Source organism: Bombus bifarius, unplaced genomic scaffold (assembly GCF_011952205.1).
Source record: "Bombus bifarius isolate JDL3187 unplaced genomic scaffold, Bbif_JDL3187 scf7180000008487, whole genome shotgun sequence".
Classification (NCBI taxonomy): Eukaryota; Metazoa; Arthropoda; class Insecta; order Hymenoptera; family Apidae; genus Bombus; species Bombus bifarius.
In genome coordinates, this window is record NW_022884678.1 from 172,938 (window position 1) to 245,026 (window position 72,089).

At 44.8% G+C, this 72,089-nt stretch overlaps 1 protein-coding gene and 1 pseudogene across 3 annotated transcripts; one reads left to right on the forward strand and one right to left on the reverse strand.

Annotated features, from left to right (window-relative positions):
• The first annotated feature begins 10,270 nt into the window (after nucleotides 1–10,270).
• LOC117213033 lies at nucleotides 10,271–56,494 on the forward strand. Of its 3 annotated transcripts, XR_004488579.1 has the most exons (7): nucleotides 10,271–10,752; nucleotides 18,160–18,576; nucleotides 50,602–50,745; nucleotides 53,349–53,680; nucleotides 53,802–54,076; nucleotides 54,198–55,125; nucleotides 55,183–56,494. XR_004488579.1 is itself a non-coding variant. In XM_033458242.1 (6 exons), the coding sequence occupies exons 2-6, from the start codon at nucleotides 18,264–18,266 to the stop codon at nucleotides 54,907–54,909; spliced, it is 1,776 nt and encodes a 591-aa protein (XP_033314133.1). In that variant the 5' UTR covers nucleotides 10,271–10,779; nucleotides 18,160–18,263; the 3' UTR covers nucleotides 54,910–56,494. The 3 variants fall into 3 exon arrangements, 2 of the variants coding, with proteins under 2 accessions (XP_033314133.1, XP_033314132.1); XM_033458242.1 differs by having other exon boundaries at nucleotides 10,271–10,779; nucleotides 54,198–56,494; XM_033458241.1 differs by having other exon boundaries at nucleotides 54,198–56,494.
• Nucleotides 56,495–66,360: 9,866 nt separating this feature from the next.
• LOC117213032 overlaps nucleotides 66,361–72,089 on the reverse strand; it is a 7,162-nt pseudogene continuing 1,433 nt past the window's right edge.

Genomic DNA, 72,089 nt, shown 5'->3' on the forward strand with positions numbered 1-72,089 from the left:
TGCAATGTCTTTTCTGGAACATTTATCTTGGTCCAGCTAGGCAGGCCGTAAGTGAAAAGAATTAATTGCATCGTTTTATGCTCGCTAATATGTCAAAAAGAAATTTCAGCGTGCGTATTTATCGAACATCGCTCACCAGGATTTCTCCATGAAGAATGACGAATGTTAAAACGTTCTACGTTGAATCGTATCGCGAATTATTCCTGCGTATTTTTCTTCGTTATAAAAATCAATGAAATAGATAAATCGCGTAAAACATTCTTCCGAGAGATTTTAAATAAACAGATTAATGAGAACTGTTGCATACCTCTTCCCTTTTTTTTTTAGCACAACTCGATTAATCGTATCTCCAAACTTACCGACAGCTGCGAGACGAGATATTTGCTGAAGAATCATTAGCCGAGAAAACCATTTCGCAATCTATCGAAAATTCAATTTCGCGTTGCAAAGATCTTTCGAACCAAAGGTCGTGAGTTCGTCAACTCGACCACTTGCAACGTGCAACGCGAAACCATCCCCTACGTGAAACTCGACCTGTCGCGTTAAAAGCCAGCGACAATAGTAAAAATCGTCGTTGTTTGACGTAGGCGAGAGGCTCGCCTCGTTTCGATCCTCGTGTCGAAAAAAGGAAAGAAACGAGGCTCGAAAGAGGTGACTTTGGAGTAACTTGTCAGCGTGATAGAGGCTTTTTGCGAGGCTACGGGGCGCGTTACGACGGAAAACAAAGTAGCCACACTGTGAGATGACTCACGTATTTGGTATTCGTTGGCCGCGTATATGTTCTTTTTTTTTCCTCCGTGGACGATATTTGTAAAAGTACCGGCGAGTGCAAGCGCGTAATAGCGCGAACGCGCGCGCACCAAGGCCAATGTAAATTTGTCTTTCGACGTTTATTCGTTGCAAAGCGTTAATTTCTGCGGGTTACCGCGGCCCGTTGCGACGACGGTACGCCCTTAAATGGCGACCAGGTGGTGGCAGCGGTTTCCACCTAGCGTTATTTGCATTGTTAAATATTACTAATAATCGGACCTGGGGCGCGACGCTGCAGCAAGGGTTGCGCAATTTACGAGCTAGGAATAAATACATCGCATCGCCTACAGCCTTGGACTAACGAAGTTGGAGCTGGTGAACCAGTACGAGACCGTAAAAACGGAGACCACCGGGAGGCTTCTACTTCTTGCCACGGTCTCTACGTTTCGCGAGCCAGATCTCGAACGCGAGATTGTTTCTCACTAAAGCTCGCCTTTTTCGCCAGAGCTCTCCAACTATGTTAATCGATATTCTGGCATTCGATGAGAAAGTTGGATCTGGAATGACGTTGTTCGCGAAGGAATCGTCGGTCATCGTGAGTAAGGTACCTACAGGAAATGATGGGCTGAAAATGTAAAATTCGTTCTTTGGTACGTTCGATAACTATTTCTTGATCGAATCGAGACTCGGAGGAAATGGAAACCGATTTAACGTATCAACGATAGAACGATAATTTGCTTAATTCGGATATGTTGCTGCTATTAAAAGTTAAACGAGAAAATTACGTCGTTCTATATTTGAAAGGTAATTTTATTTTATAGACGCATCGCGATATGTTTTAAGAGGCAATGCGTATGTTTAGGAAAGGTTATAAGGAAATGATTTACTCTGATGGATCTATGATTGGATATGGGACTTGTAAGAAACAGAGGTTCCGTTGTCACGCTAGAAACCCCATGGTGGCGGCAACTAGAAGTACCGCTACGAGTATAACTCGCTTCCCGCTTGTCTCGTCGTTGTTACGAGTAAATTGGCAAGTGTTTATACAAATACCTGTAATTATACACTGCATCGAATAAAATATACACGACACTGTGGAGAATTCTTAATCGATAAATCGCGAAACTCCACATTTCGCAATATTATTGCTATTAAAATACTAAGAGCAACTTGATCGCATCACGGGCAACGTTGCGTAGGATTTTATAAAGTAAACGAAGTCCAAAGTAACCGGGAACAATCGTTTCGTCTTTCCGTGAAATACCTAACGTTCCACCCTAAAAAATCGGACGGATCAAACTGCCAATATATATTCGATGGTAATGTGAAAAACATCGTAAACCACAACGAACCAAAGAAGGTAAGGCAACGAGACCCACGCTTTCAATTCATTTATACAGGTCAAACAGGCAGTAAAACGATGCCGAAAAAGAAAGCTCAAAGGAAAGTGGAAAAAAAGGGGGAGAAATAAGGACGGGTGGGAAAAAGCAAAGATAAAACGGGACAAGAGCGAGGTAATATCGCGGCGGAAAAAGTTTGGACTCGGAGACAAAGCGGAAATAAGCGTCGAAACCGCGATTCGATGCGTCCCCGGTGGCGAAACGCGGTATGGCTCGCTTTTTTGGCCGTGGTGCGGTCAAGCGAGGTGTCCGCGATGACGAATAATGCCCAGCGCGCAAATCAACGCCGTGAAAAAGAGCGTGCAATCGGGCAAGAAACCGCGCCCGTGTCCCGATCGATCGCGACCGCGTGCGACCGCTGAATGACGTTGTTCCGTGGCAGAACGCAAGTTCCGTTTTTGCGACATCATTGACATTTTCATTAAGCCGCTTCCCTTTACAGAGATTCATGATTATTTATAGGCCGATTAATGACCTCCGTGGCGCGTCCCAATCGATCTTTTTTCCACCGGGCACCGCTGATTGAGAGTCAACGCGTGTTTCACCGACAGATAGCATGGCGGTTCGGTCGACGTGGAATGCGAGTGTCGACTGGTGATGTTGCCGTTGCTGCTATTAAAGCGTCAAAGCTGTATCGCGCGTTGAACGCGATAATTATATCTAAAATATTTATTTCGTAAAAGCGACAATCTTATTTCGCACGTCGGTTGGAAACTGTTCCGAAGTTTAGAAAAGAAGCATCATCGAGGCTGTATTTTTCAAAGTGTTCAAACTATTTCGTATAATCCGAAAAGGACTACGCTCTAACGTACACGCTCGCTAAATTCCGTGCCTGGTGAAACAAATTGCGATCCAAGGAAATAAAAGTTCCGCGCGTCTCAGTTCGCGTTTGTAAATTGTAAAGCGCCATAGAAATTATTACCATCGTCTGTTTAACATTGCGCATTCCTCGTGCAACGTGTGGTACATCCATAACATTGTTGCAAAACAAGGTCGGCAGTACCACTTCTGCACGGGATTGCCTCTTAACATGGAGGAGGACTGCGTGCCGCAACGTTGCGTCAACCACGATGCAATCAAGCTTAAGCGTGCAAATGCGACGTACAAACAAACGCGAACTGGAACGGCAATTATTTACGTAAGCATCAGGATCGTGGGATCTTGTCGCTGAATGACGCGTCGTTAGCTGGCAGGATCGATATCCCGTTCGCGAAGAATTATGACTGGTCATCCTTCGGACTGAGCGAAACTTTTAAAATCGTCGATTGACAAGTAGATTTCGATCGATCGTTTCGGCGATTTTTGATAACTGCAACCGGAGTTAGCGATGCGGGTAGTAGGCGAAATGGCACGAAGATCCATAACCCTATTTTTACAGGGATGCATATCCGTAGGAGAAAAATTCGATTTTACAGCTGGCTTTCGATCTTAAAGATGTAACTTCTTTTTTACAACTTCCCTCGGGCTCGTTGTGTTCGTTAAGGAAAAAGAAGGAAAACGCTTGGTTGGTGTTTCGCTCTACGCTCGCACGAACTCGAGGCGCATTAATAAAGGCCTGTATCCTCAACAGTTGTTAATTATTTGCATTACTGCGTTCGTACCTTATATTATTCTACCGAAGCTGCCATTCCATCCGAAACTTAATTAAATGCATTCAATTTGTTACACGTACAGGATTATCGACGGAATAGTTTTGCGTGCAACTCCAGCGACGTTGAAGAGCAAAGGCGCTGACCTTCGGAAGGTCATCCGTCTTGCAGCGATAGACGATATGCTTCCGTGTGCCAGCAATGGCTACGCTACGCTCTCCTCGAGAAATATATTGACCCACGGTTGAATAAAATCATTATTCCTGGCTGTTTGACGGCTGGTTAGTCGATAGAAGCGATTAAGTTGTGAAATTATTTCGAGAAGATGTGTTTCGCTAAATTTATAAATCAATGGTTTATTGATAACGTTGTTTATTCGCGGACGAAGCAAGATATGGTTCGAAGATATATGAAATTTTACGAGAGGATGATTACGTATCGAGCTTCCAACGTATAGATGCGCTGTACGATTCCGACCGGTGAATAATAATTACTTCTTTTATTTCATTCTTACTTTTTATCTAATGGAAGTTTGTCAAGGGAGCGCGATTAAACTGACATTGAACGTTTCTTTGGAGAAAATGATTAAGCAGGCAACTGACGCGACGGTTCTCAATCTTTTCCCTATCCGTTGCGATATCTAAACTTCGTCTATTAAGCGAATATTCCTGCTATTCGATAAAACTTATCCTCCTGTCTTAATTAAATCTTCGCAATAATTTAACGTCGATCGTTTCGATAACAAATCGAGAAATGATCATTTTTTTCCCATATATCTAAGGCTGTTTCCGCGCGGAATGTCCTTTTCATTTTTCCTCGGATCAACTTCGTTTCGTGGAAAACGATGTCGATGATACGTACACATTTTTCTTCGATGACAGATTTCTTCGAGAGGTAGAATTCTGCCGAAGCAACGACGGAGAACCACTGGGTTAAGGCCAGTTCACGCGTGTATGCGAGAGCGAGTGCGAGAGTACACGCATGTACTCGCGTACTTACTAGACTCGTGAGCGGTGTACAAACCCGGGGAATACGTACGGCATGTTTGATGACACTCGTCCCTTTGAGCGGCGCGGAAAAACCGACAGGCAGCTCCGTCGCTCAGGATGTCACGCAAGTTAACACGCTTTGATAACGTCCGCATTAGCACGTTCAACCGGACGTGAATCGTCGATGATTAACGCCGTTTCTCGGCGATCCGCGCCGCGCAAGATTAGAGATTCGCGGAAACTTTCACTCGAACGACCAGGTAAAACGACCACGCAACACGGCATGCGTATGGTAATTAATGCGATGTGATTCTGCAGGCGATCGACGCGAGTGAGCTGGAGATCACTGGCGACGAGGCCGTGAGGCTTAGTCCAAGTTAAAAGCCTCTCCGAGTATTCCAAGCGTTTTCGACGATAATGCGAAGAAAGAAGAGAGAAGATTTAAAATAACGCGGAGAAATAGCGGATTATCATCGATTCGTGCAAGACGCGAGTTTCGTTTCGATCTGCCAATCTCGTCTTTATTCGAACGATTCGCTTTGAAACCTCTAAACAAACCTGCTACGGCATCAAAAGAACCAGAGCTAGACGATCGTACGCCGACGACGATCGAAACAAAAATCAAGGCAAGTATACTTGGCATCGACTACTATCCGCTCTCTTTGTCGATCGACCACTCTGAAACAACAACGTGACGAAACAACGTAACCGGACAATGCGTATAATCATGGGGCGTTCATCGAATCTATCACGGGGGATAACGCCAGCGATAAAGTATCTGGCAAATGCGTTTCTCCGTTGAAAGACAGCCGAGAAACACGAAAAAAGGAAAGAGGCGAAGAAACAGAGAGAAAATGCAAAAAAATGCTTAGCAGGGTGTGACTCGAGTCAAAGGCAAACAATCACGTCCACGTATCCTTAGCACAATGCCAGTCGCGATTCCAGACGAGGCACAATGAGGCATAATTCAAAACGAAGATGCACGTTATAGGGGCGCTGATGTTCTCTCTGTTCCATCCATGACCTCGGTCAACACGCTTCGAAGAGAAGAGAAACGTATTAATAGGCCGGCGCGGCGCGTCCCCAGCCTACAATGAACGGAGCCGCTGCTCGTCGTTGTAATCAGCGTTGTGGCAAGTCAATAATCATTCCGCGACCGGTAATTACGGGGACAATGACGGCCAAGTAACAATTTCTCGTCTAAACACTGCCATCAATATTCTCCGCGTTCCGGAGTAATTAGCAGGTGTCGGGACGTGAAAGCGTTTTCGACACCGTAATGGACGATATGTGCGTATACGCGAGTGTGTTTGTACAAGGGGGCAAATAATCAACGGGGAATTCGAAGGAGGAAGCGACGAAAGGGAGTATACCGTGTGATTTCTTTCGAATCTTTTCTTTCCTTTCGGAAGGCGAGGCAAGAAATGTAGATGAAAAAAGACATTCTAGTTGGCTGAGTTATTGGCAGGTTGGATGAAAGGAAGAGACGTAGAGGAAGTGGAAGATGTTAAACTATGCTGTTAGTTCTAATTAAGTTAGAGGATAATATAGTTAACGATAGTTGAGCGATGGAATCTATAGATTTCACGGTGCTTCTTGTACAGTGAGATTTTTATCGTTGCTCGAATAATTTTTCTGAATACGCCACGATAACTACGATTTTTCTTCGTCGCTGAATCTACGCTGTTATTGCTACGTACGGTGTCTACTATAATTTAGTTTTTCTATGTAACGACAGGTAAAAATAAATTTCAGAATCCTGGCCATTGGTGACCAACTGGTGAACGAGCCGAGTTTCGCATCGACCAACGTTGATACACCATAGAAACAGTATCGGTAGCGGTGCAACGTTGCACAACGATCAATCGTGTTGCATTATTGCTTGCATACCGATACGCAGTTGCTCGTTTTTCCGAGAAACAGGCACGTTCGATGAATAGGGTACAAGGAAACCTTGTATCGCAATGCCCGAGCGTATCGCTGACATCATGAATATTAATAATCCGCTAACGGTACCTGTTTTTGCTATCACGACCGGGCTATGCTCAGGCATTATTGTTCATCTAAATCTTGATCGGACGAGCTCGAAGACAAATTTTGATACCTAATGAATATTTAAAATATTTCAAACCGGCATATGATTAATTATTTTACCGAACATCGATTATCACGAAACATTTCAATCCTCTAATTTATCTTTTATTATGATTACTATTCGGAGATGATCTTTCAAAATTAAAGAACCACGCGATTCAACGTGTAAGAATCGTTATATGTTTATTCTATCGGCTATCAAATACACACAGAGAATCAATTTTATTTTCTAAGATAAAAATAGAATTTTTTACCTTATAAGAATAAATTATCAAGGCTTCGTAGGGTCAAGTAAGCCAATAATTGACAGCGATGATATGTAGTTATTTACTCATCAATCAGTAACTATAATGTAGCTATGAAATGGAGAAGCATTTACAACAGTACTTAACGGATGATTCTCCTTTGCTCCTTGTACGTCTTCGATAAATCATTTTTAGACTCGCGTTCGTTTGTACCTTTTTTATCCACTAGATTTTTTCATCCAATCAATTTGCTGCATCAGTTTGGCAACGATCTATCGAAGCATCCTGCGTATTATAACAGCGAACAGTATCATTTTCCTATGAAGGATCGTAGTTAACCAAGTTTCGCGATTGAATTTACGTTTCGTAACGTGTTTAACGTTGCGTAACGCGTGTCTAACGTTATTCAAACATCAAACGTGGAAGATATTTTGGCAAGAAATTCATATTTACATAAAGTGGTTGAAGATCTAGCTGATAAATCCAGTCTCTGTTAAATTTGAACGTTACGTGAACGAAATTAACTATTACAGTAAATAAAGCGGAAACGATGTAGATAACTGTAAGCGGGGAATTAGCCAAAAAATCGTGAGCTAAAAATTTCACGCACAAAACCAATACTTTCTCCGTTAAGTATAGAGTAGCGTAGAACGTAGCGATTCGTCCGAAGATTGACGACATCCTGCGATGCGTTGGAGGTTAAGGAGTAATCATCGGTAAATTCATGTTAATTGTTCGTATAGACATAGCGAGGGTTAAAGACGATCTTGAGAACGTAAACGGATATTGCGATCTTATGAACGGGGTACGGAGGTCAATGTCGCAGAGAATCGCGTTGTATAGCGGTTCCTCGGGAATTCAGAAAAGTAGCACACCATATGTTCGAACAGCATCTGGTGAACAGGATTTATGAATAGTTTAGAAGTACACGTGAAATCATATATGTAGCAACGCGATTAAATCAAAATGAAATTATAGAAAAGTAACTATGGTACAAGCATAGTAGAGTAAAAAGTTGAATAATTTGAATCGCGTCAGAGCAAACATAACGAAAGAAACGCGGAAGGAAAAGGGGATATCGAGGAAAGAATATAGTTCTTCTATGAAACGGATAAAATATCGGTGTCAAAGAAAATATCGAAAAAGAGCATTGAAAATACTTAAAAGATCACAAAACTTGGCAGGATGTATATTCGATGAATCTGCTGGTTGCCTTCGAGTGGTTTCAAGTAACGACTACTGTTACTATGACTAACGTGGAAGTCAAGAACAAGCGTATTCTACAGAAAAATTACAGTAAAATGGCAAAAAAACCAGCACGTCCTTTGCGTAACTTTTTTGCAAATCTCGTTATAAACGAACAGAAACGTAAGAACGCGTGCGAGGTCTTTCTCACGGAATACCTGTTTTTACTGGCAAAACGTTTCTTACTCGGTTTAGTATGTACCTGTCTCTCTTTGCATGATTGTATAATCAGTTTCATGGAATTATTACTTCCTCGTTCTTTTCAAATTTTTCAAAACGAAACGTAACGACGATCTCTGAGGAACTATTGCACAATCGTGGATAAAATAACGTAAAGGATGGATCCACGTAACTCGATCATTCAAATTATCAAACGTAAGTGACGCGGTAGTAACAGCGAACAAGCAAGCCAGAAGCTTATTTTACGTCTAAAGCTAAATTTTGGGAAACAAAATTGTTAGTCTCCTTTAAATTCATAAAAATAATAAAAAAAAAAACAGATTCTACGTTAAAGTATACACGCAGGAAAGATGGAGAACCTGGAAAGTAACGAGCTGGTTCACACGAAGAATGACATACCAAAACCGCCAAAGAAAATATTTCTTCCGCGACTTTTCCTCGGATTTAATTACAAAAGTAACGCATGGAATTATAACGCTGTAATTACACGTGCAAAAAAATCCCTTTTTAACGAAACCGCAGTCAATTAAACTCTAATTGGATTTGACGATCTTGGGAGAAGCCCATAAATAGATTTTCCAACGGGATGGAAAATACGGCGACTAGCCAGATCGAATTATTATTAATAAGTCGATCGTTTTACGACACGCTCGATACATATCCAACACGATTCGAAGTGTTTCAGAACGCATCATCGCCGAAGGACAAAATAATCCGATGGCCTTCATCGCTCAATGAAGATTGCCACTTGTTTGCTCGTCTAATTTTTTCGAAACTAGAAAACGTACGCGACGAGAATTAATAGAATCGATAATTTCTACCGCGCCATCCAGTGAAACATATTTAAATGATGCTTTAAACCGGAGGAATTTATGCGAGCTATACAAACGCGTTACAGTTTACTCGGTTACATCGCGAAATCCTAAATTAATACGATGCAGTAATCTGTGTTAATTACACGGACAGGTTATATAATACACGGTTGTTTATTAGACCGCGAACGCAGCAATTAAACCGTGGTAGTCGACATCGATTCGGCGATAATCAAGCTAACGTTGAATACTTATCCCTGTAGATGATCGAGGAATCTCGCATAGATATTAAAGTATTGGTGGGCATCGATAGCTTCGAAGCGTGTTCCAAGCTTCCAAGGAATCGGCTTTTAATGGTATTTTAATTAACTTGACCCTAACCCTAAGCCTAATCAAACGCGAAATATGAGTCGGAATTGTTCAAACTGTGCCTTTCGTAATACGAGAATCGAAGATCATATTACTTCCTAACTTAATATCTTTAAATAATATCCTTCTGGTCTATGTATACCGTAAACCACGTTTCTCCTTAGCTTCATGGGAATACACGAAGATGCCTTAAAAGCGGTCGGAATCAACGTGTTACGCAACGCGGTACACCGCGAAGCGATTGCCCGCCTATTAGAATTTCGCATTAATCGCGTGGCGCGATAGAAAAGCACGCATGCTTAGGACCGTGTCGGAGCGAGAGGAAAATCGGTTGGAAGAGCACGGAGAGAAGGGTCGCGCAGCGGGAAATCTGGCACGGAACCGGAAACGGGCTAGTTGGAGCAGCGGAAAAAAGAAGGCAGAACCGAAAGCCAGTCGAATAGAAAGGGAGTGTGTAGAGAAAAGGCGGCGGCGGCGGCGGCGGCGGCGGAGATCCTCGGGAGTCGGCCGGTGTGCCCCCGAGTCTGCGCGATACAGTTTATTTAAAGCAAAGTTGGAAGGTGGGGGTACGGTGGCTCGGTCGGTCGGTCGGTCCGCGGCGCGTCCTCGCGGAACGCGCGCGAGCTTTAGTCGCACGATCTCGTCCGGAGCGTCGGGCCGCTCCACGTCGCGCCTCCAAGCCTCGATCGATCGATGGATCGATCGCGCCGCCGCGTCCCTCTTCCTGCCGCCCGATCCTTCGAGAAGTCGACCGATCGTCCGTTCAGTTTGTCGTCGATCGTCGATCGTTGATCGATCGGTATCGATCGTTGGCCGGTCTCGTCGTTTCGAAGGACAGAGGCGAAGCAGGATCGTCGGTGATACCTGTCCAGGTGAAAGTTTTCGATCGAAAGCTCGATCGTTTTCGTTCGTGGCCATGCTCGTTCTCGTCGCGAGTTCCATGGTGCAGGTGAACCGCGTGCGTGCTACGATCCGGACCTATGTTCGATCTCGTGGCTCCTGAGAGATACCACGCGTTTACCGGATCTCAAGGACCTGCAGATATCGTTTTCGAATCGGCCGAGACCCGAGTGAGAAAGGTGCGTACGCCGCGCTATCCAACGCAGGTGCCAGTACTTTTTTTCGTTCCTCTTCTCTCCTTATATTTCTTTTTTCTTTTTTCTTTCTTTTTGGTTTCCTTGTTCGCTCCTTTTTTCCACGTGATGCACAGAGATCGTTTTACTAGCGCGGTGTACCAATATCCAAACGAGCCTGTCGATTCCGATGGGAACTAGATGGGAAAGATGGTATTTGGTATCCGCCTCGGTAAGCTACGGAATCGATCGACCGCTGTGTTGTTTCACAACTCGTGTTGTTTCGCCGTGCAACCAATCTATGGACGAATTGATATCGCTTCACGATAGAATACATAATAGACATGAATCCAGGTACATAAAACATTGGCCGAGAGCAAGTTAGTGTTGCTGTTGCGGTCGTGAGAGCGTTTTTTTTTATTATTATTATTCTCATGGCTGGCGTATGAAAATCGGGGCTAGAAGGATCGTGTGGTGTAACTAGGTGAGAAAAGATTACGAGCTCATGGTCACCGAGTCACGGTGGAATTTATGGCCGCAAAAGATTAGTGTCGTTTATGAAGAAAATTGGTGACAGTACGATACAGAAATGGTGCGATTTGCGATCTTCTATAATGTGGGAACTCGCGATTTATAAAATTTCACCGATAATATTAATTCGAACGGTTTCTGCTTCTTACCGCCGCGATTTCCAATCTGTCATTCGATATTGATAAAAACGCATGAAATATGATATGGAAGGACTTGAACTTCGAGGAGGAAAACATAAAGATGCAATATTAATCAGTGTAAATGAGAAAAATTATCGAAGGTATTCGCATTATGACGGGGGATACTTGGTAAAAAAAGAATTAGCTACTGTGGTTTGCCAAAGAAAAGTAAACAAGCTGCACTATGTGTATATTTATACGACGGCAAAAATGTTGCACGACGGCTTTTAACTTCTCAACCAACCAGAACGAGTTAACTCGTCTTCTATGAGAAACGCTTGCGCAGCGAAGTTTGCACTTTTATAAGGATAACACTTAATCAAAGCCTGTTGACGAGTTTATTTGGAATTTTCTAGTGCTGCGAGGCGAGTCTCGGATAGTTCGAGAAAGAACACGATCGTTCCAGTGATAAAAATTCTACCGAACCGATGGACGTGGTATTCCTTTTTAGCGACATTACGCGAATGACAGATCGTTTACTGCTTAAACGTTGATCTATAAACTCACCGAGAATTCTATTTCTATAAATCACTCCATCTCGGGCTCCAACGAATTTAGAATTTTAATAGTTTCCCGCATATAAACGATTTTTTAAACGATTTGTTAGTTTGCCTCTGGTAGTCGTGTGTCACCTATTATATGAAATTGTGTAAGAAATTGTGGGATGTATGGCACGTTTGTTAATATTTAAGTTCGATCGTAGTCCTGTAAGGAACGTTAAAAGAAACAGAAATGGAGGAAAAACGCAAGATAAACGAGTTTTGACGAACTGAAGCGAAAATGCGAAGCAACTTGCTTGTGGATGTGTACGATTAATGTAAACGTTTGATAATTTCTTACGATAATCTTTTTTCAACTTCTTATAGAAAGATGCGTGCGTAAAGATCTGCATATATGCAATGTTATTAGAAGAGGGCATATTAGAACAGGTATAATCAAACATTTTCATGATCTTGCCTTCGTTAGTCGTATATATATTCTTCCTTCGAGTCGAAGAAAGATTTCCATCGAGAAAACTAGCGCTTTTAAATCAGTAAAATGGCTACTTACTTTACACACGCTTGGTACTTCATAATGCCGATCGCAATCTATGCTAATTACATTCTAATAACCTGAATTCTTACGCGGAAGAAATTCACCGCCATCAGTTCCAATTTAAGCATAACCGAGTTCGAACTCGATTTCTTTCGCTTCCTCCGATTCTTAAAATCTCAGATAGCACAGTGGTTTCACCGATTGCCGAAATACTCTGACGGCAATTCCAATATCGATTTCACGGAGAAGAGAATTTCCATGGTTACGGGACGATCTCGTCCATGATTAGATAGTTTGTAATTAAAAATGATTTAATTGCTAATTGATCGATACGATTACAGAAAAAGAGGAAAGAGAAAAGGACGAAGATTCGAAGTAATAAAATTACGCGATATTTTAATTTCAATGTCAACGTAAGAAATCCTGATGGAAACGAAAGACATTAGAAAAACTAGTCGAGATATCGAGCAAGCTGGCGGTGAATTGCGATGGAAAGGACGGGTAAACGCGCTAAAAGGCCGCAATCGCGGCGGTGGTTTCGTTCTCACGGAACTCTGTTGCACAATGCCAAACGCATCGCGATCATAAATTCAGATGGTCCGCCTCTAAAAATAACCGTACAGTATTTTTTTTTCCTTCTCTTCTCTCGCTGTCTGAGCGCGAGCAAGCTCGTTAATTACAACTGCGACTCGTAAGAAAGTAAGACGCTGCACGATGCACGCTGCCGACTTTCCTGTATGCTCTTAATTAAATTCGTTGGAGCGTTTCGCGCGTAGAACCGCTGGCGGACGCGTGCGGCGTGCACCGAGTCGAATTACGTCAGGGACGCGGCGGAATACCGTCACGCGGAAAGCATCGAGCGTTTCCAGGTCGGCGTGCACCGCTAATGGGCAAATTGCTAAATCTGGGACTTTCACTTGCCTCGATCCATTATGCGCTCGCTACGGAAAGCCTCTTTTCCATCCAACGTCCTCCTTCGTCGCGTGTTCCGTTCGTGCTTTGTCGTCGGATTCTTTTCGCGGGCTATTTTTTACTTATTAACAAATTAAATATAATTAGCAAGGTAGGAGGGAAATAGATGTTGCCGTGATACAGTCACTGTGAGATAGTAAGACAAACGTGTGTATAAAACGCTGTACTGAAACTACGTTAACGCTCCGCCCGAGTTAGCTAAGTAGCCTACGTAGACCTTCTTTCTAAGAAGATTGTTCGAGGTGGAAAAAAGGTTAATAATATTGCACGAAGCGTTGCCTGACAAAGGGTAGAATAAGGAGGCAGACCTACAAAAGTACAATAGCATGACGCGTGCAAGTTGACAAGGCTATGGACCTGTATCGTAATACCCGTAAATGTAATTGCAGTTTTATATTCCACGTACATACTTTTGTAACAGAGTACGTTTTTCACTCTTCTGGAAACAGACAAAAATTTGAAAAGAATTTTTCTTACAGACTGCCCGGTTTTTGTACAAGCAATCCGACGTTCTTGACTGTATAACAAGAGAAATGTGTAACATGGACTAAATCTACAAACTTTAAGCTGTGAGAGCAGATAATATGAGAACCGTGACGCAAAAAGAAAAACGCCACTCCGCATCGATCGCGAGAGTTTTAATTATCGGCGTAACGAACCTCCTCTTGTAATTAATCTGGTTCGCGCTTCACGGCAATTTTACCCAATGAAGCGACGCGTACCGGCGATTACGCGTGTTACAGATGACAAACGCCGTTTGATTACACCGGTGCCGGCCGATACCAAAAAAGGAACGCGTTCGAAAGTGAAATGGCGCGCGGCCCGGACGGCTTCGCGAACGAAAGAAAGCGTTTCGAAAGTTTTGCTTGTCGAGGACAACCGGCAGCCCCTGCTTCTCCGAACGGAGATCGAGAGCACACTGCCACTTTGACCTTTGGGCCATCTCTCGTACCTTAAGGAATCGTAACTTTGGAATTCAGCCGAGGGACGTTGAAAATGGCCACTTCGATCTTCTTGCAATGTGTCGGACGGTAAAGTCCAAGAAATATTTGCGTACAAGAATATCACGTTCGTGACTTTACGTTCGTGCACGGTGTAGATTCGAGGGATGGAAGTTTCCTCGACGAATAAAAGGTGCACCGTGTTATACTAGAAACGAAGATTTGCAAGTTGGAACATGATAAAATTCACGAAGGAAAAAATAAATTTAATCAAACATTTTAAAACAAAGGATCGCGTATGCGGGGGCAGAAGCTATTTTCCGTGGCGGAATACAAAACGTTTGACCGAACACGGCAGGCATACTGAATCACGAAACGCGCGGAATAAAGCACGCACTTTTAACCATAAGTCTTCATATCCTTGTCATTACGACACGATAAAATTTAAACAAAGGTACGAGTCAAGTACGCCTCTCGATATTTCCAATGAAAATATCAAACTGAAATTATACAAAGAGCCACCTAGTTTCTACACTCTTTAAATGACAGCAGTGGTTATCAACGGGATGATATAGCAATCTCGATAATCGTCACTTTCGCCATCGATATTTTAAAACATCGTGAAATTTCCACAGCGCTCGAGCTTATCGTTATTTCTTTCGTCACGAGCAATTAAACGTCCATTACGCGGCGATTACGGTAACTTGGAAGCAAATAATCGAAAGGATCAAAGACGGTGGCAGATTGTCTCGTGGGTTTCAGGGAAAAAGGAAGAGAAAAAAGTGCTTGCTCATGCGTATTCATGACCGGAACCATGGATAATGCCCGGGGTCTCTGCACATCATATCTTACACAGCTGGAATATTAATTCTTGTCATTCGTATGCGATGTGAGTGCAATGTTGCCGTGAACGCGCGCGCAAGGCTGAAGAATGGTACAGGTGCAAGTCACCTAAGAGAAACTGCGTTTTTGCGTATCCCCAGACATGATCGAAGGGAAGACGCTGCCCTGGAATTTAAATTGGCTCGATCGAAGTAATTATTTCAACCTAATTTGGATCAATTAACGGATGATAAAATTTGATGAGCTGGGGAAAGAAGTTGATTTCTCTGTTGGTGGATCTCGATTCTGCGCTGGATTGGACTGTACACTGTAGTTTTTCACGTGTTTTAAGAAAACACGAGACGTCCGAAACGAGTCCAATAATAATAGATCAATGTTCGTGGAGCTTCATTTTGTGCAATTTTTCGACGTCCTTTCGCGGCATTATTATGCGAGATATTATACGACGCGTCGTCAGCGAATTAACGTACCATAATTTTTATCCGAATAATATACGTGTAAGATTTCCAATGGAGAATATAAAGTAAGTCGCAAGATTAATAACGTTGTCACTGAAAAGTTTGGGAAACTGTTTGACGGAACGAATTACTAGCATTTATTATACTACGATACGTCATAATTATCATATAGGTATCGTAATTTAGCGCAAAAAAAATATAATACATGCAATTTTGAAAATATCGTCTCGTCGTTGATCCGTTGCCGATTAAAAACGCATCTTTCCACGAGTTGCGTTCGCGTCAAGCCCGCGATAAAATATCGCGCGACGAGCATCAAATAACAAGTAACAAGAAACTCGGGGGTTGATTTATAACGGTATGATTTAAACTGACACGGTAAATTATCGAGTCATCGAATGCAAAAATCTCATTTGTCATAAGCGACTGCTAACTAGGCGGGGCAATTTGTATGGTTTTTCTGGTCCAAAGAAATTGCAATTGTCGTCAGGTTTTTGTTAATGTAACTTTATAATTACGTCGGTAGACGTCGGTGGAGCGATTACGATCGCTCCTCTATGATATCCGAAACTTTCGCTATTAATCGACGATCTCTTTCTCCCACAAATACTGTTTTCTTGTAAAATGACTGGCGAATATATTATTCGCGTACTTTCCACAACAACGATAATAATTTCCAATCTTTCATTGCTGCAACATCGCGGACGCATCTGTGAGTAGTGGCGTGTAATAAAAACGGCGTTATAGTTTGAGCTCCCATTGAAAGCAGCATTTCGTTCGCTACGTAATTTGATCATCTTGAGTTGCAAAGTTCGTGTAATCAATCATCCACCGCACGATGAAAGTAGTCGTCGTTATTTCGATATTATTCCAGTTCCATAAACGCGTCGATGAAGTACCATATGGAGCAAGAAGTCAACGACAGCGCTCCGAACACCCATGTAAATTGGCGTCCCGCTAATCACCGACAGGGATTCGAGTTATAAATTTTACACAGTCGCATGTGTCCCATTCATCGGAAAGAAAGTGGATCGTTATTAACTTGTTCTCGATCCAATTTTGTAATCAAATTATCGTGTCATTAACTGGATCAAAAATCAACCTACATCTTTCTAGGATCCCATCAATCATCTCGGATTGCGAAAATGGAGCTACCTACTCTACTTACTTTAAGAGAAGAATCACTTGGAATTTTCAGCGCTCGTATTTATCTTGAATTATAAATAATTCCATAGCTTTCACCTCTCGACAAAGCGAAAACTTCGTCCCATTGAAGAGGTTCACCCGCTATTACGTAGATCCGATAAAACGCCGATAGACGAAGAATTTTCGAAAGACGAAAAAAGGATAAAACGATACGCGTCGAAGCGATACATCCAGAAAAACCTTACACGTCTATGGGATCGTCCGATTCGAAGATATCAGAGCATAACGATTTAGATGTGGTTTCGAAACTCCGACGATCAATCCAGCTCCATCCCAATCAATTAGGACTAATTTGTCAGCGTTGTTCGTCGCGTGTCAACGCCAGTCGCAAGAACAATCTTTAAACGACCGCGAACCAGACTCATTCCATCATTCCTTGGCCGTTTTTTCACGCCACTGTCTCGTCGTCTGAAAGACAAACACCGGTGGCGACACAGCGGTACGCCACCAGAGATAATCATCGTCATAAATTCATCATCATCACCATCATCGTCAAGCCAGCCTGAGGAGCATAATCACTCGTTAGCCGAGGCACACTTCGCCGCCGGCGAATCACTGTCAAGGCTGCCACGCTTCGTGGAATAACGAATTCCTTCGGAACAACCGACTCTTCCATGCTTTTCTTCGTCTGCCTGATATCGTCTGGATCACGGCATAAGCTTTTTCTTTGTTCTCCGTCAAAAAAAAGAAAGTACATACGTTTTGCGTCGTGTTTTCAGGTTCGTCAGATTCGCAACAAGTAATTCCCTGCCTTACGTCCCGTTCACATATTTATGATACATGCATCCTCCTAATGATTCACAGATGCTTTGAATACGCGTTTGCAATCTCGTTCGATATCTTAACGGACCTGGCCAGATAACAGAATCAAGTATATTAATTCGTTTGTCAGGAAGTACGGGAGGAAATAAAAATAACCGTAAATCTAAAACATCAGATATAGAGCATGTTTGCACGAACTCGGCTGATTATCTATTTGATTAGTTATCTCATTATTAGAGATGATTATGACATCTGCTATGCGGGTTATGCTCGTTAATATACGTTTCATATACAGTTACAACTAGATCTGAACCGCGGATAACACCGACTGCTTTTCGAAACGCCTGTTATCTAAACGTTGACCGATCGATATAATTTCGTTGACAAATGCTGTCAAAACAACATCGTCCTTTTCGAGCGATAATTGTTCGTAAAGAATCGATCCTAAGCGAAAAACACTAATATCCTGCGTATTTTTGTTTTCAGAACGGACACGTTATCGTGGTGAAACTGCCGATCCGCCGTGATACGAAATAGCCGCTCGCGAGTCTAGTGCGTATGAAATCGTGGAAACCGAGCCGTGTGTAACGATGTCGTCGAGTGGTGAATTTTCGACTTTGTCCAGTGGCGAGGCTACCGGAACTGGCGACGATTCGTTGCCCAGTTCCCGGGAGGCTACCGCGGAAGCTGCGAGTTCCGGAGCTGGATTCATGCCGTTGCGCGAGTTTCTCGACAGATTCTCGTTACCGAGGGTGGTAAGGGTGGAAGGTGCCGGAGGAAGGCCGATATTATTGTACAAACAGCAGCAACGATCGCTGAGAGTCACGGCTACCCTGTTGATGCATCGTTACCGCCATGACGTGAAGGTTGGGCCTGAGATCGTGATTCCAGAGGGATATCCTGGTGAGTCGACTGGCTTCTTAAATTTTCTTCCTTTTCTCCATCGGTGGATCATAGCGGCCACAGCGGATTCAAATTAATCGATTCGCCTTTCGAACGTCGAACGATCTACGCGCGAAAACTAAAAAGCGTCGTATTATTCGGCTCTAATCGTTCGGCTTCTTCACCGACGATGTCCATCGATTCTACGTTTCCACGCTAATTTCCAAGTGTTCGAGAGTGAAACTGTCTTGGATAGCTCGTTGATTCGATACCCGACTAACTTCTATTCCGTTCAATTATCCGGGTATCGTATCTGTCGCGCTATCGATAATACGATCGACGTGTAACTCCCTCGGAACCAGATTCCACCACTACAAAACGTTTCGTTATCCGAGCAATCTGCAAATAATAGGTACAACAGGAGACGGAGTTGAATGAGTCTTGTACCATTTTCGAAGCCGTCGGTTGGCATTCGAGACAGCTGGTACTTTCCCCCCCTCGGCCGATAAATCAAGTCAAGGAGAACCGTCGAAACGCGAGGCATGGAAAAAGCGAGAGCCAATATCCGTGGCCGGCCAGAAATTCATTAAAGTCCGGTGTGCCGGTGTGCTGGTGGCACTTAATGGACCGCGAGATATCCGCAACTGCATAGAATTGACCGAGCCCAACCGTAGTGTCGATATATCGATCACGTCGCCGGCGATGATCGATCGTGCGCGCGAATCCTATCGGGAATTCGATCTCGGATTAAAGGCACTGGCGGCTGCTTGCGCAAGATCGCGACCAGGAAAGTGGCCGATTAATAAACGGCCTCTTTGATCGATGGAAACGTTTACATTCCCATCTCGTTTCTTTTTAACCAGTTTTATGAGCTTTCTGCAAAACGACTGGGGCGACCTCGAGAATCGCCTGTACACCCCGAAGCACGAGATTGCTGTTTGATTTACCGATCGAGCTTTTATGCCAACGGTACCCAATACCGATCTTCTATATGTCTTCGTTTATTTGAACAGTATTTGAGAAGGAAGGATAATCGCGACGCCGAGTGTACCGCTCGGACACGAGAAGATGACCAGCTGAAGGAATGCGGTTCTGATTGGATACAACGTCGCGTAGTAGACTGGGTTTCTCTCGCGCGACCGTAGGTTAAGGTACAGCGATTTTTGTCACAAACCGAAATCGTCATACGTCAGATCGCAGCGCGTAACATCGCGTGACGAAGAACGCGAACGAACGCGAGGTATTACGATTAAAGTCTGAACCTATTAACGTAAGTACTCGTACAGCCACCCACCTTAGCTCGCAAGGAGTAACGTAGCTATCGTGACGCGAAACCGAGTATCAGAATTTCGTAGGCACTACCGTAGTAATTCCGAGATTAAGAACCCACGACACGCAACGCATCGAGTCATGCCATCTCGAGGGTTAAAAAGCCCCCCACACAAGCCGGTCCGAGCGTCGCTTGCAACATTCTCGAGATTTCCTGTGCGCCGCGATACATAAGAGGAAGGCGCATTTGTTTGCTTATTTACCCGCAGCCGAGTGTGTACATATGTAATCAGGTTGTAGTAGGCACGGTGGTGATTTAACCGAGGCCCACAGAAAGAAAGTAACAGATGGTTGTAGGTGGCAGTGGCGGTTTAACAATGAAACCGAGCGTTGCACGCTGGGGGAGCGTTCGACTTGAACCGTGCTCGATCCTGACCAAGCGTTTCGTTACGCGTCAGTCCAATTACCGTACGTCTTTGCCAATCGAACGGCGAGTTTCACCCGTGACAAGCGACGTTTCATCGTAAATCGTGAATTATGAAAAAAATCTCTTACGCCTTGCGCTGTATCGCGATACGATGAAAGAGGAGAGATTACGATACTGATTGGGACGATGGCATGACACGTTCCAACGGATTATGAAAAAATGATAATCATCGAGCGCGATGGTGCGTATTATCGGTCGTCCTTTCTCTTCTTATTTTTTGTTAGGGCAAAATTGGCGGCAAAGACGACTCGAGCTCCGACAAACTCGAAACTGCTTTGACTTTGTACTCGACTATCCGAACTGCGTCAAATCCGGTCCGAACAGCTTATACCGTGCAGTTTCGCGGATCGTTCGTAGTCGTTACTCGATCGCAACTAGAAACGGGCGAGCGTCAACCTATAAATAGCGAATGAAAGTATGAGGTAACGCGGCAGAGCGTGCCGTGAATTATAATTTAATATCGTCCCGAGTCGTACATCCGCCAGTGTCTACGGCAATGGTGGTGAACGTACGAATCTCTGTAGCAACCTCGTTCCCGAATACGTAGTCCCTGGTCGCCGTGGAACGACCAACAGGGCGTCTATTATTCAACGGTGGAACCGCGGTCGGCCGCGGCGGAGGTGGTCAGTGACATATGGCCGCGTGTAACGGCCCGGCCTCTCGTATTAGCATAACGGCTGACGATACTTTTTCAATGAAAACGCGCGAATTACATATGCGCGGCTGGATATAGCGTGGGTCGAAATTACGCCGATACCGTGATTCTGTTGAAACGGTGCAACAGTTTCGTTGCAAACGCTCTTCCTGTCTCTGTCTCTTTTCATTCGTCGCGTTCTTTTGCTCCTTCTTTGCGTTTCGTACGGTGATTCCTTTTCTCGCGTATTTCGCGTTTCTTTACTTTACCGAGAGAAATGAAACTTCGATCGGAGAGAGTGGTCGTTTTGCCTCGTCGCAAAAACGTTTCTTTTATAGAATTACGCACCGCGACCGTTCCAAATTTGTAAATCGCATGCCGTTCCTACAGTCAGTCCACTATCGCGCTTGAAACCAACGTTAACTCGTGTACGCTCCAGCAACTCTTTCCTCTTTGTACCTTGGCGCACCGTTCGTTTCCTGCTACCCTTATCCATTTTCTCGTCCTCGGCCGACGGTCCCCTCCCACGCAGCAGGAACTTATGCAAACGAGACGCATAATGATCGCATCTGTTCACAATGGGTCGCTAACGAAGTCTCGACTGGTCTAATCTCGGCGCGGGGAGCAGCGCGTTAGAATCGCCGCCGCCCCTTTTCAGCCACATCGCGTGCTCGCTCGCGTATTTGTTCCAGCAACGAGCACGCTCTCTCGATTCGCGTCAACGAGATCGATAGACTTTGAGGATTTAATTACACGTTCGCTACGTACATACTAAGCAGCTAGGGACTATGAATCGCAGAGAAAGAAAGAGGAATTCGCACGTTGGAAAAATCCAACGTCGAGTGATACTTGCTACCCTCTAATATAATATTTAAGAAAATATCGATACAGCAGACGCTGTGGTGTAACATCTACGTGGAAAAATACCACGAAACGACCTTACACCACGAAGATTCCAGTTCATGAATTTCCACTCGGTACCCACGCTTTTTCGCCCGAGAGAAAAAAACTGGTCGCGCCGTGTTCTTTGTTCCGCGTGAAACGTTATCAAGGAGTCGAGCGAGATCGGCGTGTCTATCAGGTGCGGCCAAGAGACGAAGTTTATGTGCCTAGAAATTCAACCACGTTCCTCTCCAAAGCTGGCAGAGAGGAAGAGAGTAAGAGAGAGAGAGAGAGAGAGAAAAGGGGCCTATCTTTATAGGGGCGGTTGTGCAGATATCGCGTGAAAGCGCGCTCGTGACTCCGCGAAACACCGTGGGAGTGCCGCGCCGATCGAGGGAATCGCTTTTCAGTCGAGATTCCTCCGAGCGAACGACTCGATGTCTTAAACGTTTATATTATGCGCGTAATTTCGCGCGCGCCCCTTACTAGAAAAACCGGTGTCGTACCTTCTTCTGCGCAAGTTCGAGGAACGCGAGTCGTGTACGCGTGGGCGCGGACTAGAGAAAATGACCGCCTTTTTTAAAAACATGCCGATGTATAATGTTTATCAGTCGTCGTGCATCTACAGGTTCGTAAACATTTCGAAAAGTATAATTACACGAGCCGTTTCCTTCCTTTTTTCGAAACCAAAGTACTCTCTGTACCATAAAACTTCGTTTATTCAGATCCACTTGCCTTATTTTAGCCCCGAGTCATCGCGAATATTCTTCGTCTCGCTTAACGCTTTGTACATTGCTGGAAAGTCGTCTCCACCGTTGATTCCTTAATACATCTCGCGAGATTAGCTTCAAAATTCTTGCAGTCAACTTGGAGATTACCCGGCACCCACCGCGTGCGAAGAACATTCCCACGAAACGCAAAAAATCCATTCAACATGGAATTTCGATAACTTCTCGGGCATCAAAGCTGAAAGCTGATACCAGAAGAGGTAAATGGCGCGTTGTCGGGCGGAAGTGGGTGCCAGCTCGATTCCCTCGGCATAACCCGTTGATTTACAACCAGAAACGCGTCGTGCACGCGGATTTCCAAGCGGCTTCTAGCACGGGTGTTAGAGTCTCGCGCGCCCCTGGATTTGCATAAATCTCGGAAACGCGAGGGAGCCGCGAAATCGAAAGTTGAGCGTCGGCCAGGCGGTGAAGCTATTAAGGGTATTCCCGGCGAGCTGGTGCGGGCGCGCGCGCGCAACCATAGCGTTTACGATGGAGGCTAGTCGAAGGAGGTTCCGTGGTTCCTTCGAGCCATCGAACGCCGTGGACGCGCGATTTATGGCGGACCAAGTCGAGGAATTTCTTGTTTTATTTATGGCCCGATGCTCGACCGACGATCGCCTAGAAAATATGTTTATTCCCGCGTCGGCCGGTCTACACCTGGTTGACTCCGCGGAATCGAATTCTGCCCTCCGGGGGATGCTCTGCGGAGGAAGAGCCGGATTCTTCCAGGTGAACACTGCTCTGCCATTGGAATCTTATAGGAAGCGGAGAGGGTGTTGAACCGTCGGCCAGATTAGCTATCGGGGCTGCTTATGAAATTCCATCGTTTTCTAAGCTTCGTCGTTCAATTTTTACGTCGATAAAATAATTCCTTCGATATAGGCGTGCAGCATTCACGAGTTTAATATTGGCATCGTTGATGTACATATATAACAACGTACGTGATACGTCGTTGAAATGCCTAATTTTCAACGTATTTACACTGTTACAATTAATAGAAAAGAAACTAAAATCAGAAAGCAGGATAGCTTGCAATTCGAACGCTAAAATTACTCCGTGTAGATCTATATCGACCAGGTAAGTAACAACACAGAACTAGTAATATGATACGAATGGTATCTATAACGATAGTCGTGAACAACACTTTATACGATATGTATCTGGCCATGATGTATCTTATCGATAATTAAATCGGTTTTACTAAAACGCATTCTGTTTTAAATTAGGTATAGAATTTACCAACGAAATATCTTTTAATCTCGCCCGATCACGGTATGCAAATTTACCGCTTTTAATCGGTTTCTCGATCACCGAATAGCTACGTTAACTTCTTTTGCGAGTCAGATTAAAGTAACGACGCGGCCGGCGTTAAACGGTCGAAATCGTGGCTCTGAATCTTCGTAAAAGCCAAATGTCGACATTTTTAATGCTCGTGCAATTAGGAAGGATATAGTTCCGAAAGATATCGCCGTATCGTTTCCATTTTCGACGGAAAATTGCCGAACGTTAATTAACATTTATTCGCGTTTTGCATTAGTTGCCACTCGATAGCCGCGTTGCTAGCACTTGCGCGCAAGAGAGAGGAAACGAGAGGAAGAAGCTACAATCATATGGCATTATGAACCTTTTAGGTACTACGTATCTCGAAGCTCCATACTTTCCCGTTACTTTATTTCCTTTCCTGTTGAAAGATACGTGAAAAATACTCGTAACCGATAAAAATTAGAAACAGATCGCAATCTGCTGCAAGAAGCGCGTCCTATTCGTACGTTCGCCTTAATGCAATTATCGCGATCGAAACTTTTTCACCTCGGTTTAATTCAATCATCGACATAGTACGCAGAGATCACGGTAGTTTGCTACGGCTACCGCTCGTAGCAATCCTCGAGCCGAGCTGCGAGGCGAGAAAGAAGGAAAACATCGTGAACGGCGATTTTTTAACACGGCTAAGTGATCTACAACCGGAATACGCTGCGAGAGATCGAGAGTTGTCCGCGATTACAGTCCACCGTGCACATACATTTCGAGTTTTCTAAATCAGACGTTCCCCAGGCAGAGATTTAGCAGAGAGTAGCAATCTGGAGGTTAACAGAAGCCTGGCAGAGATTCCTGGTTCCGCTCGGCAAGAAGATCGTTCCAATTTCAGCCGGGGAATACGTGATATTAAATCGCGAACGAGCGGCTCATCCCTGCCAGCTAACGCTTAATCGCTCGAGGAAAGCTCGTGAATTCATTCGGGCAACGAGCATGTAGATTTATTACTGCCACGGAATATCTGTTATCGCTATTCTGTTATCATCGTTCCAGGGAAATACGTTTAAACGAGCCAAGGCGAGAACCATCCTTGGCGTTTTTAATAAATTCTTCCGGATACGTAAAAATTACTAATAAATTATTGCGTTGGGCATATCGTACTCGAAAGGCAGCCGAGGTAAATACGAAACGCGTTTTATGGAAATGTTAGCTGTTGCGCGTAATCGCGGAAACTTGGCATTTTAGTCGATGCTATTCGTAGAGCGAACAGGTAGATGCGGTTCCATAGGTACAAACCAATTTTCTTCTCGGATAAAATATTCCGGTTAAAATATGCAAACGTAAGATGGACGATTTTCCTTTCTTCGTAAGAGCGCTGTGAGACCGAAGGGAAAGATATTTAGCCAAGAAAGGGATAGATCGTCGTTGCCTCGTCGTGGTCGCGATAATTCCAAGCACACCGCTTCTGGATAACACTCGTCGATAATTTCTCAATAGTCCATTCGAATCGAAAGAAATCAGCGTTTTACGTAGTAAATCGACCGCGTGTTTCCCTTGAAAGCGGTTTTCCTAGAAAGAGAAACTCATTGTCGTACGAAGGCCGTAGAATGTCACGCGAAGAGAACCGGGGAGATCCATTTCGAGGAAAGTAGGAGCACTTTCATTGAGAAATGCTTTCCAGGGGCGGATTCGTTTCCGGTTTTCACAACACTTTCAACCGATTCGAGTAAGTGGCAGTGACCCGAAGTTACGCCAGTCGCGTCAAATTTGTTTCAACTTCTACTCGATGACAGACTCTTCGTTTAGAGATTCATAATTCCATAAATTCTGTTATTCGAAGAAATCGTATCCAGTTAGCGAAGTAATTTCCAGCAAAAGATTATTAACGAAACAATCGCTCAAGCAGTAGAACGGACACGAACGACGAGACTAAAGATTCGACCGTCATTCCAGCATCTGTTTATTCAACTATCGAACAATCCGCAAGAATCCGTAGACTATTCACCGTCTCGCAAACAATACACGCAAGAATCGCGGTGAAAAATGGTGACTTTCCGAATTGAAAGAAGCTTTTGTGACGGCGTCCAAGGTTGAAGCGGTAAAAGAACAACGAGCTGTTGATGGTTCTTCGCGTTCTATTGGACGGTGTTCTGTAATTAGTACTCGTGCTCGATGTCCGCCGTGCAGAAAGGAACCATTGAGAAATCTACTTTGCATAAGCGTGAATTTCAATCGTCTACGCTCGGAAAGAATAAATTTCGAAGGTGTCGCCGCGACTGGCTTCGTGGATCGACAAATATTTGTAAACGTAGCCTACCGCTCGATAGCATCAGACGTCTGCTTCTGCCAAACAGGATGTAATTTAATCAGAAAACTAGGAACAAAAAGGGTGGCGATGATTTCGTTGTCGGTTCGTCTGGCTGGCAACGAAAAACTTCATTATACCGAGCAATTTTTCACCGAGTATCGCATGGTAATATTCCATGGTATTTTAATAAATCTCTCCGACAGAACGAACGCTCTGTACGCGATGTACAAAACGGCGGCAATTAAAATAAAATCCAAAGAAGAAATATTTAAATTGAAAGTTTAATGCGAGATCGCGGTTGCTTTATGGGGTAAAAATAAAACAGGCTGGTTTTATGGAATCTACGGATCGTGTGTCTTTGACGGTATCCTGTAATTAACACGTGATCGATGCTTTGCATGTAGAAGGAATCCATCGAGAAATCTGATTTGCATAAGTATGAATTTTAAACTTTAAAGGTTAGCATTTAAATGGGAACGCATGTATATTCTTTTTTGGGAACGAACGTCCATCCGGTGGAACACGTCGAATGCAATGATGATATCGTTTAATTTAGGATCATTTCCTTCGACGTGAGCCTCCTCGCCGCTTTTAATTGTCGACGTTTTTCTTCAGGCGATACGCGCGCTTCCTTTGTGTCTGTTTGCCAGACGATGAAACAGTAAAACGTGTTTTTCATCTCCATAATATTCAAACTTATCGCGTATGCAATAAAGGGGAAAAATGGCATCGACAAGCGATATAAAAAGAGCACGCGTTACGAGCAACGATGCTCGAGTCTCGGATAAATTAATAAAGGTGATTTTTCTTCCCGTGAACGTAGCCTTGAACGCGACGCGAATGGTGAACCACACTATGCCATTGTTCATTCGTCAAGCCGTATTCGTTTCAAAGATTTTTTCCGATACTAATATTTTCCGGATATTTATCTCCGAATAATTGCGCCATCCTCCGCAACAGACTATAAAATAGGCTAGAATCGAGTATATTTTTCGAGCACGCGGACGAAAGGATTTGGCTGCGAGTTCGAATGGAAACCGATCTTGCTTTTTCTCCAAATTCTAACGAGAACGTGGTGGCTCGATGCGAATGTCAACGAGATCGTACGCGAAGCACAAGCAAACAGGACTGGATCCGTAATGCCGGGATAATTTCCGACGTCCCGTATTACGGCCGCGGTATTCGCTACAGATGTAAATACCCGTGGGGCCCGAAGAGCCCCGTGGCTATTAAATACATACGCTCGCCGGTGTTCGACAAATTGCTCGCATGAACCAGAATAATTAGCATCGCCAGCCTCCGGTGGTGGGTATATCCGCGGCCTCCGCAACGACGAACAACGACTCTCCCAAGGCGAAGGGAAACTGCGCGAAGCGACGTGCAGCGGACGAAGAACGTCGTCGTCGAAGAGGTGAACGCAGCGCCGCGACGCGTCTCTCCCTTTCCTTTCACTTTTCGTTCTACCCTCGACGTCTGTTGTCGTCCCTGTCGTTCTCATCCGTAGCAGGATTCTCGCCATGACATCACGGCACGGCTCTCGGTTGCGTTTAATCAGACTCGCTGACTTGATGCAGCCCTCTGGTGCGCGCCGGCTGCTGCTTAAGAATGTAATTTAATATGCAACGTTACCGCGGGCCCCGGCGTGTCATATTTATAGGTATTTATGCATCAGCTTCGTGGGCACGTTTACGCCGAGCCGGTGCAGCCGGAGATCATTGAAATTACCCCCGGAGAGGCAGCGACGCGAAGATGCTCGGCTACGTGGGAGGAATTTATCGTTGTTTATCACTCGTTAGTTTCACCTCGAGGCTCGACTTTACGCGCGTCCTGCGTTCGAGTTCGAATCTTCTACGGATCTGATCATGTTCTGCACGGTTTTATACGGTTCTGCTCTCTGTGCTTGGCCCTGCACCTGTCGTTATCGTAATTCGTCCCCGATTCGTACCTTGCACCACTCTCCGCTCCTATCGCGTCGCTTTTTACGACTTCCCTCCGTTCTGGCCAGATAACCGCACTTTCGTAATCTCTTTCGATTTTGTTTCCACCTGGTCTATCCGCTAAGTTCGCTCCTTCTTTTGCACAGATAACGCGGTTTGTTTCCTTTCTTACGAAATTTCTGGTTTTGCGTTTTCGTTGCGACGAAAGTCTATCAGGCTACAAAGTTTAGCCTGATTCGAGTCAACTTATATCTCGGTCCTTTACTCCGATAATTTATTTTTTTCACTGACAAACTTTGAACGCCGTCGACGATCTTTATCGTGTTGATATTTCGCACGCTAAAGCCACGTAAATGAAAGTTAGGTTTTTATATGGATTTCTAGTCAGATGAGTTTATGTCTAAAATGAATTTATGGTATATAGTACGTACAATTATACGTACGATTAAGTTAATTGGACGAATTAGTAATTTTATTTACATTTCTTCAATTCGCATTTATCTCTGGGATTTCTTAATTGGAAGAATATTCTGTAAACTAATCGTGCAAGCGGAATTGCATTCGGGTATCACAATCTTCTAAAATGTTCTGCTTCTTGCGTTTATACTTTCGTATATATTTTTATGTTTCCATATTTCATTTTGTAGCATCGTGGAAATTAAGATATAAATTTTTTTCCGATTACTTACAATTTATTAATAATGAATCGAATATACAGGTATTAATTGGACAGAAAACGATGTTTGTTTAACCGAAACTAAATGCGACGCTCGTATCTATCTGAAATAACTTTACAGTTATTTGGCAACTCTCGTCACAACGAATCTAACACTCTCTCTCTCTCACTAGCAACTCTAACAACTCTACAACACTGACAACTCGATCAATTCTCTCAACTCTACTCTTCGACGTCTCGATCAACTCCGACTCTCGCAACACACTCACTTTTCGATTCGCATACTCTGACCTCTCGATCATCCCCCCTTGAAACACGAAACCGTCCTTCTGCTCTAACGTTGTTAATTGTTTTTCTCATATCTCTGTAAAAATTAGATGACTTTAGTCACATAGGCGCTCTTAAATGTAAACGAACCACAGAAAGACGACGTACACGGCGACGTATTGGCGTTCATCAAATTTCTTAATACGGCAGCCTCATATCCTTTCAGCATGTACGTTCGTATAGATATAATTATAGAGTGGCGGAATATTCGACGCAATCCGTGCAACGTTTTCAAAATCCAATTCCCAAGAATGAGAAAATTCATGGGTGCAATTACACGATAAACTACACGTAGAAAAGTATCGTAATTTGTACGAAAATTCAATCTTCGACTGTGAACCGGTTCCACGCTGCTAAAAATTCTCGTTGCTATCATATTGGGATCGATAAATGCAGCTCGATTAAACGTAAGCGTTTCGGTAATCGCTTCAAAGTTGAAAACGCGCGGCTCCAGAAGGTGTACAATAAATATTAGCCGCTGTCAATTACGGTGAGCTATTATTTTCAGGTAATTCGCGCAGCAAAAAGTACCTTAATTGATATCCCGTGAAATAATGAACGCGAAAATCCATTCTGAAGCCGAACGTGTTTCAAGGGATCGTGTAACGAGTATTGATTACCCGGTAACCGATGGAAAAAAAGAAATGTAGATCGTCGATTGATGAAAGGTTGTCGATTAAACTGAAATTAGAATGTGAATCGAAAAAAGACTCGATCTCCAGGTATCGATAAAAATTGCAAGTTGCTAATTATACATAACTCGTTCAAAGTGATATACTATACGTATTAATCTGAAAACGAAGATCTAACTACGCACTGTTGGCAATTTACAGAGCTATATATCTATAAAGTATACTTAAATGTCTCTGTTGCTTTTAAAGACAAATTATCAGGAATAATGAACGCGAACATAGTAATAAAAATCGTAACAGATGGTTTTGCGTTGAACTAGATATGTATGTATTCGATGATAAATGAATTAAAATTGCAAATATCTCTACATTCATGTATCCTATGGCACGACGCATTTCAATTTACACCGAAGACAATGCCATTGTCTAGCGATATTCCGTGAAACCAAACACAGGCAGAAACCATTACCGTTAACAGAATTCTTTAATTCAAGAAAGCTCGGTGTAAAAGCCAGGCTTCCTAAGAGCCGCGCTTTATCGATACTCCGTGAAGTCATCAATGCGCCAAACACACGGTGCGCAACGTGCTATTACGGTACCTTGCTTCCGGCGGAACGTTTAATGTCGTCCTGGCCCATGGAACGCGTAGAAAATGCGGAAAATTGTGTCTTGACGGTCCACCGCGGGAACGTGTCGTTTTATAAATAACGCTGTTACGTAGTAATAACAAATTGCAACAACTTTGAGCCTCGGCTAGCCGACCGTTTCGTGAAACTCGAACGTACAGAATACGGCTATTACCGTGATTGTCTTTATCATTATTATTATTATTATTATTACGTACGTTAGTGGTATTTTTTTCTTTTTTTTTTTTGCTGTTACTCCTTCGTAACTTTCCGAGGAACGAATATACGAAACTATCTTCGCGAAGTTACACCATAGTTCTGAGATACACAGGTGGCTGCGACAATTTTGTGCTTGTAAGAGACTGGCGAGTAGCAGGAAGAGTAAAAAGCTCCTCATTCCTATTCAGAATTAAGGGACAGTTTTGCTTAGCGAGTCAATCAGAGGGAATGAAACGCGCAGGAAGCATTGTATTTTCACACGTACCTCCAATCCATCTGTAACCATAATAGCTTCCTGACAACTCCCTGACGTATTGTCTCGTTTGCAAATATAATAAGACGCGTTCCTTCCTAGTACCTTCGTGTATGGAATATCTTTCGGACCACCGCGACGATGTTTCGAAAGTCGCACGAGGCGTACTTCTCTTCTTTCGTTTTATATTTATCGTATTACGAACAGAGATACGTACATGTTAATTCAATCTCGCGATGCGTAACGTCGAAACTTATAAGGAAACGTTCGCCGGGCGAAATAATTAAATGTAGCTTTCTCCCAATGAATTATTTTCTTATTTTTCTAAGCGCAACTCGTAGAATACAAAACATAGAATAGTCTCGTAGCTCAGAGTACTATACATCCTAAGAAACCTTATACGTGTACCCGTAGAACTCTATATTCGCGGAACACCGTATCGATAGCGCGAACCGCATCGCGTTAACATCGATCACGTTGGTGAAGCTCGATTAATCGAAGAATTGACTTGTTCGATATTCGCTATACCTTCGGTCACACCTTCCTTGTCCCAGAAAAGGGAGTGGTTATGCTAATCCTGGGATCTGTATTCGTACTTTGCGACACTCTTGGTATTCGGTGCACGTGATCGTACACGTGTTTTCAGAAATCGTTTCTGCGTTTCACGAATATCCGTTAGAATCAGCTAGAATAAGCATCTATCCTAGCTTCTGCCACTGTCTTTTATCAAACGCGTGAAATTAAATCGCAAATAAATAGCAAAAGTAATTGTTCGGTAATTCACATTTAAAGATATTACGTGTATTTACACATGTATGCATTGGTATGTATTTATACGTATTCGTGACATGTATGGACGCGACATAACCAACTCTCATTCACTCTTCCGCTCTTTCAGTCCTGACAAGAGTAACTAAAGACTAATTACAAACTGACTCGTGCAAGCATCCTCCACGGCATTTATCCTCGCGCCTACACGTTCTTTCTCTCTTTCGCTCAATTGAGGCAAACTCTACGGACATTTCTAAAAAAAAAACATTTACAAGCATTTAGAAGCATTTGCAAGCTGCTTTGTACGTAACCATTTTGCTAGTTGTTCCCTGCTCTTCCTCGATATAGACTTCCTTAATAGACTCGTGGAGTGCAGCAGGTACAGATCATCTACGACCTTAGCGTTAAATACTCGATGAATACCCACTATTATACTACTCGTTTCTTTTCTACATCGTAGCGAAAATATCTCAGAGTAATCTGTACTACGGTGTTTTACTAAAAACAGCAACGTCGAATTAAATTTGCTAAGAGGCTGGATTGAAATTTAAAGGAAAGAATTCTTTAAACATCGCAGAAATTCAATTTAGTGGGAAATATCGCAAGTCATCTCTTCATATCGCACGCCACAGCTTTGTGAGACATAACTTAACGCGTTGAAATCGCGTTTCCTCTCGTCTCTGCCAAAAGGAACAACGGGAAATAACACAGTAGAGAATCGTAGCGTGCATTGCAGCAGAGTCAGCTTAGCATTACTCGGTGAACGATAAGCGGGTGAAGGCCCGCAATAAAGAAATGATACGAACCTGACGTTCGAAGGAATACATTGAATGGTAGATCGCCGAGAGATTGCAGTGCCTCAAGGTGTGACTATACCACACGATCGATGATCAGCGTCAAAGATCTGGATCTCTCTATCAAAAATAAAAAGCCGCTCGTCGAGAATATTAAGAGCCGGCGCAAGGGCTGATAACTTCATATTAAGGCATCTGGTATTTCTGTTTTCTCGTTATTCCTTTCAAATCCATAGAGGTTTACGTCGAAAATCGTAACTTTGAACCATCTGTAAGTAAACACGCGCGTTCCAGGTTCGAGTAATTTACGACGCATTTCTGTGCATACCTCGCAGGATTCGAGTTCGTCTATCCGATCGAGCCACCCTGTACATGGTGACAGAGGGGTTGTTGAACCTAGGGAGTAGGCTCGTCAACGCGGCGACGTTGAGTGGCCGTAAGGAACTCCGAAGCGCCTCGTTTCAGCAGTCATAATTTTCAGGATTCCTGATGCAATGCTATAAAACAAAAGGCTCTGGTCTGAGCAAGGCGGACGGTATTGCGACGGCTCTAAAGATATCGTCGAACGGTGACGCCGTGAGAAACGACACCCTGCGTTCTTCCTCTCTTTGTTCCTTAGCCACGTAGGTGTGTTATCATTCGAAGAAACGTTGCCAGCGAACGTGTTCAATTTCAAAATGGAAAAGCTTCGGCTCGTTCAACTTTCTTCCCCATAGAGTCGAAAGGATTCGCCAGGGTAACAATAAACGTCTCAACGTTTTGAAATTATTCGGAACGTCCGTATGGAAATGAAACGCGTTTCTACGTTTTAGCCGGGCGCGGACGAGTATCGGCGGATTCATAACCTGGCAACATTTTGAACGGGGACGATAAGTTCTTTGGCGAGAAGCTGTTTCCGTCTCGTCGAAAAGGCGATCTCGTTCAAAGCGCGCAAAGTCGTTGCGTGGACGTGTTTTACGATGTTGCTAGGGTGGAGGATTTAAAGCGAGTACATGTACAGAACGCGTCGATACGCTGTGATAGCGTTTTCCACTATTTCCGAATGTTTACTATTATGTGCGAAGTCTATTACGTGGCTTGTATAATAGGAAGGCAAGACGAAAATGGGGCGACCTGGCGAGATTTCAAGCATCGTGCTCCGTACAGACGCGCGATATTAGAATATTTCTTGCAAACGTGTTTTTTCGTCGTTCGAGATCGATTCTATTATCAGGTGGCAATTCTACCGCGAAAAGAAACGTTTTACCTTGACTTTCAAGATCAAGGTGAATTTCGTGGCAAATTTTTTAATGCGTCTCCGTTGCTCCTAACGTATCGTACTACTTTACAAGTAGATTAGGAAAGGAACGATTTATTATTCGTGAAACTCTCATGGGTGGTACCGGCGAACTCTATGCCGCGTTGGAAAGTTTCAACAGATTGTTTTCGCCAGTAGGAAACTTCGCTATGTTACTTCCTTCCTGCAATACTTTCCATTATTTCAAAACTAATCAATCAACACGGTTGCCAAACATCCGCGAAGAAAGTCACTTCCTCGAGTCATCTGTTTGATAGATCCTAACACTTTCCCTTTCTCTTTGTATTCCACTCATCGAAATATTCGATCGTCCGATTTATATATCTGACGAACCAGGTGTTGGCAGTTTCGCGATTTTATCGTTTCGCTTGCTGCGATCTCTCGGGAATATATTTAACGCATAATTGACCGAGACTTACGCAGAAACGCCTGTGGTCCACTACCTTTCTTACACGACGATATCGCAACACCCGTTTGTGTGCCATCAAAATTATCAATCCAACAAACTTTTCTATTTCACGATTGGTTGTATCGGTCCATTTCAAAGTCTCGTAAGTTTTATATGATTTTTCATTGCATTGGCGAGATACAAGTTTGTTGGGAAAACTATTAAGTCGAGAAAGTCGTTGCTAATGATTGATTCTGTTACTTCATTGACGCTCTGTGGATTGTTAATTTACATAGTTATACCTAAAGTCTTCTAACCTTTTGTGAAACGTTGTTCCGAGTTCACTGGCCTGCGAAAACGAAGGAGCATTCTTCAGCACCGCGAGTGTTATTTTCACGTTCGGTATCAGGATCGATCGCTAAGGTTTTCCGTGCTTCTGTTCGTCTAATATTCGCGTCGTCTGAATCAGAAAAATTCATCAAAAGTTTCTTCTTCGAGGCTAACAAAATTGCGCGTATAAAATAGTCACAATTTTATAACACTTTACGAATTTTAAGCTCTAACAACTTCGAACGATGCTTTTGTCTGTCCAAACTCGTCCGAATACGTCTGACCCAGCGATATTCGGATAGAACAAGACTTAACTACCAATTCGCTTCGAAGCAAGATCTAATATTTATAAAAAAATGCTTTCGTTAAACTTTCTTCAACGAAAGATTCGAGCCTAAGCAGGCGACCGGCTCCAGCCGCTTAGAAAGTCGCGAAGCTTCGTTGAACAAGTAGTTTCGATCGTAAAATACAATGAAGCGCGGATTAACATAAAGATGCCACGACCTATCAGAGATTCCTCTTCTCTAGTTACGTTTGGCGTTCGCGCGTAGCGAGCGTCACGCCGAGTCACGTGCACGTCCCGCACCGTCTTGAACGAGTTTCTCGATGTTCGGTTCTCGAAGAATGACGTGCTTTCGAGCGAGTCCCCTACGGGCGCTCGCAACGTCTCGATCGTAAATAACCACCCTCGTGGCTGGATTTCTATTATAATAGCCACGCTGCACGCCGCGCAGTCGTAATAATTCACCGACCAATATTTATAAATAATTCATACTCTGGCGTGAGAATTTCCGCGTGCTTCCCGCGGAGGTAGCAAGCTGTCTCTGAGCTTCGTTGGTCGAAATTTGAATCGAGTTACTGACCAAGACCGCGCTCGCTTAATGAGACCGCTGTCACGCTAATTTTCTTACACGCGTCGAAATTGTTTCTCTCGAAAACGACGTACTTCTTCGTGGAAGGTAGTTAGAACGCAATCTATTGCCAGCTATTTTGATTATACTCGTACGTCTTTTTATCGACTGAATGTCTGCACCGATTATAGTCCCTAAGATGTTTCGAGGTGTGAGTTTATGCGCGAGACGTACGTACGTAAGATTGAACCGCGTGACTGTACAATTTCACTAAAAACTGGTCTCGTCGATTTGCATAGCACATTTCAACGCGTTTGAAATTATTCTACGGAATTGTTACATATCTATGTTATTTCATGATTTATGGATCAAGGTGCTCGCGCTCGGAGGATTAAGGCTTGTAGGATAGTACAGGTGTTTTTACTCCTATAATGGTGTTGTAGATAGCTCGTAAGGACTGGTCGATTTGCACAGGCAACGAAAACACTTCTACGATGAATTATTTGAGTTTGAAATGACTCGAACTTTGCGAGCATTAAAGGAGTAATAAGATTGTTACCTGTTGCTACATGATTTGTAAAGCTATTAGCTGTTATCTACCGTTGAAGCTTGTTATAGACTGTTGCCGCTGTAGATCACACGTATATCAACTGTGATAAATTTTGAACTTTCGACATATTTGATAGACAGCCAGTTTATAGATACGTACAGTTTAACGCGAGAAATTTAATTCGCAATGCAACAGCATATTTGTTATATCCTGGAATAAATTGACGTGCAATTGCACTTGACGAAAAATTCTAAACGATCCATTCGATTCTCAGTCCGAAAAGTACATTTTCTCGAAATATTCTGCAATGGAAAGGTTGCGGTCTTGAACGCCCGCCCGTCGGTTTCCTCGCTTATAATCGGGTAGCAAAGTTTTTCCCAGTGTCCTGGCATTTCTCTACAAATTCTCGGGGATACAAGGCAAATATCGAGTGAAAATTACGAAACGAGTAAAGAAAGGACACCATTCGCTCCTTCTTTGAAGGCAAAAATAAAGACCAGCGTACACGAAACCGGTAATTTTCACGCGTCGGTAATGAACAGTTTCCCAAGAGAACCACAGCTCGGCAGCCGTAAAACAATCATCAGACGTTTCTTCAAAAACAAAAGGAGAAAAAAAGGTGGCGCTTCCACAGTACGGTAGAGCCGGTCGGGCGGCGAAACGCGCATTCCCTTAGAAAATGACACGTAACAATGTTACGCTAGCCGTGGGTAAAGCCGCAACGAAGCAGAGGCGGAGTTTCGCTAACCGAAAAATTCTCTTTGGATGGCAATCGAGGGAAACGGGTCAGCAACGTATCGGCCCAACTGCGCTCCCGTTGCACTTGGCATCCTGTAATTTCGTAGTCGTCTCTGATTGCTTTTCCAGAACGCCACCGTCGGTCTACCTCCGCCAAAGTGGCCACTTAGGCCGCACAAGGAAAAGAAAGCTGTATGGACCGCGGTTGTACAGTGACGGATGGGAGAAACGGATCAGGAATACCGCAAAACTTAGACTTTAACGCGCTTTAAAGATTACGGTTGGTGTTGCGTTAATTCAACGAAGAATTTGCTTTTACTGGAAGCGATACGAAAACGCTCGCAAATAGAACCGAACGAAGAATAAAGTCCGACCAACTTTCGAACCTAGTAAAACGCTTTCAATCTTCGAGTTTACGCAAACAGAGACGTGCAACGAACTGAACACAATTACAGGAAATTAATAGACAGACGAAATATGAATAAAAGAAACTCGGCTTACGACGATTCACTGCTATCGCGTTTCGCGTATATCGAACATTTTTCACCGACGTATGGGAACTTTAGAACTAGTCTGTTGATAATAAAAGCTGTTAAACAGTAAACGTATTACATCCTGCACTGGTTAATCCAATTGCATTGGCATAACTGCGGCCGACTAATTAGATCATTTAATACGACTAGATGACTTTCTTTACTGTCTATGCGGGAGCCACAGTTCATCCACCTATTACTCTTACTTGTACTTGTGAGAGCAACTGTTAAATTCGACTCTATTGGACGAAAGAAGAATAAAACAGACGCAGCTTTACGTAGAAAATTTAAACGAAATTAATCAACGAATTAAAAAAACGAATTGATTAATTTCTGACGTAATTTCTCGTCGTGAAACTCGATCGTTCGAGCAAGTAATTTCGCTGCTAGAGAATTTCTTTGAAATTACCGAAGGTGTCGTATTTGCTAAACGTAAAACTGCGTCGATACGTTATCGCTTAACTCCTGACAATTCCTTTACGACGCTACTGTTACGTAAATTTTTTACTTAAATCTCTTAGTCCGTACAACTGACCAAAGCCCGAACGGCGAAGTTCTTCCCATCTCGAGTTCAGAAATCCTGAGAACGTTACCAAAGAATAACGGCGAATCTACTTCTTTGGACAAGCTGAAGTCGCCAGCTAATCGCTCGTTTTTGTGTAATTTTTTTCCCAGTCGAACCTATAGTACCAAACCGATCATCGGTCATTCTCAGCTACCCAATTCCTCGGCGCCGATTTCCACCTTGTTCAGGCACGGTTGCTCGATCATTCACAATCAGAGTTCGTTCAGAACTACAGTTACGTACTGAATCATCTAGTCGCGCCACCATCCCAACGTAATCGTACTTACTGGCGTCTTTTTGTTGGCAAATTTTCTACTATTAAACTTTTTACGCCTAATTGTTAACAGCGTAACGCAAAAACCCGTCCAACACCGAGCGATTCTCAATTTTATCCAGATGTTCGCTTAGCTTCCCTTCGTTCTGCTAATCGTGTTAGAGCGGAGCCACGCTGTAAAAACATCAGGCGTGTTACACCGTGCCTACTCGCACCGTTTCGCGAGAACTTTCAACCTCGCCTAGCTCTACGACACGTTGGCACACGTAAAACCTGGCCAAGTTTAAGACCATCGCGTTGCTCTTCCGTCCAAGCTAGAAGAGCAACAGGAGCCGCGAGACGCATCACCGTTCTAGCATCATGCCATGTGAACAAACTCGTAGCTACCGGTCCAGCGAGTTGACTTAATCCAATGAAACGAGTCCCCGGACGCGACTTCCAGGACGAGCCGACGATCCAGGGGGGACCAGCGTGTATACGTGACTACCGGTAGCACATGTACACACCGAGAGACAGACAGGGAGAGGCACGCTTAGCGCGGCTCAGCTTCGAACGGTGCCTCCGATCACGTAATCTGACTAATCGCTTCCGGTTTCGCGGACTCGCTTCCAGTATTATAGCCACGCGAGCTAATGCCAGGCCATGTTCGAGGCGCTGATGATACGGCTGCTGCACGAGCACGGTCCACTAAACAGAGATGGGCGAACCGGCGAGCCGAGGGAATGAAAAGAGAGTGGACCACGTGATCCACCGCCAACAGCCACGAAGCCGAGGTTAAACGAGTCGTTTAACCCTTGGCTCATGGGGGGCCGCGGCCAACAGGGGGATGCACGTGGCTACGCGCAGGGTGCTTTCGGTGGTTCGCTCGGCTGTATCGAAGAAAATATCCTATGGCGATGTCTGATGGAACGACTCGTTCCCGAAAGGGGGAACCGAGGAGTCGCAATTGCTGCGGTTACGGCCACCGTGCCCGGATCCTTCGAATAGCGCGCTATCCGCTTGGTCAATTAATAATATAATTTGCGGCGATAATGGGATTCTATTCGTGGATAGCCCGAACGACTGGATAGGAAGTCATTGCCAGTCTTGGTGCTCGTGTTCAGCACCAGGGGTTCGTGAGAGCCGTTTCGCCTAGATGGAAATGAAGCAGAGACGGTCCTGGCTCTCTTGTTTCTCGTTCTCGGTTCAGCATCGAGGAGCTTAGCCGCGGACCTTCAACGGTTGCTCATTCTCTATTGGTTATCGTGGTGTTCGCATATTCACCGACGTCGTGGTGGTACCGGGGTTAATGCGCACTGCTGAAAACGTTATTGCTTCCTACATTATTCTATTGATTTATTTACGTCCGAGGGGACGAAAGTGTGTAATCCATTCCAGTTGCGTATTCAAAGTTACGTTGTACTTTCTAGCGAGCAAGCACGTGAATGCAATTTTGCCAACTGCATCGCTTACGTATCTCGTTATAAGCGTTATTTGCATTACTTGGACAGAATCTAGTTGTTTCGTTGCAGGTGCACGTTGCGTGCGTGTCCAATCGTACGAATATTGTACGATGTTTCTTTCGGTAGAAATATAGAACCAGCTACCAACTGCCTGTTCGAATTTGGATCGTTCTGCCGGTTTTCAAGGAGAAACTCGAAGAAACGTCGTCGATCGGGCGTAACAGAAACGCGTTCGACGATGAAAGTCGACGAATGCGCGATCTCGCGAGCGTAACAGTACGAGAGCGAGCGACGCGTTGTATCGACCTTTTTCACGCGACTGTGACTTGCAGTATCGCGTCATCGACCAGCTTCCTGGATCTCCGCGGGTCTTTAAACTCGTTGCATCGATAGTAGCGTGCACTGAAAGACCTTGACCTACGGTAAAGGAAACAGAGCCGATGGTAGAGGAAGTAATAGCGGTCCAGCTAGAGTGGCTGAACGATAATGCCGAGCCTTGCAAGCCCCGTGCGCGTTAATTACAGGTTGCGTTGTTCGTTACGTGGCTTTTTGATTCCCTCGCGATCCCTGCCTCACGGGTTGATCGACTTTTTTCTAAAAGAGATACACCGAGCACGATGGAGAAAGAAACGGACAGAGACGGAGAGAAACGCTCGAACTAGAGATTACTAGCTACCTGCCGGTCAGCGAGGCGTTCCATCGTGAAATCGACAACGCGTCGAGTGATACCGTATGTTTCTTCCTCCTAGCGACTGTTTAAGGGACAGCCTGTAATTAAAGATACGCGGTTAGCGGCTGTTCGAATCTTACTTTTCGTGTAATAAAGGATTCCGGAGTTCGTGCAAGAACAAGTTGTAGCGGTGTTTGATTTATGGTGGCGTTTAGGCTGATGGGCGTGTCGCGTAAAACGAAATAGTAGAATAAATGAATGTTGTTTACTGTTATTATACAGCGCGTAATATCGAAGCAGCGATACGAGCGAAAAGACGATGATTTTTTTCTTTTTTTTTTTTCTTAATAGAAAAATACATCGAACACGCGGATTAACGCTTTTCGGAGATTTCGTCCGTCCAAGGTTCCGGCTAATTCCTCTGCTTCTCGACTTTTTCTCGTACATCGGGTACGTGTACGCAGCGAGCGAAACGGCGTTCGGAAAGAGCCGACGAGGACGGTGCATTCGCTGACACTCGTTACCGATTGCCAACGCGGCTAATAGAACGTGTGGCATGTCCGTGGGTATTGTTAGCGCCTGACCGGCGCACTTTGTTCCCTTTCGAAAAAATGTGCAGCCGCGTGCACCCTTCTGACGTTGCAACACGACGATGCACCTCGCGGGTCCTCGTGACCGGTTTGCTCGAAAGGATCGTGGTATATCCTGATTACTGGCACAACCTTGCGATCACCGGGCAACGGAGCGGCTCTGAGAATCGTTGGAGTTACGATTTCAAGGCTAGAGAATGTTGCAACTCGAGGGAAACGATCTCGCGCGCGCTCGCATTCCTCGAAAAAGTCAAATCGCGTCCGCGTCTCCATCTGCGTCTCGGACGCTCGTTTAACGTTCTATCTGTCTTTGCGAATATTTTCAATCTCTGGCGGCTCATCTCTCAGTTCTATCGAAGAAAGAAAAAACGAAAAACAAAGAGAGAGAGAGAGAGACGAGATCGTTGATCGGACAAGATCTTCGTCAAACGAGATGTTCGGCTTGCTGTTAGAGCGCCTACAATTTGAGCTGTGGAAAAAATGCATCGCTATCAGGAAACCATTACCATGGGAAGATGAAGCGAGCAGAAAAAGCTCGTATCTGCTGAGAATCGTCATTAACGCAGGCGGTAGATCGAAAACAGATGTTGCATAGACGGATGAATCGAAACTCGAAATTTTTGGTAATAAGACGCGCCGGTATGCACGAGGTTGCAAAGAACAGAGATACGAATAAACACGTTTGAAGCCACAGGCAAGAGATGCTGGAGAGTCGGTAATGGTCTCAGTGATTATTTTATCATTATCTGTAATGGTTTCTGGGTACGGGAGATTTGGTTCGTATTTATGGAAAATTAATAACTGGATGATACTCGCAAATTCTGCGGCAGAATGCAGCGCCGTCTCGCCAACGACCAATTGGAAAGCCGTTTATTTTGCAACGCGATAACGATCCTAAGCACGCTATCCAAATGGTAAAAAAATATACGAAAAATTTGATGCCTCGATTTAAATGTCGTTGAAATTGCTAAAAGATTACGCACGAGTCGTGTATAGGAGAATGGAAGCCGATCCCGTGGCTATTCGCTATTGCCGCATCCGCAATTACGCGCAAAACGAAGCGCAATTCGAAAATGTCAGAGCGCGGAATAAACAGCACGAGTCCATTCTACTTTGGTACTTGGCAAATCGATCGGAACGCGAGGAATAGTTGCGCAACAAAGCACGAAATATCACCGAGCGGATCCGTTCGGGTAAATCGGTAATCGGTTTCGAAACGGGCGTGAACAGAAGAGAAAAAAGAAGGGAAAAACGCAGCAGATTAGTCGGCGGTAGGGGCTGGTGGCTGGCCAGCCCGGAAGAAATCGAGAGTGGCTCGACAAGAGAGCCGGGACAAGGTCGTAATCCCAAGGAGGTTGGAAAGGAGAGAAAGCATTTAACTGAATCGGTGTGCTTCACCGGGCCCCCGTATTCTCGAAAGTATCGACGCGGCGCGGTTGCATAAGCAACGATCCTAACCGGAGGCTATGGGCGAGGGATCGATTTAATTTTTCGTCTCAGCCTACAACGTACGGTTTACGAGTGAATTTACGAGGATCGTGAACGTATCGGTCCGGGGACGCTGTACAACGATCCCCCAAGATAGAAAGTCGAGATACTACCTACGTACGCGATATATAATTCGATATTTGTTAGAACAGACTGATCGTGAGCTTGATTAATGATCGGGCAGCGACCGCGGCCCGCGTCAATGTTACTTACGCGCGTCAGATTGCAAAATTTGTCGCCTGTGCTGCTTTGGAATACGATAAGGTGGTGTCCAAGATATCGTCGTTTCTTCTTTTCTTCTTTTTTTTTTTTCATACGAGTAGAGAGGAAAGGCGATGCAGACTCGTAAATGGTTGTACAGACTCTGTTTCGCGTTGTACCGCGATTACAAATCTTTCACATTCGACGTCTTAATTTGCAAATTAATCTGCGATTGTAATCAAGGTATTTAACAGTTTTTTTTCCAATGCTATAAACGTTTTAGAATACGAATATGCTTTCAAACTGACACTCGTTTCACCATCTCTCGTGGTACTCTTGCAATTGCCCGACTTACACAACGTCTCTTGTTGTATATGCTAAATGTTACTATCGCAAATTTCCTCTTTGACGTTGTTACACGTAAAATGTTAATCCGTTTAATGGCAATCTCATACCGGAATAATATAAGAAAATGTATATTGTTAAAATAATAGGGCGTTTGAATGGGAAAGATTGATGGAACTTCCGATGGTACTTGTTACTTGTTACTTGTGATAGTCGTAACGCATCGAAGACAATCGAGCGCGTTACCGCGAGGAACCGACCGATCGTAATGAACATTTGTTTATTTTGAATAAAATTTAAATCACGACTGAATGATTTGATAAATTAATCGTGTCACGCGTACATTATGCGATACGAATCGAGATGGCAATTTGAAATTGGACAAAGGGGTCCTTAGAGGATTGAAGATATCGAAACGCTTCATTGCCAACGCTAGAAATAATACGTCACGACGATTTCTTTTCGTCGAACAAAAGTCGCCATTGATCACGGTCGAGTTGACGAGAAGATGAAAAACGATCGTATCGATTCAGTTGCAAATTGTTACGCGGAGCGTGGTGAATTATAGCGTTAAATAATCAGGTGTGAACGACCGTGGTACAGATCGTATGCCGGATTAACAAGGATACACGTGGCGATCGTGTGTCACCCATTTTGTTCAGGGATATGTTACAGCGATTAACAGGAACTAGCGATGGAACTAATTCTAACGACGGTCGAAATCCTCGAAACAAATACTTAACGACAGCCATACGCCAAAACGTTAGCGCGTCTTTTTGCTTCTTCGAGGGAATAAAATAAATGGAACTCGAAGAGCCAAAAGATTCGCTAAATCCTTGTATCGACGTATCTTGTTCCGACGTTCGAAATAACCGAAAAGTAAATTACGTTCGTAGCATACAAAACCAAGCACCCCGAAGAAAGACACGCTGAACGAAACTCGAAGAACCAAAAACCTCTACTGTATCCTTACGCGCATACCACGCTTGCAACGTTCCAGACAACCCGCAAATAAATTACAATTAAACCATACCAGCCTGCCAGTAGCTGGCTGAAAAGGAACACTAAACGAAATTCCAAGAACCAGCTGACGGAAAAACATCGACCGGCGAATCGAAGCGACCGTAGAATCGTAGAATGGACGGCTCGCTGCAGCCAGTGTATAAGGAGGCTCGATACGGATACGTTGGCCGAGGTGTCAGCTATCGGACACGCACGACAGCGCGACGTACGCGAATGGAACGAATAATCAGCCACGTTGAAAAACCGGTGGAACGTTTTCCGCGAAACTATCGCGAGGGTGTCGTTCCCATCGCTAACAGGAACTCGTTCCACCTTGAACGGTGTCTTCCGTGTGCATAACTGTCGCGGCCCGGTGTGTTACGCTTGAAAAACGAGCCAACTATTTCAGCCGGTGATTATTACGCTGGAACTATTCAGGCGGGAGTTTAAAATGACGGAAACCATGGCAAAGATATACGAGTGAGAGGAATCGCTGAATGCGGTTGAGATTGCGCGTAAACGTATGCCGGGGCCGGACCGGCTCGCCTTCGGATTGATTAATTCGCTTTTAATTGTAAATCGTTGTAACGGAGCAACACGGAGCTCGTCAACGGATATTGCACGCGCGCTATTACACAGTGTGCGGAACGTTGGATACCAGCGAACCGTTGTTTGCATGATGAAAAGCTCGATGATATACGGTGACGATAATTGCAGAACGGGTAATCGAGCAGCTCACTGGGAAAGTGGAACGTACAACTGCGTTTCTTCTAAAAGCGAAATAAGTACAAGCAACGTTACGTGATATCTGTATTTATCTGGAGTATGACGCGTAAAAAGTTGCAGAGCAACGTTCAAATTATTCAGAGTACTGTTGACAACTAGTTCGAGATGGACGGTTACGGTATTCACGAGTACTCTTCGAATCAATTAGAATGCCTGACGGGGCACCTAGATATATCCGTATCTTTTATCAGGAAAAGAGAATAGAAGAACGATGTTAATCGGCAACTAAGTGCTTCGAGAAAATTTCAACGTACGAAAGTCGATTTCAGACAGTCGTACAACGTGATTGCTTCCGTTTCGGGTTATGCACGAAATCAAAAACTACTACACGTGAAATATCGCGTAGTTACGCGTTGCCGAACGTAACGAAGTTATTTCATTACGCGGATAAGGTTACTCTAAATTTTAAGTTAATACGTTGCGATATAACAACGTGCAGGTTTCTTTCACGCTATCCACGGACGCGTTCAACGAATCTCTCGCATATCAAATATTCGACGAGCTACGCTTTTCACCGTTTTACGAGCAGAATTTTCATTGCAGCTTTTCCCAACGAACAGGCGTTCTGCGCATTGTTTACATAACTGTAAAACCACGTAATAATTTTCTAAAACGAGCGCGAGTTCACGGGTTGCGAAAAAGCCGTGTTAGAAAGCGCACCTTAAAGCCAACGTAAATGTCAACAATTGTTTACGGAAGGCGAATTAAATCGGTATTTTTGTTCGCTGTTAACACGGTTGAAAACCTCGCCTGTACCCAATTTTATTAGCGCAATTTTATTACCGTGAAATCTAAGATTCGGTCTTTATACGTCCGCCGATTAATGGATAACAAAAAGCAACAGAAGTTTCTATTTTGGAAAGTGGGACACCGCACTTTGAGTGTTTTCTATATTTCTATATTTGGTCGACCACGTTCAATTACGCGATATCATTTTCCAAGGAAATTTCTATCGTTTTATACCGTAGCATCTACTGTTAACGATAGCTGTTCCAACGTTATTTTAATCGGTACACGCACCTATCGATATTCGATCCAATTAACAATTTCGTCTGTCCTCGCTAATAAATTCATTCCGCCGAAGCAAATAACAGGATTGTTACGACACGAAGCTGTCAACGAAGCGTCGATCTCGATAACTGCGAGAATAATATACGTATACAGAGTGGAGCGCGTTAATAGCGCATCTTCCTGGAACACGAGGATCCCTCGACTTCCTAGTCTCTGGCGAAGCGATATGCTGAAAAATTGCCTTTCACGCGGCGATGTTACGTGCGACGAGTCTCATCCGAGTCAGCGGGTTTGGGAACGAGGCGAGCGTCCTCACAATACCGTTTGAATTCCTCCGTTCGTCGGAATAGAGCTCGGCTGGAAAGTGCAGTCACGGAAGCTTCCTTCGTGTATAACGTAATGCGTTTATCAGATTCGCGGTAATATCGCGCTGATTATGTGGACCCTGGGAACATCGGCTACCAAGAAAGTGTTTCTTACGAAAAGGCGCGACCTGGAAAGTTCTGGTTACGCCGAAGTATCCTTATCGTCTAAGTCTAAGTACGTGTGCACGTACTGTTGACTCGGCTCTGTTAGCTCGTGTAGATCTAACAGAGAAATAAAATTGTTGGTAAGCTTTGATTAATAATCGTCATGCAGGATAAGAAATATCGACATATCGGTGGTAATTGATTAAGACAATAGAAATGGCATAAGCATTGATTAAGACAATAGAAATGGCATAAGCATTGATTAAGACAATAGAAATAACGTAAATTCTATGTTAATGGCAACTAATTGCGGAAACGAAGTTCCAGTCCTTCGGTCGTTCGTGATTGTAACAAATATATCGATAAATACAATATACAGAGAATAAAAATAGTAGTAATATATTTACGAACATTTTTCATTGCACCTAAATATAGCTTTTCTAAAGCTTCGACTTTCTAGCTAATCGTAAAGGCACGAGATAACAAATGTCCAAGTATTAATCACGTCCGGCACAACGTACGTTACCTACAGAGACGAACTCTCTCGAAAGTTCAAACCTTTTCAATAAATCCAGTTACGCGTACGACAACAAGACATCGCGTCTTTTGACACAGGATAACGAGTAAACATATTTTTTGAACAAAATCCGCGAGAAGAAACTTGGCCTGGCCAGCTGAATAAGCGAGAAACAATCCAGTGTTAATCGTCTGCGCTCTATTCGAGGGACGATTGCAACACAATCCGAATACAAATATGGAAAATTTCTCAACATTTAGCGATCGTTGCGTTACAACGATTTATCTCGTTTATCCAAAGAGATAAAGAAATAAAGCAGGGAAAAAGGGGGGAAGGAACGCGCAATTCCTTGAAACGGCCTGCCGACGCTAACCACTGAGAAATTGCATGGTCCAGTACGATCCATTTGCAAAAACCCATTAATCCCGAATGATCACGCGTGCATGTAACGAGCAGCACGAACAGTCGCGTAACACCAGGGAAAAAGTACGACGATCGTGAAGAGGCAGCAATTTGCCCACGGTGATCGTTATTTATCGTCGATCCCTTGGATAGGGACTTCTGAGGAACGGCAGAAGAAGGAGGAGGATATTTGCATGGAAAATCGACGAAAAGACGAGCGACCGTACCGGCGGACGAAGGCCGACTTGCGCAACAACGCGTTGAGACGATGCGATGGTCAGGGATCGGTCATACGCCGTGGCACGTTGACACCTACCATTTATATCTCATCACGTCCGTGGAAATTTAGCAGCCGGCACAGGGGGAAACGGGCCCCAAGACAAATTGAACGCGTCAGCGTGGATGGAATATGGACCATGGAATATGGCTGACACGTCGAGAGTGAAATCTTGCGTCGGGTAATTTGAAAATAAAGTCGGATGGGCTGCGGTGTAAGTCCAGAGATTTTGTCGGCCGATCTGGACAAGTCGGATTGCGAACTACGTGGCTGAAAGTAATTTGAAAGGAAGATTGAAATTCGGTACTGTACGTGTATGGTGGGGTTGACGGCTCGAGAATCCTGGATAACGTAGCTTTGATACGCGTTTTGATCTGTCGAAAGCGAATTCGAGGGACGAGAAGATAGATCGTAGTTGTAGGAAAGTCGTAATTAGTTCAACGCTTTGCAATTGAAATATCGTACAATTTTTAGTCGCGATGGGCGCTTGCATTCGCCGGATAAAAACTTGCTCTCCTTCTTATTCGTGCAATTTGCTGGGAAAAGTGCGTAATACCTATTCCATCGTCCATCCACAGCTGTCTTATCTCTTTCAGTGTCGCTTTTTACCAGACGAGTATTACTCGACCCCCCCCCAAAAAAAGACTGGCAAATAGCATCGCCTCATTTGGTAGCTAAATTCATTTGCTCGTAAAGCGGCATCAATTACGTGCTGATGCACAGACCGGGCCAGTGCGTTCACGCGTGTCCACGTGCACGAGAGCGAGAGAACGCGCGAACGAGAGAAAAGGAGAGAAGACTCGTTACGCAACGTGAAAGTCGTCGACTGGAATTCATTCTTACTTCCAGCTTGCCCTGACCTCCGAGATAATGAGAGTGATCTGAATCTGAATAATCTGGATCGGTATGTATTTGGCAATGTTCACGGGCCTAATGAGTATCCGTATAGCCTGATTTCTTTTTCATTTCTCGCAACGAACGATTAGCATACGGCTCCGTTCCTCCTTGCGTAATTTTTGCCAATGTAATTGCTCGTGTACGTACTTTATATACGAGAGCCGCGTGTGCGTGGATAAGTACGTGCGAAAGATTAAACGATATTATCTGGAGGTGACGTTACGCGTGTGTGAGTACGTTGTCTGTCTTGGCTGTATAAAACTCTGCGGTAAAAAGAAAGCCACGTCAATTTTTTTGTCAGACCGTAATTGACCGGTACCTTTGATCCAACCGGTACGGTAGCTCCAGGGGCCACTCGATACATATTTCGGCCATTGCGTTTGACGCAATTTTGCGTGCAATCCGTGTGAGGTAATACGTTGATTAGAAATTGGGTAGCTTTCGTACGTTCTTGGTGTAACGTTTAAATAGGTTAATTTACGCAATTGCGCGGTTGCTTCGTAGACGAAATATATTTGCCAGAGCATCGATTTTAAGAGTTTACAGTTCGGTGTAGAGTCGCTAAATTTCTTTTTCTTTTTTCTCTTTTCGACTATCGTTATCCGTCTTTGATTTCATCTCGCTAACAAACTTTAACGATCAGCGCTGTTACCGTTTCCACAGTCGCAGACCCAATTTCCATACAACCGTACTTTCCTCGACATCGGAGTCGGATTCGAAGGAAGTTAAAAACAGAGAGAGAAAAAGGAAGACTCGCGAGACAGCCTAGCTGTTGGTCCACGAGCCGAAACATCGTGGAAGAGCCACGACTCGACTGCATTGTTCACGGGACACAGGTTAATCGAATATTAATGACGGAACAGTACCAGCTAGCTGTAATAGAACGAACTGCAACGGCGATGCATTAAAATGTATATCATCGTACGGTGGCTCTTTACTTATCTGGATGTATCGTGTTTGAGTAACGGATCGCAGCTTGAAATATCTGAAATATCGCCTAGTTGCCACTACTGTTCCAACTATAAATCGATCGAAGCTACTTGACAAAAATTCGACGAGAATCCTTCGAAGATTTACTCCACGTAATAGATAGCGAATGTTTCTTTATTTTCGTAAACGTGAAACGGATCCGCGATAGTAAAATCGTTTATCGCGACAGAGGTTGGAAAACCGATAAACGACGAACAACGTGAAAATTGGTCGGAATGGAAGAACGTAAGAAAGTAATTAGGAGTTGCTGGGGTTAAATTTATTACGCGGCGTTAAGCGTCGAGCAGCCTCTTTGTCTTTGGGAAACGAGATTGTAATTTAATCTAACCCGACAGTCGTGGCCTATCGACGATAAATTCCGAGTTGCTCATAAAACCGAACGTGCTGTATCGACGATAAAACACCCACGTTAATACATTCGTGGAAAGGACGTTTCGCGGAAAGGACGAAACAATCATTGGAACTCGCGCATTAGTACCAGCTGTAAATCAATTCAAGATGGCGGAAATACGATGTAAACCGCTTGCAAATCGATTCAGCGATTTATACGCCTCCATTGTACGCGAAGCCGGGACAACCGGCGGATGTTTTTACATTCGACTATAAATTATCGGAAGAATCGCGCGTATATTCTGCAAATCGTCGATAAATTATTAATTTAAGCCTGGAACCTCGCGCGGCATGATCTATCGCCGATTTTTCCAACGTTGCTGGATCGTGCTTGTATCGTTTAACTCTTTGCTCGAGATCCCCGAACGATCGATCTTAGCAGGCGAAGAAATCTATCATTTGACCGGCTAAGACGAATGATATCGCTGAATAAAACGGGTCAAGTCCACGTTGCGATTTCGCGAGAAGTTATCGAGCGTCGATCGACGATAACGTCGATGGCATAGACACGTGAGTTTACGAAAGGCTAGCTTTTCATCGGCAAGTGGAACGGCCATTTCCACGATGCAACGGTAACGTTTGTCACGTCCGTTTCAGAATGAACCGCGCGAACGCGTTAACGAACCGCTGCTCGACGAAACGAGCACCGTGGAACGACGGCGCACCGGGCCTCTGACACAGATGCCATCGCTTGCGTGTCCTGCCTTGCACGAGAAAGCGAAAATTACTATGCCAACCGAGTGCGACGACTGAGTTTCTCGTAGTAATAAGCGTAATAGATATATCGTACATGCGGAGTTATAAAATTACTCGACCTAATGCAAATTACCATCGATTACGAACGATCGGAAATTTATAGCTCTCGATCCTTGGATATTACCCGATACATTTTCCACACGTTTGTAGCTGGCTAGGCCTTTTGATCGTTCTAGCCATCTCCAGCTTTATTACGATATCGTATCTGCCCCCAGGATCGTAGAAAATATCCTGCGAGCAGTTTGAAATAGACGTTGGCCAAAGAAATACGCATCTACATCGTGCCTTTAGCCATGCATTTGCGCTCCATGAACCAAATGTTAGACGTACATTAGACGAAGATTCTGTACGCGTTGATAGAGTTAGGCGAGAAGCTCGGAAGCGAGAAAATTTTTGTAAGAAAGAAAAATCGGATAACGTTTACGAGAAGATCTGTGTTGGTTGCAGGCTGGTTCTCCGTTGTGTCGAACAACAGTGGTACCGGAAGTGCCAGGGTGTACCGAAGAGTGGGAGCATTAGTTCGAGCCGGTGTCCCGGCGTTTTTGCTTGCCAAACCTCTGAGAGCTTACACGCTGACACACTCGAAAATGGGTAAGTTTTAATAACGTTTAATCCACTTGTACAGTTACTTTGTAAATGACACGTAATTGCACGGCACACCAGGAAACGTTTCGTTCGTTCGCTCGTTACGATCGTAACGTAGTTGAAGTAAAACTACGTACGAGCAGTGCTACAACGCGAATGCATGATAATATAACATAATGATAATGCGCGTTTGTAATAGTTGCTCGTTTATGATATTATAGAAGTTTTCAAATGCGATGATCACGCGTACAATTTCGCCAAGTTGCCGGCGAAAACGAACGCGTTAGCCGGCAGCCAGCGATCGCATATGCTATTCACGTGTTACGCCGTTTCCAATGAATCAGCTGTTTCGTTAATTACGACTTCCGTTGGTCGTATCGGCGCGGTAAAACACCAAAGCCTTTTTGTTCGAATCCAAATAGATGACCTTAACGCGATGTAGCGGTATCCAGGGAAGAAAAGTAACTGAGAAATTTATGAGGAAACAACTCGTTTATGAAGTCATTATCTTCCGTACTTTCGTTTGCTAAAAGGAAAACGAAAAGTGCGCGACGTAGAGAATTAATGGTAGTGTGTGTGTGTGTACTGGAAAGGTTTCGCTGTCGGATGATTATTTTAATGGTGAATAACGTTCCTACGTATGCAGCTTAGAAGGCAAACTAATAAAGCTTGTTGCATAGACAAGCTTATACCGTTTTCGATTAAGTTTTTACGCGCAAATTAATAGAAAATCGAAAAATCCTTAACACGGAGTATCCTGTAAACGCTGCTTTCGAACTACCGGTCCACCGTCTTTCGTCCGAAAGCGTATATATAAAAAAAGTAACATTTACCATGGAACGATTTAATATCGTGCCATTGACAGTGCTATAAGATACATATAATAATAAATAAATGCGTGATTCGTTCCGCGTTCCTATAACATCTCCCTCGCGTATCCAGTGGTCGGGTGATCGGCGTTTCCCCACAAGCAACGTTCGAGCAATCAAGATTCTAGCGTAAGAAATACAGTTCCGTAGAAGAATTGGAAAAACCCTCTTTGCACAAAACCTTCGGTAACCCTAAGGACTTAATACATTCGTCATAACGCTACGGCCATCCTCCAACACCGATACCATCGACAACACGGAACACGATCACGGACGGATCCGTGTGAGAAGCCCACGGTCTTGCTTCACGGGCTACGAGCGTGAAACCGTGTCGAAGTCAGGATTGTCCCTATCGAGTCTCTCGTCTAGGACGTGACAATGCATCGGGGTCCGGTGCGTGCACACAAACACGGCGCGTGCACTCACGCACGGTCCGCGCGAAGGATTATTCCCTTGGGTGCAGCGACTGGCCGTGACACGAATGTCAATGTGTCTGTTAATGCGAGTGGCCGGCGCGGTTGTTCGTGCGTTTAAACGTAGGCGAGGAGCACGTAACGTAATAGGCACGCGGCCCGGTGAAAGCCGCTGGGGTTCTTACGATACGCACGGCCCTCGTGCCATTATGCACCATAACGATTATGGTCGCGCCATATTCTATCGCCAGTTCTCTCCTGCTCGCCGACTCTCGCGATATTCCACGTTCAAACCGAGCGAAATCCCGCGAAACTCCCAGCCTCTTTTAACCCGAATCAATCCGCGCCCCTACACTTAGTTTACGAAGCAAGAGAGCGAGTGATTTCGTCGTGCGGAGGTCGCGGCTCGCTCGTCGTCCACACGAGCAATGATCTTTTTCTAAAGATTTGTCATCGGATTACGAATCGTCTATGAAAGGTAGCTGATGTACGACACGTTAAATCGGTGTTGTTGATCCTCGGACGCGAACGTATACGGAACGACGGGCGAGTCCGGTCTTAAAGATAACGCGTAAGGTACATCTCGCTATGGTATACTCGACGTTTTAGCAGAGAATGGTTAATCGGGTATAAAATTAGCGAGGAAAATTACTGGATGTTAGTGGACGAAAAAACGACAAATACGATAATAGTAATATTTGTTGAAAAAAGGGTGCACAAAATCGAGAAAATCGTAGGTCGCCGGGGTTCTGACGTTAATACTATTATTAGCTCGGTTGGTTAGCCTAGGAAGAGATTCATTAGACAGAGTACTGGAATAGACTGGATGGATAGAAGAGTAAGAAGCAAGGTGGAAGCTGGTTTGTTAATGATAGCGTGGGTAGAGGCAAGTTAGGTAATTGGAATAACGAAGTGGAAGCTACTTTGTTGTAAACTGCAAGTAAAGCTGTGTGTTAGAATTTCTAACACGACGACTTTCACAGTTATTAGAGAACACGATGTTCGTGATAAGATAGCGGTACGCGAAAGTACCGGGCCATAGAAATCTATCGTTACAGTTACTGGAAATTAATTAACCCTGTAAATATTTCTTCCGTTGCTCCAGCGATCTCTCGCGGAATTTACAAGTACGAGAAGAAACGATATTTCGTTGGAAATTTTTCGTTTGTCGGAGGAACAGATCGTCTAGGCTGCAAAGAAACCGTCGTAAACTGAACTCTAATAACGAGTTAAACTCGAGTCGTAGACTAAACTCTAAATAGATCATCATTATCACAGGCTTGGGACGTAATAACGATTCAGAGCAGAATGATAATTTCCGTTTCAGAGAACGGTAACCTGAGGGCTCACTATACAAAAACGACGGTACGCGCCGGCGAAGTTCTGCGACTGGCCGCGGTTTTCCAAGACACGCGGAGGGCACCGGTTTCCAGTGGTATTTCCGGTGTCGTTAGTGGTGTCCCGGAGGGCAAGAGTTCAAGGTCGTCGGAACGAGATCAGTACGCGCAGTGCCTGGATTCTCACGGCCACGAGTTGTTCGCGCCGCTTTCCGCCAGAGGAGAATTCTACGCGACTTGTCAAAGCGGAAGCCTCGACACCGGAAGCGACGCCGTGCTCTACAGGGTTCATCAGCTTGCCAGAAGGGATCTTCCCCTTAGGGTAAGCTCAAGCAAAATATTTTCTTGGAAAAAGTGGATAGCGAGTTTCGTTCGATCGTCGCGAGAATCGCAAAAGCTTGCGACGCATAATAACGATCGAGTTCGGAAATTTCCATCGATAGGTACGGCTGGTTGCCGGACCCTTGCCGATACCACTGCCACGAGATTACAGCGGCCTGATGCAGCTGGAAGGTGCAACGAGGGGTCCCATAGTATTAGGATGCGCGGTACCTCTAATGCCCGAGAGGCCTGTACCAAATTCCACGGTGCCCGAGCTACTCGAACTCGTTGCCACAGGGCCAACGGCGCCCCGAGTGAAAAGGGCGCGATTAGGCTGCCCTTCCGAAGCACGGTTGCTGGCGTCGCCAAAGATGCAACGGTTACTTTCGGCTTGCAGGTAAACATCCGCCTGGCAACGATCCAACTCGTTTCTTTGCTTTGTATCGTTCTTTCTCTCGTCTCTGTCGCGAATATCTTCGACGATTCATAGATGGTGAATTTTCGTTCAAAAATTCCAGAAGAGCACTCGACCAGAGAGCAACGGAACCACGCGTGGCGCCCCCGAAGCCGCCCTGCAGCGGCGGCCAATTAAAAGAACTGCATCTGAAGGAGATCAAATCCAAGCCAGAAGCGAAACCGATTCTTCAGAGTCTAAAGGAGGGGCTGGAGCACATTAAACGAACGACCATCAGGGATCGTAGCAACAGTCGAGCGAGTAGCAACAACCACCACAGCTTCCTCGACCGGATCTCGAGGATAGCTCAGGGTGGCAGAAGCAGGAATCCAGCCAAGAAATCGGCCTCGTTCACGTTCGCTGTTCGGCCGGAAATCGGCATGAGGTCCGAGAGATACGCCAGCCTCGAGTCAGAAACGAATCTACTGCAAGCATCCCCGTCCTCGAGACAGCAAGTTCAACGATCGGTTTCTACCAGCGTGTTGGAGGTTCAGACTCAACAGGACCTCGATCCTCCGTATTCCAAGGTCAGGGACAGTTTAACTCCATTACCATCAACGCCGCCATCGAAGACAGAGGAGATCTATGCGGAGATTTGCGAGCCTACGAACGTTAGTTCTCCGGAAGAGAAACCTCCTCCTCCTCCGCCTCCAGGAGGGAAGAACGGGACCAGAGAGAAAGACAGAGGTTACGTAAAGCTGGCGTTGCCTCAATCCGAAGTGTCCGATTTGAACGCCGGTGACGAGGAGGAAGGAATTTACAACACCGTCTGCTGATCGTGAACGATTCGAACGAGATATCGTGCGATCGAGAAAAATAAATCGTGTATGACGAGTGACTGAGAGACATTTACGGTTCGACGCGATGGAATGCAATTTCTGGCGTCGATGGTTCACGCTGCTCGAAATAATCGACCGTTCGCTCGTACCGAATCGAGAAAGGAATTGCTTAACGTAGAATTTTGATATCGAGAAGCGCTAAAGAGACACGAGGTAGGTACAAATATCGAGAAATAATAAAATACTTGTTTGATTCTGACGACATTCTAGGATATAACGAACGCGTATCGGTTCGTCGATCTATCTGTAATCTCTGGATCGATCTTAAAACTACTAAATCGAAAGTCACCGTCGAGTTTCCATTGCGTAAAAAATGAAACTAAAAGAGGAATAGTGGAGAGGAACATCCTGCTAATTATAATTTCCCTTCTGCGAGATAAACAACCTGTTCTTGAACCGAACGATCTTTCGAAAAGCTCGACTTGTAAACAGGATCAGAGTCTCCGATGCAGCCGGTAAAAATCGATCAACGATAGTCGCTAAACGACTAACAACAGGCGGCAGGCGCATCTCGAGATTTTCAGTCACAACGGAACGCATAAAATTCCAATTTCTACCGCGACCGATCGACCTAAATCGATCTCCAACGAGCCAAGCGAGCGACGTTCTAATTGTATCGAGCAGGTTGGATCGCGATTCGCGACGAATCGTTAGGATGGTCGCGCGGATTCGATCGCCAGGACTCGTCGACACATTCATTAACACACGGCGGACATTAACCATGGATACGCATCGAGCGCAGTCGTTGGTAGTCCATTGACGGGGATAACGTGCCACTTCCTGGGTCGGACCGGAGAACCGTTGGGGCAGAAACGCCGCTGCGGCGCACCAGCGGAATTTACAACGCCATTTGCCCAAGAAATTATCCTCCCGGCGTCTTTTTCTCCCCTTTTTCCGCGGCGAGAGAGCGGCGGCGTCCTCCACGGGGAACCGGACGGAAGATTTACAAGGCTGTTGACCGGGGAAAATGATCGCGTAATTGCGGTCCCACGTGTGCGCAGCGGATGTAGCGGGTCTCGTCGGGACGCCGTGCCACTTCCGGTACACCGAGGAATCTGTGCTGTGACCGATCGATATTATTAGAAGCGACCGATGACCCGTATTCCACGATCGACACGGTGTTTGCGCGCGCGTCACCGGTGAAATTCGATGATTTCGTCGGTCGTGATCTATGTTTCGATTCGAAAAGGACTGCGGTGGATGGAGCGAAAGATGACAAAGTTACGGAAGAAATAGTTCCTTCTTACTTGGATGCGTGCGGACGACTTGTCTCGCGACGTTTATATTTTAGCAACGAATCGTTTTGATGCTCGAAGAAGAGGAAAAGGAAGAGGGACGTTGCGAACATTTTTGTACAGTTGTTGGTAACGTTTCGGTGGTAACGACGATGGTTGCGACGAAGACCAGCGTTTTGTACATTTGTTGATACTTCGCGTACTAGTTGCGAGCGCTCACGAGAAACGATTTGTAATTTTCTTACTGTATAGTTATTATTTTAAAATACACTGATTTCCAGTTAACACGTGTGATGTTCTATTTTTAGTCGTAGAGAGTGAGATAATACCTGTTACCAATTATAACGGCATCCGAAACGTTCCGACTTCTCGCTATACGTACGAGTCAACTGATCAAATACTTTCACATCCGCGGTACACGGCCAAATCTATCGATTAATCGTTATACCGCAATTTTCCTTTGAAAATAAAGTTTTTCGTTGAAAGAAATAAATCACTCGTCGAGAACAGTCGTAACTGATTAGCTTTGAAAGTTGCACGTTAATTAGAGATAATGTTGAATAGATAATGTTGTAAAGGTACGTGGACTAGAAAAACCGTGAAAAATACGTAATAATAGCGTTACTGATGAAGAGAGTAATTTTTTACTATATCCGGTTTCAATTACGTATCATTAGCCTTTCGTTCCTATCATAATAGAGCATGTCTGTTGATTTATGGTACATCCAACCAGGATATATCATTTGCGCGTGACTCTTTTGCGACAGAAGCAAAACCATTTGTTACGCTTGGCAATAACGTTTCATCCGCACGATTTAATGTAATATAATTCGAGATCTGCTCGTAGAAAGGAAATTGAAAATTCTATTCCGACTAATATCTCTGAAAATCTATTCTCGTTGCACGTAGCAATCACGACGCGGCGCGTCGCCAATTATCGTCGGATAAAATCTTCGTGAGCCGTCCATTCGACAAAAATCCTACGGATCCTAACCCGCATCGGGTGCTCCATATCGTCGAAATTCCGAAAGTAGAGAACGTTAGCTCGAAAACGGGCAGAAAATCCAGTCCAGTCCGGCTCACCTCTTGCTCCCAACAATTTTCTTCGCGACGATCGTATCAAGCAACAAAATCGTCGAAGAATATGAACGAGTAGATTCCGCTGACAAACAGTTCTTCGGCGGATCGTGAAAGAGCCTGAACGTTCCAGGAAAAGAAAATTAGCAACGTCTTAGGAAGGTCTAGGACGTCGAAATCGGTCGGAGTAGCCGATGGGCGAGGATTCGTCTATTAACCCCATTATACAGAGTGATTGGTTGCCTGTTCGTGGAAGAACGACGAGGGGGAGTTTCGTGGGTTCGCACGACCGATCGTTGCTTTTAAACGTGTGGTTAGGCGAACGTAAAAAACGCTTCGAGGAAAGTAGAAAGCCGCGTATGCCAGGAATACGAACGAAAAAGTCCACGAGGAACAGGATCCTGTCACGCTCGAAAATCCCTGACAGGCATAATCTTCTCCCTTCCTGATGGTTTCTGAGTCTACGAACGCGGATTCTTCGCGGCGTTTCGCGTAAAACGGAATGTCCGAGTAAATAAGAGAAGAGCACGTTTTGGCAGTGCTGTTGACTTTTAATAAAACGACGCGTCATTTTAACGATGATGGTCGTTCGATAGACGTGTTTTTTGATATTTAAACGAGTAACGATATAATTGGTTTCGGTTGAATTTCGATTAGACGGATAAAAAGGACCTGCGAATTCAATTGCTCGTTAGTTTCGCTTCCGAACTGATATTATACCCGACGATTCAGAGTCGCGAAGATGTCTTGCGCGTGTTATTTATCGAGCTAGTGCGGATCTCCTTTAATCCATCGTTCTCGGTTAAAACTGGAAAGCAAAAGCGTTTCAGACGCACAATTCCCGCAGGGGAGCTCCTCTCTTCGTTCTATACAACGCGTTTTAACAAGAGTCCCGTTTCTCGAGAGCGCAATCTCTCGAATACAACTGTCGTCATTACATACGCTTTCATGCCGTGCGCGCAGCAGCCGGTTCACCCACGATCAAGAAAATTGAAAATGCAGAGATAAACACGCCGGCTGGCTCTGACTTTGAGGAATAATATAACGTGAAACGATCGTCAGCGGCTATAGGTCATTAATGTTTTACGAGCACGTAGAGCGCACAGCTGCGTCCGTTCAATTACAACTAACAGGGAGAGCCACGAATGCCCATCTCTCTCTCTCTCTCTCTTTCTCTCTCTGTCGATCGTCCTCTTTCTCCCTCTTTCTCTTTCTCTTTCTCTTTCAGATCGTTTCCACCGACCAGCGCAGCGATACGCGTTTATGTCCATTAATATTAACGGCTCGAAACAACGATAATAGCGAACAACTATAGGGATCCCGAGGTGTTTTCCTTGACCATGCCGACTGAACTCTACGGTGGTCTCTGAGTCTGCGTCCAATGAGATACGCGTTGTTGTCCAGCCTTTCGTTCCATCAATCGAACACTGCCAATGATTGGTAACCGATACTCGTATCGTGTTACTGAATTTTGGATAAATCATTAACCGGACAACGGTCACGTATAGTCTCCGTATAAACATTTATGCGATGTACCGTGAAACCTTCCCTTTGAGAATTCATTACGCGGCATGATTCGCGTAACGCGATCACCGTAGATTGTTTTCCTGCTACCGAACGAGATTCGTTTTACGTCGCGTACTACGGTGAAAAGAGGCCTTCGAGATGATCGCCATACACTTTTCGTCGATTCTTCGCATTTCGTCGTGGCATATTTTACAAACTCGTTCGGTTTTATACGGATAATCCGAGGATATTCTGCATTTTTTGATCAAACGAATCGAATTTATAAACGATATGCCTCGTTTCGAAGTTTCAATGCCGTGACCGTGCAAGTACCGACACTATGGTTTCTTAGTTTTCGATACTTTTGAAATGAAGATGTCTGTGTCGTTTAAGACAAGCGAACGGAGACGTAGCAGTGTTCGCATTACGCTATTCGAACGTTATTGCTACAGGAAATACTAATTATTACGTCAATTTTCCAGTCTTCAACCGTGACTTTAAAATCTTTATTTCATTTTCATCTTTAGCCGCTATCGCTCCGTAATCGATACTCAATTTCACGTTAGATCGATCTATCACTTCTAATCCGCGCGGTCCGTGCACTCGCTTCATCCGTTTCCCATTGCGAAACATATTTCTAATTACTTACGAGGGCAATCGATCGTTCAACGACCAGGCAGGATGAATAAAAGCGGAACGAACAATTCAATTGGCGCGGTACACGTGCGTCCACATTTCAGAATAGTTAATCAAAGAAGCGAGACAACAGGTACCGGACATGAGTACACGGATTTCTATAATTACCATTCGCTGCACATATCAGCCGGCGAACGCGAAACTCGGACAAACTGGCTACCGTTCGTCTTCGAACAGCTGCACGCTATCGTCGATTTGTTGTTTAGCGAAAAACATAATGACGGAAATCCAAAGTAGCATCTAATGGAAAATTAATCGAGACGCGCAAAACTATTCCCATTGTCCATCCTACCATGAGATCTACAAACTTCCTGTATTTTATTTCTACTTTTAGCCGGCTCTTTTCTTTATCGCTCGTTCCTCGAACAATCGAAAAAATAAGGAAAAATTGCACCAAAGAATCGATACGATTAACTCGAATCTCTCGGCTAACCTATGGATCTTCGAGTTGGCAAACTTTCCGCGAATCCGTCGAATTTCGTATTCCGGTTACCACGACACAAATACTTCGACACCCCAGCTGATTTTCCTACCTACTCTGGATTTCTTCGATCGATAGTATCCGATCTCGAGAAAAAATCGAGGAAATCGCGAGCAACGAGCGAACCTAAACTCGACTAGCCTTGGTAGAGGAGCCTCCTCCTCCTCGTTGCCTCGGTTCTGTGCAAACAGTGAATCGCAAGGACGCGATAGGCTGGTGGATCGATCGAGACAACGGAGCTATCGGGGTCCGGTAATCTTGGTCCACGGGTGCATATTTCAAGATCGGCATGCGTGAACGATCTCATGGCCGTCGGGTTGCCTTGCGGTCGTGTAACTCACCTTTACAACGTTAATGCGACGGCCACGGAGAGCAACCTATCATATTTCGCAGCCCTGCTCGCCTGATCGACGAGCCGTGTTTTAATATGCAAATTAAAATGCAAATAATCCGCCTACCCTTTCGCCCTGCAGCGTCCTCTCGGCGTTTCACCCTTGTTGAGCCTTCGTCTAAGCTCGGCTAGTTGTCATCCCTCACGGTAGAATAGTTTTCGGCCATCCATTCCGTGGATCCTCCGCGCGGTCTTCTTTCTTTTTCCGTGGTCTCCGCGCCAACAATTCTTCCGATGCTTTTAAATTACCTTTGCCAGGGAACACGAGCACGAACGAGGCGAAAATCGCTGTGAAATAAATTTTACAGTTTAGCGCGAAGCTGTTATTGATGTAAAAAAAGAGATAGAGAGAGAAGAAGAAAGAAAAGAAAAAACAGGAAAAATATCAAACTTTTATGTTTCGCTTGAGAGCCTTACGAGGAGAGAATATAATATCGAAAGTTGTATTTTATACTTATCGTTTGACGAGGATGATATTTCGAGATTACATCCAGCGATTAGATACGTACTTGACACTGTATTTACGATTAATTGTCAGGATCGCGTATATTACCGCGGGTCTTCAACGGGGTAAGTAAATTAATAGCAGCGGCGAAGAATAATGGCATAGAAATTAGAGTTGGTAGCACGTGATGGAGAGAAATGAAGCAGTCTAGATAAATGCGTGTCCAGAAACTAATAGTTTTAGTAGTCGATTTTTTAATTTACAAATTGATTGTTCCCAGTAAATAATATAAGATTTAACCGTAAGATAGATTCAAGATGATCGTTGTCTATAATTACGATCCATTAACACCGTTACTAATAAAATCCACTATTAGCGCTCCTTACCAAATCTATGTAATTAAGATACGCAGAGAAAGCATTAGGCTGCTCGTAAACAGAAGTCTCATCGTTAAAGTCTCGTTAGAACCCTATATTTTGTTACACGATCAGCCTACATAGGTCCCTAAAGTATTAACCATAGTAGTTAGTTTCCAAAGCATTATTCATTCGTACGCTCGATATTTCAAAGTCTAAATTCATGTAAAATACCACTGAACGGTGTAATAATTGAAGGCAAGTGCAGCGTTAATTAGACTTTATATTTCTTTATGACAAATGCAGCTTTCCAACGCAGGAAACTCTACTCTCCTTTTACTTATTTATCACGAGGAGGTGGCAATTCCAGAAACATTAGAAACTAACGCGTTATATCGTTTGTAAAAACGCTGTCTGGAGAAACAGTTGCCAAAATATATTCTGAACGATCGTTACTACTCGCCCATTCGTATAATTCGTTCGGATCTCTTCGTTACGAAGTCCGATAGGCGAAAAAATCGGCAAGGAAGACCGCGCGAATACGCGGCGATTTAGCAATTCGAAGCGTCGATCCCGCGAGGCCCATAAAATTCACTCCGCTGAATCTCCTTCTCAACCGATCCGTAAAACGCCGAGACGGTAGTAAAGTTTCCTTTGGTTACTTTCGACGCTCATCGACAGTCATTGATCGAGTTAAAGACGCCTCGTTGTATAGCGAACCGACGAAAGACAATATTATTACGGCTTTCTCCTGTCCTGCGTATTCAGGTTATATTTACCATGCAACCTAGACACGGTGATCGAACGTTCATCGATATCATTATCGACAAGTGGAACACTTTCTTTCGAACTTCTTTCGTAGATACGATCGCGCCTGAAACGGCGCAATAGGCAGCCTCGAACTGAACGAATGGCTGTGAAAAGACATCCTGATACCTTTCTCGTCGTTGCTTAAATAAACAAAGAATCGTAAGGAGGCAAGGAACAACATTGTTCGGGTGCCATTCCGTGAACTATAAGGGGTGAAACGTTCGACGTAGCGTTATCTGATTCGTGAGAGCGATTTGAAAGAGCTGAAAAGACTGAAAAGGTTTTTTGTACGCGAAGGGGAATTCTCTTTTGTATGCCTTTCTGGATGATCTCAGAGATTTTACCAACGAGATGTTTCTATCGATGACGTAGCTAAGAGTTACGTGGGATTTAGAATACGTACATAGGTCAACGAACTATAAGTATAGATATTTTCTAAAACGATCGATATCGACGCAAGATATCTGGAAAAAATTTCCATCGTGGTTTCGCGCTAGTCTCTACGAAAGGTACTCGAGACGAATAACAACGAACGATGGAACGTGCGTAGATTTAGACGCGTAGCATTTAATAAAATCGTCTGAAGCGAAAGTGTGTCACGTAGCACCCTTTTCAGTCCAAAATTTCCTACTTCCTTTTCTACTAAAAGGCATTAAATCGTTAAACAGTGTCGGAATTATGGAACACAAAGATCGAAAGTTTATCGCCACGGAGAACTAGCTAATTTACATATAGAGATGAAGGTACAATATGTCGAGGCGCTGTCCGAAGAAACGTCCACCGTAGAGATCTGTCGTGAGGATTAGAATTTCAATTCATGAATTTACATGCAACGTTATAAAGTGTTAAACCCCTGAACGATGCTTCTGTAAAACGTGGCAGACATACGGAATATGGAAATATCGAAGATTATACAGGAGGTATGGGATATCAAGGAACGAACGTTTACATGTGTTTAGAAGAAACGAAGCATGTAATACGATACAGGTACGTATGTACGCGGCAAGTTAAAAGAAATTATACGACAGATCGAACGTGTACTATCGGCTCAATCAAATTATTAATAGTCTCGCGCAACGTATAGGTGCACGTTATTGCGCGTCCATAGTTTCAAGCTTGCATCTCCTTAAAAAGCATCAAGTTGCAAGTTACTCTCTTAGGACAGCGAGATATCGCGAATAGAAGGTCGTTGAAAAGGTTACAGCGCGCGAAAGAAAACTGCAACTCGAACAAAACTCGAAACGATCTAGAGGCCTTAAGATGAAAACCGCGTGCAATTCCACCCCTGAGTACGCTTTATCTTTCTTCAGAGGCGATTCGAAAGGCCGCAGGCTGCCGGTTCGATTCATCGTTGGTGAAAAAAATCGCTGGCCGATTCGCAGATTGCGTCTCAAGGCGACTCTGGTCGGCACAATCGCGCTCGCTCGTATATAAGCCAAGATGAATCCCCGAGCCATCGTACGCGTAATGTCTTCATTGAAGCAGCCTCCTATCATAATCTCGCTATGATGGACGAGCGGTCTTTATGCGGGGACGCAGAATGGAACGAGATTAAACGAACAGTCATCAATAGCGTGAAAGGCGAAGCTCGTGGAAGGAACGCGAGGAAAAAAGGAGGGAATGGGTTGAAGGGGGTGACGAGACGACTCAATTAGTCGCGTCCTACCCGTACAATCTGTCACGATATACGCGAAACTCTTTTCTCCGAGTCGGCTATTGCGAGGATCGCGCGCCGCCGGCGAGAGAGCCGCCGCGATTTGCACCGGTGACAAATAACGCGTCGTCGAGTGATCGCGTCCGAACCGAGAGAGCGAGAACGGTATCGTTCGGGCAAATCTCACGACCGATTTCCACTTTGTATAACAATGATAAGTTTCCTTCGTTTCCTCTCTTATCCTATTATCCTAATTCAGCCACGTTATTTCTCATGGACGGATAAATCGTACGCGTGAAACATCCTTGCGGATGTATCTTTGATAAAATTCAAATGCTATAAAACCACAAAGTCTTGCGTCTTTCTTCGAACAGCGTGTAAGAGAAAAATAAAACGTTCGAATGGTGGACTGACGGATTCGCGGAAAGCCTTTCGTAGCAAAAAGTGTTAATTACGGTTAACAGGCTTCAGTCTGTTTCAGCCGGGCAATATCGCTATATTAATTCGTTCGCGCGCAAAACTTAATTCGTTGCGCTCCCTTCTGCTCGTGCACCACGTATGTAATTAAATTCCTGCCGATGGAACGGTGGATGTGCAACAGCGACAGAGGCTCGATCGGACGACACCCCGTCGTATACGACGTCGTTCAATGCATAGCAAGTAGCGCTAGAAAATCAGTTGCCGGTAACTCGGAACGTTCTGTCTACGAACGAATTGAACGACTCTACTTCACTCTACTATCCTAGCAGCGTTACGCTGCTAATCCACCCTGTATACAGTGGGGCACGAAAGCATTGGTACGTCCGTGATCGAGCCTTTTGTAATTCATCGTCGTAACAAACTCTTTGTAGTCTGGATAAACGGCGCTGGAAATTCCGAGTATAGAATCTCACGTTTATTCTGTGATATGTGTAGATTAAATCGTTGTTAAGCGTTTAAATCCCTTCTTAGAATTTTTGTCAAAGTTTCTGATTGTAGTACACGAGTAGATGAAATCGGAGAAATTTGTTACGTCGATGTTAACCGACAAGTTGTTAAAAGCGACGAAGATTTAGTTTTTGAAAAGGTACGAAAGCTGCGAAAGGTTTTAATTGAAAAATATGTACACGAAGCTCGACGTTAACCTATTCGTTATACGATACGAGCTTCGAATGTCCGACTAATGACACGAGCACACGTTTACCTCGCTGTACACGCTATCTACTATTACATCGTTAGTTAATTGGACTAACAATGAATCATTTACCTAGTAAGGCGGATAATTGGTAATTTACTGGATTTACATTTGTACGTCTAGAATATTCTGATTGCGTTTCAACATTCGCAAACGAATTGCATTTATTCATACGGTTAATTAACAACTCACATAAATTTTCGTTTAACTCCATAGCAGTGACTATAGGCTATTAAAATTTGCATACATTTTCCAATTCATCACGAGTTCTTACGAATGATTTACGAGACGTCTTTACGCGAAACGGTTGTTTAGTCGAAGATGTGGCACGAAACCTTTCCTATCCGTGCCTTTCTTCAAATGTACCTCGTGCCTAATCGCAAATTTTTACCATATCGTCCGAAATATCGATCGGTGCAAGAGAATCGTCGCCGAAACGTCGAAGCTCGCTTTGTCCTACCATCTTCGGATTCGGCTGAACATGGATGAAACCTTCGACGAGCGCTGGCCATCGTGAAAGGGGCAAAAGTCCGTATCGCACGGTGAAAATTAAAATTTCTATAGAGTTTTACGTAACAGTATCGGTCGTCTTACTCTCTCCTGCGGCACAGTAGTCCAGCTATGGTTTGTCGATAACGCAACTGCATGCAGTTGCATTATTGCGAGGCAAAGATGGGAGAGGTTCGTTGGGGTGGCGTGGAGGGGCAGCGAAGAAGGTGGCCAAGCCAGAGAGAAAAGAAGAAGGAGAAGAAAGACAAGGTGGAGGAGGCGGAGGAGGAGGAGGAGGAGGAGGGCACGTTGGCGTCGCCTGGAATGCCCGCGGACCACGAACGGTGCCGGTACGACGGGTTTACCTTTTACAGCCTACCTACCGGTCGTTTCACTGCGACTGCACCTTCCACGTCTGCGTTACCACTCTTTTTCGCCGTCGAATTTCACCTGGCCGGATAAAGAACGCGGATAGTTACGCGGCTTCTCTCTGACCTCTGCGTTTCTTTCGGTTTTGTCCATGACTACCCTCACTTTTTCCTTCTCTTTCTTTTCTTCGTTTTTCTCTCTTTTTTTTTTAATTACAAACAGTAGGTACGTGGAGAATGTTCGAGAGAAGAAGTTGTATCCAGCGTTGTATCTAGATTCCTTTGTACATTTTTTATAAGCAACTACGACACGAAACGTTCATTTTTACGATCGCTAACGAGCTTCCTGATCGACGCTTTCAACGCGTATTGGATATTAAAAGAGCGCTGTACGTTGCACGCACGACGTTGCACGAACTTGAAAAAGATTCGAATCTTCAAAACGTTGTCCCAGGTGTATAAATTGTATACAGATGTCACATTATCTTCTCTCGAAGGAGGAAAGGTGCTATTATTTCGCACTGTTCTCGGTTTACATCGGTGGCTTAATTATTAACACTCCGGCTGGAATTAATTAACCTAGCTCGACGCGTTTCGAGAGAATGGCGGAGAAGGACGGAAAGACGGGCGAACGAGGATGAGGTAACTGCAAGTATCATCGCGTAGATGTCACAATTTCCACGATAATGTTTATTCATGATCACGATTAGCCACTTACCACGCAGCCTATCGCTCCGTGCAGCGTGGCTCGTGAATTTTCATGGGCCATTACTTTCTCGTTCTTGAGAATCGATCCGATCTTGATGCACGAAGCCCAGTCTCTCTCCCTTTCGAGTCAGCAGAACCGTAGAATCGCAGATCCGTTCTACAATCGCAAAAAATTTGCCGCAATTGAGTAAGTTTCAGTCGCTATAGTCGTTGCGGCTATAGCCAGGGGATGGTTTATTCGAGAGACAACCTTGGATCGAAAATAAGATCCAATAATTGAATACTCGTAGGTAATAAGAAGATGCGCATCTCGTACAATTTTTCCCCTTGGTCGTTGGACGCTCTCAAAACCTTCGTTATCGTGTAAAATCTTCAGCTACCCAAGCGATTCGCAATTTTCCTTAATTCGAAAAAAAAAACGTAGACGAGATCGCCATGCGCGACGAACTAGCGTCTTAATCCGGAGACCTGGCACGCCACCCACGTGCTCGCGGCTCGTTAGATGACAGACGCAATTTGACCCATTAGCACAATCGCACAACGTGGCTAACGGAACCGGCGGAGGCGCAGACCGGAAAACAGCGGCGCGATTCAGAATGCCAACGCGTGCCGCATCGCGCTCGCCTTGCCCTGTATGTCCATATACGCGACCAGTCGCCTCGCTCACCTACGAGTACTGAGGCGTGCGTGCACGCGCTCCCACGAAAAGGAATTTCTCTTGGACCAAGACCTGGCAAAAGCTTGGTACCGACGACAGGATTAGCCTGGCTGTCCGATGAGTCTACCATTAAGATCTTCGACCTCGACCAAGCGGAGAGATCCGACATTGCCACAGAGGATACAATACGTGGCAAGCTAACGATCGTTTATCGAGATGAAAAGTGGGCAACGGCTCGTTTCGCTATTAATCGGGCCGAGGGGCCGGTGAAAAGGAGCAGGTAGCCAGAGCGTCGAATGAGAAACGCGGCCATCATGGGCAGACGCGTGTAGAAAAGAAGAGCATCGGACAGGTCCGGTTTGTCGAACGTGGGCGCGATGCCCTCTTCTCGCAATGATCCCCGCGATCTACACACAGAGAGATCCTGTACCCTTGTCACCGGCTGCTCCTCCAGCCCCCCTTTCAAGGATTTCGGATGAAAGGTTGGCGAGCGGCCGAGCGGCCGAGCGGGTGAACGCACCCTGAAAGCCAGGACGTTGTCCCTAGACGCCTACGTGGGTTTCGTCTGGATCTGTACAGGCCGGCTATAGGCTAAACCGCGGCAAGGACCCGCGGTGAATTTCTAAGAAAGGCTATGCAATTTTCGAGGCCTGTTCCGGAGCGGTCTTGTTAGCCGACACGCGAAAATTTATCACCCCGTCGTCGTTACAAGCGGCTAACTATCTCTCGTGCTCCTCGCGCCGACCGGATAGGGTATCATCATCAGCGCGTGATGAGCACCGTGGATGTAATGAACGGAATTACTTCGATGGAAAACTTCGTGTATCATTCGAGCGCCGTTGGACGCGGCGAGATTGAGTTCTTCTGTCTGCGGATGACGCTCCAGGTCCTGCAGGATCCAACGAGAACAGCAGAATTTTACAGACGCGTCTCGATAACCATAGCAATAGATGTCAACGACTTTGTCCATTTGCGACTGTTTTACAACGTTTCTCTATCGATTACAGCATCGGAGCGTCTTTGTTGCATTAGCCAAACTCACATATTCGGACGATATTTTATTCCTTGCATTTTCGTTCGAACGAGAGGATTAACTGGAACTTGTTAACAGACTGTCGGTCGGCCAGGACGATTTGGCCACGCCAAATACGATTATTCACCCCGAATAGCCCCCGTCCTTCGTGGACGAAGAAGGCCTCGCGAGGCTTCGTTTCGACTTATCGTTTTATCTCAATCGGCGAATCTAAGAAGCCAGAAACTAGCACTTTGGCGTGGAAGAAAGCCGGATCGGGCCAAGTTCGTTTACCAAGCGGGCCAAATCAAACGAACGAGCGACAAGCAAGGAATTCGTGCGACGAAGACGACGCGATTCTCGTCGTACTGCGTCTTCGCTCGTGTCAGATTGAACGGATGGCAGACGAAAGAGAAACGACGAAAACATCCCCGCACGAGGGAATGCGGGGATCAAGTTGTCTCGGGACTTTTCTAATCCCGCGACACGTTGGAATTAAAACGGCTTGTCCGAGATGTCGTCTTCGATTTAAACTATGGTCTCTTTGGAAGATGAACGACGCGACGTGGACATAAATATAGAGCATTTCCAATTCCATTCTCGCTTCTTCTCTTTCCGTTACTAAACGGACGACGTTCTCTGCTGGGGATCGAACTATACGGCGTGCAAGTTCTTTCAATTACAAAGCCATCGAAACGTCAAAAAGTTTACGCAACGTTGGAACTTGATAAATCATGGTCGAAAAGAAAGTTGGAATGTCCTATTCTTTGGGTAATTTGCCGGGAACGATCGCAGATCGCTGCGAGCTGCGATCCGTCGTTATCGAAAGAACGGTCGATAAATTACGTCTATTAGGGAACAATTAAAAGAAGGAAACAGGTAGCCAGTCTCGTCGGCTTGGGCGAAGAACAATGCGGCAGGGCGAAGTTTGCGCGGTTCGTGTTCAGGTCACTGGTGCGCAGGCGGACCGTTAGGAGTGGAACATTGTGCATAGCCATGGGCATAATCTTAACTTCTAAGAAACGACCACTCATTGATCCTAGGCTCTACTATAGACGACGACATAGGTCACGTCCACATAACGGTCACCACCGGAGAGGACACGTGCCTTTAAACTCACGGCTCGGGCTAATCAACTTGACACCAGCAGGAACTGCTATTGTAATCGGACCGCCTGCTGCGCTTTTCTTATACAGAAACTCTTGTCCATAAGAGAATTTAGTCGTCCACAGGGATACTCGAATACTTTCGTCGATGGCTCTCCATGGGTATTGTCTTTTCACTGAGTAATGCAGTAGTACGTGGTAGGTGGATTTGTTGCAGGATGTGAAATTTATATTTCTCGATAGCTTCTAAAGATATTGGCGTAATACGAGAATTGTTCGGAACTCGCGAGTAACGATAGAAATATACAGCGTAGCATAGATAAGAAACCGAAAGATCAGAAAAATTGAAAGTATTCCACGTTTGGTTTCTGTCTTAAAACTACACGCGTATCGTAGATACCAAACGCGTTCGCGTCTAAGTATAATCAATTTGAGCCACAAGGACGAGCAAGCTAACAAGCTTTTTTATCACACTACTCGGACAAGCTTCGACACAGTCGATATCCCGCACGACGTACTACTGACCAGTAACCTGTCGACGGATCGAGGATTCACGATCGGAAGATCATGTATCAAGCATACACGTTTTCCCATCGTTCTTTACCACGAGACCTGAACAGACCTCTGACGGCAGGGCAGCGCTTCGAATGATACATAACGTGTCACGATATAATAGGCCTTCTCGACCGTCTATTTCTGTTGCATAAAACGATCCACTCGAGCCGATCGAGTAGATGCCATAAGATAACGTGTCTGCCTAAAAGTCGCAATCGATCAAACCATTGTAAACCTATTTTTGAGACTCGACGTCAGCGGAACGGGACAAGGCTCGTAGACCGTGTACGTTCGCGCGTGTGATTGATGGAATACTGTTGCAAAGTGAGACGCGATACTTTGGTCGTGGTCGGTGGGAAATTAAACGCGTGCGTGCTCGTAAATTTGCCGTTAGTAATATAAGTTTTTGTTAATTCGTTTTATAATTTCTGCACCGAGCATTACCTGCATCCTATAAAGTTCTATTACCCGTGATTCGCATAACTTAATCGCAAACAAATACCCGTTAACCGTTAGCCTGAAAAGATGTAGCAGGTACGATCAAGATGCAGGAACACGAAGGAATTATACATTTTCCGTGAAACCCATTTTCACGCGTGATTAATATTTTACAAAGCAGACACGTATCCCAGTTCACGGCGTCCGTAGGTCGCGTATTCAAGCATGCACGTAACTTAACGCTGATTTCTTCGCGAACGAGCGAAAAGGAACAGGTGAAACGACAGCCGGCATGGGAACATCCTGTCCAAGATCGCCCGGGGTCGATCGCGTTGCAAACCGCGTGATCCATGAAGCACAATCCATCAAGTTACAGTTACTTACTGGCGGGCGACGTGTTATCAATCGATAACAGACGATAACACGAGCAAACGTCCTGACCACTGGCAATTACCGGCCACGGTTATTTACCGAGCCTTTGACGAATGAAAGGCATGCAAGATGATATTCCACGATGAAAAACTACGATAGGCGGTGCTCGGTTTTACCCACAGACGCGTTTCGTTAATGATAGATGAACGTCCGAGAGTCGCAGCTTCGATCGAACGATTTAGGATAGCCTTTTCTCGATTAGAACGCGAAAATTTTCTTGCTTTTCTTACTTTTGGGATACGATCGGACAAATAGAATAATTCGTAGCTGGTAACGAAGAATTTACCGTTGGTTACGAAGTTTAATTGCCTTGAGATTTAATCGCTCGATCGTTTAAAATTACAGCACGATCGGATCTGACGACTCGGTGACCTTGCGGAGGTCCGAAACTTCTGTTGCAGAAGCGCGATACTCGTCCCGGCAGTTACGTCAACCGAGAGATTTAACGAAAAAGATGGCGCGTGCGTAAGACGACCTGGCAGACAGAGGTCAGATTTTCCGCGTAAACTCGTCCACCGTTAAGTAGCTGGAAGTACGAGCGAGCGCTATCACCGGATCTGGCATAATGATCCATATCGCGCTAGGACGCGGCGCGCGATCCTCCGGACGAGGGTTTATCGCGGAGGCGGACACGCAGGTACGCTCGCTACGCGTCCTTCGAACTAACCAAGTTTCCCGGCGTCTGGTTATGCTAATTATGTATATCGTGCACCGCTATTACTGGGACACATTCGCGTGGCTCGTTAAACGGCCGTGTGTCCCATAAATAATAACTTTATTTTGCACAGGTGGTGGTGTCGGGACCGCCGATAGGATTCTCGAGTACTGGAAACACGGTGGCTGCGTGGGAATTCGAGTTTCTCTGTCGATTCTCGACCGTGGAAAGAACTATGTCACGGGAGGAGGCGAGCTGCGTTTAAACAGCCACAAATTCAGTCTATCGGTGTGGCGGGACCGCATTCCGCTCGGGCAAAAACGCGTAAATTACGCGACGAACGGGCCGTCGTTATTCGAACGAGCGGCTAGCCAACCACGAGAACCCAGCCGGACGGTATTTCGTCTCTTTCTCTCCCTTCGCTCTCTCATAAGTACATAAATTAGCCGCGCGGCCGGCCGGCAAAAAGCTACACGACGGAAGAGCTAACGGGCGACGTCCACGACACGCGAGTGAATCGCGGCTGCACGTGGGAGAGCACAAGCAAATAAAGTACGAATAAAGAATAGAGTCTACTACTGTACTACTTGGACGGCCGTGCAGCATCATTAGCCGCGACGTCCAGCTTCTGATTTCCTTCCTTCGCTCCCCTTTGCTCCCTTTCCAAGCGAAAACCGCTTCCCTCCTGCTATCCGAGACGAGCCTCGACGTTTTGTATGTTAACACGCGATACGCTTCGCTCGTACTGTTCACTGTTCGGCTAGATACGCCGCTTGTTTGCGATTTCCCTTCGCGACATTTGCGTGCGAGTTATGAAAAGAGGGTTGAGAACAAGCAGCATGTTTGATTTTTACCAAGCCTCGGCTTCGCT

Coding starts and splice junctions, on each gene's coding strand:
- LOC117213033 (XM_033458242.1), top strand. CDS start 18,264: ATGTCGTCGAGTGGTGAATTTTCGACTTTGTCCAGTGGCGAGGCTACC. Junction 18,577..50,601: donor GATTCCAGAGGGATATCCTG/GTGAGTCGACTG, acceptor TGTTGGTTGCAG/GCTGGTTCTCCGTTGTGTCG. Junction 50,746..53,348: donor GCTGACACACTCGAAAATGG/GTAAGTTTTAAT, acceptor TTTCCGTTTCAG/AGAACGGTAACCTGAGGGCT.